Source organism: Gavia stellata, unplaced genomic scaffold (genome assembly GCF_030936135.1).
Source record: "Gavia stellata isolate bGavSte3 unplaced genomic scaffold, bGavSte3.hap2 HAP2_SCAFFOLD_156, whole genome shotgun sequence".
Lineage (NCBI taxonomy): Eukaryota > Metazoa > Chordata > Aves > Gaviiformes > Gaviidae > Gavia > Gavia stellata.
In genome coordinates, this window is record NW_026777232.1 from 82018 (window position 1) to 143975 (window position 61958).

General features: G+C 48.7%; 4 protein-coding genes across 4 annotated transcripts; all 4 read left to right on the forward strand.

The window, feature by feature from the left end:
* Positions 1–27971: 27971 nt before the first annotated feature.
* On the forward strand, positions 27972–35916 carry LOC132321847 (ubiquitin carboxyl-terminal hydrolase 42-like). The gene is made up of 11 exons (XM_059835258.1): positions 27972–27993; positions 28814–29014; positions 29956–30066; positions 30244–30346; positions 30514–30581; positions 30760–30830; positions 31294–31376; positions 31944–32055; positions 32446–32586; positions 32705–32805; positions 35781–35916. The coding sequence occupies exons 1-11, from the start codon at positions 27972–27974 to the stop codon at positions 35914–35916; spliced, it is 1149 nt and encodes a 382-aa protein (XP_059691241.1).
* Positions 35917–36975: 1059 nt separating this feature from the next.
* On the forward strand, positions 36976–45236 carry LOC132321848 (ubiquitin carboxyl-terminal hydrolase 42-like). Its single transcript, XM_059835259.1, has 11 exons — positions 36976–37054; positions 37983–38183; positions 39289–39399; positions 39577–39679; positions 39847–39914; positions 40093–40163; positions 40627–40709; positions 41277–41388; positions 41779–41919; positions 42038–42138; positions 45101–45236. The coding sequence occupies exons 1-11, from the start codon at positions 36976–36978 to the stop codon at positions 45234–45236; spliced, it is 1206 nt and encodes a 401-aa protein (XP_059691242.1).
* Positions 45237–46295: 1059 nt separating this feature from the next.
* LOC132321849 (ubiquitin carboxyl-terminal hydrolase 42-like) lies at positions 46296–54572 on the forward strand. Its single transcript, XM_059835260.1, has 11 exons — positions 46296–46374; positions 47303–47503; positions 48609–48719; positions 48897–48999; positions 49167–49234; positions 49413–49483; positions 49947–50029; positions 50597–50708; positions 51098–51238; positions 51357–51457; positions 54437–54572. Exons 1-11 carry the CDS (start codon positions 46296–46298, stop codon positions 54570–54572), a joined length of 1206 nt encoding a protein of 401 aa, XP_059691243.1.
* Positions 54573–55631: 1059 nt separating this feature from the next.
* Positions 55632–60565, forward strand: LOC132321850 (ubiquitin carboxyl-terminal hydrolase 42-like; the record flags this gene model as incomplete). Its single annotated transcript, XM_059835261.1, has 10 exons — positions 55632–55710; positions 56639–56839; positions 57716–57826; positions 58004–58106; positions 58274–58341; positions 58520–58590; positions 59054–59136; positions 59704–59815; positions 60206–60346; positions 60465–60565. Coding segments are annotated over exons 1-10 (1070 nt in total), but the record flags the coding sequence as incomplete, so codon positions are not given.
* Between the last annotated feature and the right edge of the window lie 1393 nt (positions 60566–61958).

Sequence of the window (61958 nt, forward strand, 5' to 3'; positions counted from 1 at the left end):
TGGGCCCTCCAAATCCCTAGTTGGACCCTCAAAAGGAGGCTTTGGGCCCTCCAAATGACTATTTGGACCCTCAGAAATGTCTATTTGATCCCTCAAAAGGACTTTTTGGGCCCTCAACGTTACTATTTTAACCTTCAAAAGGAGGCTTTGGACCCTCAAAATGACTATTTGAACCCTCAAAATGAGGGTTTCAACCCTCAAAACGAGGCTTCAGACCCTCAAAATGAGGCTTAGGGCCCTCAAAATGAAGGTTTGGACCCTCAAAATTATGTCTGGGGTCCTCGTAATGAGGTTTTGGACCATCACAATGAGGATTTGGGCCCTCAAAATGAAGCTTTGGACCCTCAAAATCAGATTTTGGACACTCAAAATTGCTATTTGGACCCTCAAGATGTTGTTTTGGAGTTTGAAAATGAGGCTTTGGACGCTCAAAATGAGGATTTGGACCCTCAAAATTACTATTTTGACCCTCAAATTACTACCTGAACCTTCAACATGAGGATATGGACCCTCAAAACGAGGCTTCAAACCCTCCAAATGAGGCTTTGGACCCTTAAATGTGGCTTTGGGGCCTCAAAATGACTCTTTGGACCCTCCCAATAAGGCTTTGGGCCCTCAAACTGTCTATTAGGACCCTAAACGTGAGTATTTAGACCATCAAAATGAGGGTTTGGAAGATCAAAATGAGATTTGGGGGCCTCAAAATGAGAAATTCTACCCTCAAAATAAGACTTACAGACTTCAAAATGAGGCTTTCGACCCTCAAAACGGGAATTTGGGTCCTCAAAATGAAGCTGTCGTCCCTCAAAGCAAAGATTTTATTCCTCAAAATGAAGATTTCATCCCTCAAAAAGGGGGATCGGGCCCTCAAAAGGAAGATTTCGAAGCTCAAAAGGAAGATTTCGGCCCTCAAATCAAGGGCTTCAGGCCCTCAAAATGAAGTTTTTGGCCCTCAAAAGGAGGATTTCAGCCCTCAAAATGAAGGGTTTGGCCCTCAAGACAAGGTTGCAGATTTTGACATTAGGTTTTGTGCCTCCAAGGGATCCGTCGCCACTAAAAACTGAGGCGTGGCAGCCTGAAAACGGGTTTGCAGAAGCTCAAAATGAGGATTTGGACCCTCGTAACAAGGCTTTGGACCCTCAAAATGAGGCCTTAGGCCCTCAAAATGAAGTTTTGGACGCTCAAAATGACCTCTGGGGTCCTCAAAATGACGTTTTGGACCCTCACAATGACGCTTTGGGACTTCAAAATGACAATTTGGACCATCAAAATGACTATTTGCACCCTCAAAATGAGTATTTGGGCCTTTAAAATGTGGGTTTGGATGCTCAAAATGAGGCTTTGGAGCCTCAAAATGACTATTTGGACCCTCAAAATAAGGCTACGGGCCCTCAAAATGACTATTTGGGCCCTCAAAATGACTATTTGGGCCCTCAAAATGAGGCTTTGGAAGCTCAAAGTGACAATTTGGACTTTCAAAATGAGGGTTTGCACCCTCAAAATGACTATTCCAGCCCTCAAAATGAGGATTTCAACCCTCAAAATGAGGCTTTGGGCCCTCAAAATGACTACTTGACCCTCAAAAGGAGGCTACAGGCCCTCAAAATTAGTCTTTGGGCCCTCCAAATCCCTAGTTGGACCCTCAAAAGGAGGCTTTGGACCCTCCAAATGACTATTTGGACCCTCAGAAATGTCTATTTGATCCCTCAAAAGGACTTTTTGGGCCCTCAACGTTACTATTTTAACCTTCAAAAGGAGGCTTTGGACCCTCAAAATGACTATTTGAACCCTCAAAATGAGGGTTTCAACCCTCAAAACGAGGCTTCAGACCCTCAAAATGAGGCTTAGGGCCCTCAAAATGAAGGTTTGGACCCTCAAAATTATGTCTGGGTCCTCCTAATGAGGTTTTGGACCCTCACAATGAGGATTTGGACTCTCAAAATCGGATTTTGGACACTCAAAATTGCTATTTGGACCCTCAAAATTATGTCTGGGGTCCTCGTAATGAGGTTTTGGACCATCACAATGAGGATTTGGGCCCTCAAAATGAAGCTTTGGACCCTCAAAATCAGATTTTGGACACTCAAAATTGCTATTTGGACCCTCAAGATGTTGTTTTGGAGTTTGAAAATGAGGCTTTGGACGCTCAAAATGAGGATTTGGACCCTCAAAATTACTATTTTGACCCTCAAATTACTACCTGAACCTTCAACATGAGGATATGGACCCTCAAAACGAGGCTTCAAACCCTCCAAATGAGGCTTTGGACCCTTAAATGTGGCTTTGGGGCCTCAAAATGACTCTTTGGACCCTCCCAATAAGGCTTTGGGCCCTCAAACTGTCTATTAGGACCCTAAACGTGAGTATTTAGACCATCAAAATGAGGGTTTGGAAGATCAAAATGAGATTTGGGGCCCTCAAAATGAGAAATTCTACCCTCAAAATAAGACTTACAGACTTCAAAATGAGGCTTTCGACCCTCAAAACGGGAATTTGGGTCCTCAAAATGAAGCTGTCGTCCCTCAAAGCAAAGATTTTATTCCTCAAAATGAAGATTTCATCCCTCAAAAAGGGGGATCGGGCCCTCAAAAGGAAGATTTCGAAGCTCAAAAGGAAGATTTCGGCCCTCAAATCAAGGGCTTCAGGCCCTCAAAATGAAGATTTTGGCCCTCAAAAGGAGGATTTCAGCCCTCAAAATGAAGGGTTTGGCCCTCAAGACAAGGTTGCAGATTTTGACATTAGGTTTTGTGCCTCCAAGGGATCCGTCGCCACTAAAAACTGAGGCGTGGCAGCCTGAAAACGGGTTTGCAGAAGCTCAAAATGAGGATTTGGACCCTCGTAACAAGGCTTTGGACCCTCAAAATGAGGCCTTAGGCCCTCAAAATGAAGTTTTGGACGCTCAAAATGACCTCTGGGGTCCTCAAAATGACGTTTTGGACCCTCACAATGACGCTTTGGGACTTCAAAATGACAATTTGGACCATCAAAATGACTATTTGCACCCTCAAAATGAGTATTTGGGCCTTTAAAATGTGGGTTTGGATGCTCAAAATGAGGCTTTGGAGCCTCAAAATGACTATTTGGACCCTCAAAATAAGGCTACGGGCCCTCAAAATGACTATTTGGGCCCTCAAAATGACTATTTGGGCCCTCAAAATGAGGCTTTGGAAGCTCAAAGTGACAATTTGGACTTTCAAAATGAGGGTTTGCACCCTCAAAATGACTATTCCAGCCCTCAAAATGAGGATTTCAACCCTCAAAATGAGGCTTTGGGCCCTCAAAATGACTACTTGACCCTCAAAAGGAGGCTACAGGCCCTCAAAATTAGTCTTTGGGCCCTCCAAATCCCTAGTTGGACCCTCAAAAGGAGGCTTTGGACCCTCCAAATGACTATTTGGACCCTCAGAAATGTCTATTTGATCCCTCAAAAGGACTTTTTGGGCCCTCAACGTTACTATTTTAACCTTCAAAAGGAGGCTTTGGACCCTCAAAATGACTATTTGAACCCTCAAAATGAGGGTTTCAACCCTCAAAACGAGGCTTCAGACCCTCAAAATGAGGCTTAGGGCCCTCAAAATGAAGGTTTGGACCCTCAAAATTATGTCTGGGTCCTCCTAATGAGGTTTTGGACCCTCACAATGAGGATTTGGACTCTCAAAATCGGATTTTGGACACTCAAAATTGCTATTTGGACCCTCTAAATTATGTCTGGGGTCCTCGTAATGAGGTTTTGGACCATCACAATGAGGATTTGGGCCCTCAAAATGAAGCTTTGGACCCTCAAAATCAGATTTTGGACACTCAAAATTGCTATTTGGACCCTCAAGATGTTGTTTTGGAGTTTGAAAATGAGGCTTTGGACGCTCAAAATGAGGATTTGGACCCTCAAAATTACTATTTTGACCCTCAAATTACTACCTGAACCTTCAACATGAGGATATGGACCCTCAAAACGAGGCTTCAAACCCTCCAAATGAGGCTTTGGACCCTTAAATGTGGCTTTGGGGCCTCAAAATGACTCTTTGGACCCTCCCAATAAGGCTTTGGGCCCTCAAACTGTCTATTAGGACCCTAAACGTGAGTAAGTATTTAGACCATCAAAATGAGGGTTTGGAAGATCAAAATGAGATTTGGGGCCCTCAAAATGAGAAATTCTACCCTCAAAATAAGACTTTCAGACTTCAAAATGAGGCTTTCGACCCTCAAAACGGGAATTTGGGTCCTCAAAATGAAGCTGTCGTCCCTCAAAGCAAAGATTTTATTCCTCAAAATGAAGATTTCAGCCCTCAAAAAGGGGGATCGGGCCCTCAAAAGGAAGATTTCGAAGCTCAAAAGGAAGATTTCGGCCCTCAAATCAAGGGCTTCAGGCCCTCAAAATGAAGATTTTGGCCCTCAAAAGGAGGATTTCAGCCCTCAAAATGAAGGGTTTGGCCCTCAAGACAAGGTTGCAGATTTTGACATTAGGTTTTGTGCCTCCAAGGGATCCGTCGCCACTAAAAACTGAGGCGTGGCAGCCTGAAAACGGGTTTGCAGAAGCTCAAAATGAGGATTTGGACCCTCGTAACAAGGCTTTGGACCCTCAAAATGAGGCCTTAGGCCCTCAAAATGAAGTTTTGGACGCTCAAAATGACCTCTGGGGTCCTCAAAATGACGTTTTGGACCCTCACAATGACGCTTTGGGACTTCAAAATGACAATTTGGACCATCAAAATGACTATTTGCACCCTCAAAATGAGTATTTGGGCCTTTAAAATGTGGGTTTGGACGCTCAAAATGAGGCTTTGGAGCCTCAAAATGACTATTTGGACCCTCAAAATAAGGCTACGGGCCCTCAAAATGACTATTTGGGCCCTCAAAATGACTATTTGGGCCCTCAAAATGAGGCTTTGGAAGCTCAAAGTGACAATTTGGACTTTCAAAATGAGGGTTTGCACCCTCAAAATGACTATTCCAGCCCTCAAAATGAGGATTTCAACCCTCAAAATGAGGCTTTGGGCCCTCAAAATGACTACTTGACCCTCAAAAGGAGGCTACAGGCCCTCAAAATTAGTCTTTGGGCCCTCCAAATCCCTAGTTGGACCCTCAAAAGGAGGCTTTGGACCCTCCAAATGACTATTTGGACCCTCAGAAATGTCTATTTGATCCCTCAAAAGGACTTTTTGGGCCCTCAACGTTACTATTTTAACCTTCAAAAGGAGGCTTTGGACCCTCAAAATGACTATTTGAACCCTCAAAATGAGGGTTTCAACCCTCAAAACGAGGCTTCAGACCCTCAAAATGAGGCTTAGGGCCCTCAAAATGAAGGTTTGGACCCTCAAAATTATGTCTGGGTCCTCCTAATGAGGTTTTGGACCCTCACAATGAGGATTTGGACTCTCAAAAATCGGATTTTGGACACTCAAAATTGCTATTTGGACCCTCAAAATTATGTCTGGGGTCCTCGTAATGAGGTTTTGGACCATCACAATGAGGATTTGGGCCCTCAAAATGAAGCTTTGGACCCTCAAAATCAGATTTTGGACACTCAAAATTGCTATTTGGACCCTCAAGATGTTGTTTTGGAGTTTGAAAATGAGGCTTTGGACGCTCAAAATGAGGATTTGGACCCTCAAAATTACTATTTTGACCCTCAAATTACTACCTGAACCTTCAACATGAGGATATGGACCCTCAAAACGAGGCTTCAAACCCTCCAAATGAGGCTTTGGACCCTTAAATGTGGCTTTGGGGCCTCAAAATGACTCTTTGGACCCTCCCAATAAGGCTTTGGGCCCTCAAACTGTCTATTAGGACCCTAAACGTGAGTATTTAGACCATCAAAATGAGGGTTTGGAAGATCAAAATGAGATTTGGGGCCCTCAAAATGAGAAATTCTACCCTCAAAATAAGACTTTCAGACTTCAAAATGAGGCTTTCGACCCTCAAAACGGGAATTTGGGTCCTCAAAATGAAGCTGTCGTCCCTCAAAGCAAAGATTTTATTCCTCAAAATGAAGATTTCAGCCCTCAAAAAGGGGGATCGGGCCCTCAAAAGGAAGATTTCGAAGCTCAAAAGGAAGATTTCGGCCCTCAAATCAAGGGCTTCAGGCCCTCAAAATGAAGATTTTGGCCCTCAAAAGGAGGATTTCAGCCCTCAAAATGAAGGGTTTGGCCCTCAAGACAAGGTTGCAGATTTTGACATTAGGTTTTGTGCCTCCAAGGGATCCGTCGCCACTAAAAACTGAGGCACGGCAGCCTGAAAACGGGTTTGCAGAAGCTCAAAATGAGGATTTGGACCCTCGTAACGAGGCTTTGGACCCTCAAAATGAGGCCTTAGGCCCTCAAAATGAAGTTTTGGACGCTCAAAATGACCTCTGGGGTCCTCAAAATGACGTTTGGGACCCTCACAATGAGGCTTTGGGACTTCAAAATGACAATTTGGAGCCTCAAAATGACTATTTCCACCCTCAAAATGAGGCTACAGGCCCTCAAAATTAGTCTTTGGGCCCTCCAAATCCCTAGTTGGACCCTCAAAAGGAGGCTTTGGACCCTCCAAATTACTATTTGGACCCTCAGAAATGTCTATTTGATCCCTCAAAAGGACTTTTTGGGCCCTCAACGTTACTATTTTAACCTTCAAAAGGAGGCTTTGGACCCTCAAAATGACTATTTGAACCCTCAAAATGAGGGTTTCAACCCTCAAAACGAGGCTTCAGACCCTCAAAATGAGGCTTAGGGCCCTCAAAATGAAGGTTTGGACCCTCAAAATTATGTCTGGGTCCTCCTAATGAGGTTTTGGACCCTCACAATGAGGATTTGGACTCTCAAAATCGGATTTTGGACACTCAAAATTGCTATTTGGACCCTCAAGATGTTGTTTTGGAGTTTGAAAATGAGGCTTTGGGTGCTCAAAATGAGGATTTGGACCCTCAAAATTACTATTTTGACCCTAAAATTACTACCTGAATTCTCAAAATGAGGATATGGACCCTCAAAACGAGGCTTCAAACCCTCCAAATGAGGCTTTGGACCCTTATATGTGGCTTTGGGGCCTCAAAATTAGTATTTAGACCCTCATAATGAGGCTTTGGGCCCTGAAAATGAGGATTTCAACTCTCAGAATAACTATTTGGACCCAAAAAGAAATCGGCCTGGTGCCCTGACCCACTTCCCCAGAGCTACCTTAGTCTGACGAGGCAGATCCTGTGCTCCCACAGAACCCGCCTGCTTGCTGCCGGCCGCCCACTGACTGAGGAAGGAACGGGCACGTGATGGTGCCGGTGAGGAAGAAGTCCTTTCTCCCAGTTTCAAATCGGAGTGCCTGGAGAGAAAGAGTGATCTCCGTTTAGGGCTGTTCTCGCAGCTTCCTCTGAGGTTCAGTTCCAACCTGTCATTTTCTCGGAGCAGTTTCTATGACAGAGAGAAGACATAACCAAAACTACAAGTGGGAAATTCGATTAGGGTCTTCCCACCAGGTCTGCCCCTGTCAGAGCAAGACCTCGTCTTTACACCCCCTACAACCTCCATTTCATAGGATCATCAAATGGTTTGGGTGGGAAGGAATCATCTAGTTCCATCTCCCCTGCCACGGGCAGGGACACCTTCCACTAGATCAGGTTGCTCAAAGCCCCGTCCAGCCTGGCCTGGAACATGTCCAGGGAGGGACATCCACAACTTCCCTTAGCAACCTCTTCCAGTGTCTCACCACCTTCACCATAAAGAATTTCTACCTGACGTCTAATTGAAATCTGCCCTCCTTCAGTTTCAAGCCGTTACCCCTCGTCCTATCCCTGCGCTCCCTGATCAAGAGTCCCTCCCCATCTTTCCTGTAGACCCCCGTTAAGTACTCTCCTCTACATTAGCCAGCTTCAGATAGCAGACGAGCACCAGTTTAGACCTGGGCAGCAGCCTAAAGCCCAGCAAGGAAGGATAAGGACTGACGTGGGGTAGCTCGGGTTTGACAGCACTGAATGATGCAGGTAGTAATTGTCTTCTGTGACAGAAAGAGAAACGCTCAGGAGGACGAGAAGAAAAGTAGCAAAGCCAGGAAAAGGAAACGTATTCTGAACACAGTTGAATACTGCTTATTACCTGACATAAAACAGTAAATAGGCTTGCTGCCTGAGAACTGTGTTGATGTCACAAAGAACCACAGACGAATCGTCCATCTCGTACCACAGTCCATTGCTGGCCTGCAAAGAAGGCATCAGTATCTGGAGATGAACTGCATGGTGTCTCCACTAAAAGACAGGCAGAAAAATACAGAACCAAGAGGATGCCAAAACCGACCCAACCCAGCCGGTCAGGAGACCTTCCCCCCAAAAGCTTGGCTGTCGGGAACACTGCCGTGAAAGTTGTCTTCCCCAGGGTATGTTTTTCCCTTCTTAGGCGAGAAGTTGCTCTTCACCTTCGTGTAGCAGAACTAGTGTCCTGCATGACAGCTGCCACTGCTATGCACCAGGACAGCATATAAGGAGTAGAGGAGCCGTCCTCCAGCTGTCTGAGACGTGTATGGCCGAAGAGCCAAGTACATGGGATACTCCACAACCTACGGAGAGACCAAGAGGGCTCAGAAATGATCCTGAAATTCTCCACGGAACAGCCTTCCAAGACCAGGGGCCAGAGGTGTACAAATACATCTTTTGGGGCTCACAGTTTCATTTCCAAGGCTTTTTGGATGCTTGCGTCTGTGTCCAGGAGACCTCAGTCCTCGGAGCAGTAGCAGCCCCCGCTGGCACTCTGAACAGTGCCATGCCTAGGGCTTGTCTCGTAAGGACTGCAGGCTGCTGCTCTCCAAAGTGAGCCACCCTAGACCGAAGCTACCTTCACTGAGAGCGTATGGACTTCAGGGCTCTGAAATGCAAACATGTGCATAGGCTAGTTGGGCAAAACAAGCCTTAACTCAAGCATACGTGGTTGGGGGGCAGAGTGGGGAGCAGATAGGTTGCAACAGTTGGGTCTGTGCTTGTGTTCAAGGTGTGAACAGCTGGCCACTGTGTCCAAGAGGCTTACCATACATCATTCCTCCAACATCCTGACAGTGTGCTTGAAGAGATTTGATGCTTTCTCTGGCAGAAAGATTAGCAAGGTATGCATACAAGAGTACTGCAACTTTGTCTGCGTTGAATGAGACCTTTCCCGAAGGAGAAGCCTTTTCTGGGAGTTGTTAATGTCTGCACACAACGGCTATCGAGTGCAGCCCTCTAAAAAAATCCATGCAATAGCTAGGCCTTGCTCTTTCCCTTGCGGTAAGAGGAAAGTTCCAATGTGAAGGTAAGCACCTGCTGTGCTCGTGAAGAGCTGGTTTGGCCAAGAACATTTTTCTGCCACTTAAATGACGGAATGGCAACATCTGTTTTTGATGAACCGACAAGATCTAGGTGTATACCTCTAGCCTGCGTTTGATGGCAAGGTTTTCTCGGGCTGCTTCCTAAAGACTCTCAGGATCCTTTCTGAGTCTTCTTGGGCTCTCCCTAGGTTGTGCGGTATCCGGAATATTTGGACCTTGGCGCATACATGTCTCAAGCGGCTGGAGAACCACTCCTCTATTCCTTGTATGCCGTCGTGGTACATGCAGGCTCCCGCTGTCACACAGGACACTATTACTGCCTCGTGAAGGTAAAAGCCCACTTGGCGATTTGCGTTGGCGTATTGTGTCCTTCAGTGGTGTCCTGCCTGTGGTTTTGTTTTAAAAACCCTGCAGTTCATCTGAAGATAGCATTGCCTTTCTTTGCAGGCCAGTGATGGACAGTGGTACCAGATGGATGATGACACTGTACGTCTTTGTGCCATCAAGAGGGTTCTCTGCCAGCGTGCCTATTTACTCTTCTATGCCAGGTAATGACGAGTGTGCAAGGGTCTTCAGAATACACTCCCTCTCCTCTTACCGATCTTCTTGTTGTTGTTCTCCTCCTCCGGGGGGTTTTGCTTTCTGTCCTAGGAGAGAATGTTTGTTTGTCCAGCTGAGTTCTGTCTGGTCTGTTCAGCAGCTGGCCAGGTCCTTTCTTCTCCCTCCTTGTCTGGCACTGAACTGTTGCGCTTGTGTAAACTGCTAGCTGTCTGCTCTCTGAGACTAGCTAGCTGCAAAAAGAGGCAAAATGGAGCTCCAGGAGGGTATAAAGATGAGCTACTGCTCTGAAAGGGACAGACATGGCTGGAAGAGCATGATCTGATTTCCAGCTTCTAGTGCTGGTCCAGTCTTCTGCATGTCATATCAAGTGCTGCCGGAAAATGACAGGATGAGACCGAAGCCACGAGGAGGCTGCAAGAACAACCCTAGACTAAAAGATCACTGTTGTTTCTCCAGGCACCATGATTTCACCCCTGGAGCAGGCGCTGAATGCCGAGAGACAACGAGCACTTCCGTGGCAAAGTTGGATCCAGCGCTGAAGAGTCCGTTTTCTGGCGGCACCGCAGGACTGAGAAATCAAGAAAGTGGAAAAAAAGTGCAGAGGATCCAAGGGAAGAAAACAAAACGCGACTCTGCAGGAAATCCCCCTCAGCACTGCGTCAGGAAGAGAGTGCGCTCTGACACTGAGGAGGGGCGGAAGCTGAACTGAAGCCACCCAGACAGTTCACCTCCCAGGCGGAGGTGCACTTGCCGTGCCGAAACACAGAAGCACGCTCGCCGTCAGCTGGCGCGTGGCAGTGCGAACCTGCACAGCTCTTCCCACAGGGAGAGAAACAGCCCTGGTGATGGCAGAAGCTCCGGAGGGGAAGGTGTGCACGGCTTGAGCCCCCACAGAGCAGACTGGCATCCTGGTTCACTAGGTGAGCTGCAGCCTGGGAAATACTCACTTGAACGACGTGCGCTCCCACCAGTGCCGCTTCACCCAGAGGCAGCAGGCTCTTGCCAGGCAAATAAAAAACAAACACGCAGAAAGAGGAAACAGTCCTGTGCAGAGGGCGATGAAAGTGCAACCGAAAGAAGGGGGCAAAAGACAGAAGTGAGCATTCTGGTGACCCAGAATTGAAAAAGAAATGCGAGAAAGTGAAGAAGAAAAAGAAATCCAAAGAGAACTCTGGAGAGGAGGCCTCAACAGGAAGCAACACTTGCAGCATCACCAGCAAATGTTGCCTCACTCTTTGCCAGGTGTTTCAGGTGCGTGGCTTATGGACAGAAGCGTGCTGCACTTGTGACTGAGCTTGCCATCACAACCTGCAATTGACCATCCAAGGCGGCAGACAAACATCCTCCAAAGAATGCTAACCATCAAACTTGCCATTTACAATCAAAACAATAAAATGGCCATCATAACCCAACTCAGTCCTCAGTGGTGTTCTGATTTGTGTAGAGAGTTTGACCATGCAAGAAAGAACAGAGGGGTTTGGGGTTTATTTTGAAATGTTTTACCTCGAGACTTCCTTTATGAAAGCATGCTTGTGATCCAGAAGGGTGGAAGCTTTCAACACCTGCTGAGCATATTACATTAGCATGTAGAGATCTCAGGGGGGAAAAAATGCATCAGAACAGAACAGAGCACCTCCAGTGCTGCTCGATGAGAGGCTCAGGTCGCCTGTGTGTGATTCCTGTTGCCTTCCCCCAAGTGCGACACCCGGTGCAAGAGAGACAAGGAAACCAAGGCATTACAAACATTGCCGCTGACGGTCCCCATCAACAGGGTCATCCTGTTAAGAAGATGGGTTTCCACTCTTTTTACTCCTTGTTTTGGTGAAGAAGCTGGTTTCCTGGCAAACTTGGGCAGTGGATTCGGAGGAATCAAGACAACACTTCACCTTGAAGATGCCTCCCCAGTGTCCCACAAGAGCTGCAGTTCATACACCTTATGGCCCGTTTCTGAGCCTGTCACAAGGCGTCCTAGATAGGAAATCAGTTTCTGAGGCAAAACCAAGGCAGAAGCATATAGGCATTTCTCCTCACAGAAAGTACAAAACACCCAGCTCACAAGCCTGCCGTGAGACTCACTGCAAAAAGAGCAAAGGTGCTTCTCCATCGCCATCCTCTTTCAGCTCCAAATGCCAGCGTTTGAGACTGCTGTGCCCTCTAGAAAACAAATGCAGCGAGAGAGGCGTTGGGAACGGGGACGTGAGCAGGAACGAACAGGGCCCAGGTGAGCAGCCAAGCACAGGGATCTTTCTTGGCAACAGTCATGCTCTGGTGACCTGTGTAAAAGTCAGTTCTTCACCGGCCTAGGAGAGAGGCAAGGACACTTCAGCACAGAATTATTACTAAGGGAATTTAGCCTTTTCATTTAGCTATGTGCATGGCACCTGCATCTAAGAGTTCTCTATGCCTGCCCTAGCATCTTCTCAGGCACATCTGACATCCAAAAGCACCTTCACAAATCACGGAGAAACTCCTGCCCTATCAGCTACACAGCCACCGGTAACGTCACAAGCCCCTGAGAATGCAACGGGCTAGTTCCTGCCATGAGTGACATCACAGACACCTAAGCAGGCCATGCGCCTTTGCCTATCTATCTGCCACTCAGGCACAAGTGATACCACTAGCATCTGCACAAGTCATTTAGAAACTCCTGCCCTATCAGTTACTCAGCAGCGGGTGACATCACAAGGACCTGCAGCAGAAGCCAGGTTCCTGCTTCTTCCCCATCCAGGGTCTTCACAAGGACCTGCACAGTATGAGCATCCGCAGTTTCCACACGCCACCTCTTTCACCTCCATCTCTGCCTTGTCTCCCGTCTCTCCGCGCTCTTCTCTCTCTCCAGGCACTTTTCTCCCTCATTCCATGACCTCCCAACGCCTGTTACTGTTAACTGTGTTTCTGTGGCAGATGGTACCTTGAAAGCACTGGCCCAGCCATGTGACCTGCACCTATTTCTCTTGTCCCTCTGCTTTGTGCTCTGGCTGTTTGATGCATTTTTTGACCTCAGAGGCCTTTTGTGCCCTGGCTCCCTCCTCCTCTTAAACCCTGTTCCTGCGAGAGAAGTGGCCATCAGTCGGCGTCTCCACCGTGCCATCTGACCGGCATCTCTCTGACCTGGCAGCTGGTGGGAACTGTCATCATCAGCCCCGTCTCTGCTTGAACACTTCTCCTGGCACAGACGTCCCCAGACCTTCTGGGGAGTCCTTACACCATTCCACGGTGTTCATGTGCCTGCTAGCCTACTTGGAAAGAGCACTCTTGGGCACTCAAACTTTAGGCTCTGTTTGGACCTTACATAAAGACCTGTGTAACCAGTCCCATTCTCTTCCAAGTGGACTGAAGCTATGTGTACAAAAAATTAGACTCTCTGCTATTTTTAAACCGATTTTTAAGCTCCCGACTATTTGAAGGGGAAGATGTCCACTGTACATTTAATTGAGAAGGATGTATGTAAGTACCATCATTTACATTTTGCAGCATTAAAAGGACACACCTCTTAAGCGTCAAGGCAGTTGTTTCTGCTTGCTGAAAGTCAGCTTCAGACACCAGAAGCCTTAGAAGGAATCAAGCATGTTATAATCCCTCAGCAAGACAAGGCCCTCAAGACAAGGTTTCAGATTTTGACATGAGGTTTTGTGCCTCCAAGGGATCCGTCGCCACTAAAAACTGAGGCACGGCAGCCTGAAAACGGGTTTGCAGAAGCTCAAAATGAGGATTTGGACCCTCGTAACGAGGCTTTGGACCCTCAAAATGAGGCCTTAGGCCCTCAAAATGAAGTTTTGGACGCTCAAAATGACCTCTGGGGTCCTCAAAATGACGTTTTGGACCCTCACAATGAGGCTTTGGGACTTCAAAATGACAATTTGGACCATCAAAATGACTATTTGCACCCTCAAAATGAGTATTTGGGCCTTTAAAATGTGGGTTTGGACGCTCAAAATGAGGCTTTGGAGCCTCAAAATGACTATTTGGACCCTCAAAATAAGGCTACGGGCCCTCAAAATGACTATTTGGACCCTCAAAATAAGGCTCCGGGCCCTCAAAATGACTATTTGGACCCTCAAAATGAGGCTTTGGAAGCTCAAAGTGACAATTTGGACTTTCAAAATGAGGGTTTGCACCCTCAAAATGACTATTCCAGCCCTCAAAATGAGGATTTCAACCCTCAAAATGAGGCTTTGGGCCCTCAAAATGACTACTTGACCCTCAAAATGAGGCTACAGGCCCTCAAAATTAGTCTTTGGGCCCTCCAAATCCCTAGTTGGACCCTCAAAAGGAGGCTTTGGACCCTCCAAATGACTATTTGGACCCTCAAAAATGTCTATTTGATCCCTCAAAAGGACTTTTTGGGCCCTCAACATTACTATTTTAACCTTCAAAAGGAGGCTTTGGACCCTCAAAATGACTATTTGAACCCTCAAAATGAGGGTTTCAACCCTCAAAACGAGGCTTCAGACCCTCAAAATGAGGCTTAGGGCCCTCAAAATGAAGTTTTGGACCTTCAAAATTATGTCTGGGGTCCTGCTAATGAGGTTTTGGACCCTCACAATGAGGATTTGGATCCTCAAAATCAGATTATGGACACTCAGAATTGCTATTTGGACCGTCAAGATGTTGACATTAGGTTTTGTGCCTCCAAGGGATTCGTCGCCACTAAAAACTGAGGCACGGCAGCCTGAAAACGGGTTTGCAGAAGCTCAAAATGAGGATTTGGACCCTCGTAACGAGGCTTTGGACCCTCAAAATGAGGCCTTAGGCCCTCAAAATGAAGTTTTGGACGCTCAAAATGACCTCTGGGGACCTCAAAATGACATTTTGGACCCTCACAATGAGGCTTTGGGACTTCAAAATGACAATTTGGACCATCAAAATGACTACTTGCACCCTCAAAATGAGTAATTGGGCCTTTAAAAATGTGGGTTTGGACGCTCAAAATGAGGTTTTGGAGCCTCAAAATGACTATTTGGACCCTCAAAATAAGGCTACAGGCCCTCAAAATGAGACTCTGGGCCCTCAAAATGAGGCTTTGGAAGCTCAAAGTGACAATTTGGACTTTCAAAATGAGGGTTTGCACCCTCAAAATGACTATTCCAGCCCTCAAAATGAGGATTTCAACCCTCAAAATGAGGCTTTGGGCCCTCAAAATGACTACTTGACCCTCAAAATGAGGCTGCAGGCCCTCAAAATTAGTCTTTGGGCCCTCCAAATCCCTAGTTGGACCCGCAAAAGGAGGCTTTGGACCCTCCAAATGACTATTTGGACCCTCAGAAATGTCTATTTCATCCCTCAAAAGGACTTTTTGGGCCCTCAACATTACTATTTTAACCTTCAAAAGGAGGCTTTGGGCCCTCAAAATGACTATTTGAACCCTCAAAATGAGGGTTTCAACCCTCAAAACGAGGCTTCAGACCCTCAAAATGAGGCTTAGGGCCCTCAAAATGAAGGTTTGGACCCTCAAAATTATGTCTGGGGTCCTCCTAATGAGGTTTTGGACCCTCACAATGAGGATTTGGGCCCTCAAAATCAGATTTTGGACACTCAAAATTGCTATTTGGACCCTCAAGATGTTGTTTTGGAGTTTGAAAATGAGGCTTTGGGCGCTCAAAATGAGGATTTGGACCCTCAAAATTAGTATTTTGACCCTAAAATTACTACCTGAACCCTCTACATGAGGATATGGACCCTCCAAATGAGGCTTCAAACCCTCCAAATGAGGCTTTGGACCCTTAAATGTGGCTTTGGGGCCTCAAAATGACTCTTTGGACCCTCCCAATAAGGCTTTGGGCCCTCAAACTGTCTATTAGGACCTTAAACGTGAGTATTTAGACCATCAAAATGAGGGTTTGGAAGATCAAAATGAGATTTGGGGGCCTCAAAATGACTATCTGGGCCCTCAAAATGAGGAATTATACCCTCAAAATAAGACTTTCAGACTTCAAAATGAGGCTTTCGACCCTCAAAACGGGAATTTGGGTCCTCAAAATGAAGCTGTCGTCCCTCAAAACAAAGATTTTATTCCTCAAAATGAAGATTTCAGCCCTCAAAAAGGGGGATCGGGCCCTCAAAAGGAAGATTTTGAAGCTCAAAATGAAGATTTCGGCCCTCAAATCAGGGGCTTCAGGCCCTCAAAATGAAGATTTTGGCCCTCAAAATGAGGATTTTGGCCCCCAAAAGGAGGATTTTGGCCCTCAAAAATGAAGGGTTTGGCCCTCAAGACAAGGTTTCAGATTTTGACATTAGGTTTTGTGCCTCCAAGGGATCCGTCGCCACTAAAAACTGAGGCACGGCAGCCTGAAAACGGGTTTGCAGAAGCTCAAAATGAGGATTTGGACCCTCGTAACGAGGCTTTGGACCCTCAAAATGAGGCCTTAGGCCCTCAAAATGAAGTTTTGGACGCTCAAAATGACCTCTGGGGTCCTCAAAATGACGTTTTGGACCCTCACAATGAGGCTTTGGGACTTCAAAATGACAATTTGGACCATCAAAATGACTATTTGCACCCTCAAAATGAGTATCTGGGCCTTTAAAATGTGGGTTTGGACGCTCAAAATGAGGCTTTGGAGCCTCAAAATGACTATTTGGACCCTCAAAATAAGGCTACGGGCCCTCAAAATGAGGCTCTGGGCCCTCAAAATGAGGCTTTGGAAGCTCAAAGTGACAATTTGGACTTTCAAAATGAGGGTTTGCACCCTCAAAATGACTATTCCAGCCCTCAAAATGAGGATTTCAACCCTCAAAATGAGGCTTTGGGCTCTCAAAATGACTACTTGACCCTCAAAATGAGGCTACAGGCCCTCAAAATTAGTCTTTGGGCCCTCCAAATCCCTAGTTGGACCCTCAAAAGGAGGCTTTGGACCCTCCAAATGACTATTTGGACCCTCAGAAATGTCTATTTGATCCCTCAAAAGGACTTTTTGGGCCCTCAACGTTACTATTTTAACCTTCAAAAGGAGGCTTTGGACCCTCAAAATGACTATTTGAACCCACAAAATGAGGGTTTCAACCCTCAAAACGAGGCTTCAGACCCTCAAAATGAGGCTTAGGGCCCTCAAAATGAAGGTTTGGACCCTCAAAATTATGTCTGGGTCCTCCTAATGAGGTTTTGGACCCTCACAATGAGGATTTGGACTCTCAAAATCGGATTTTGGACACTCAAAATTGCTATTTGGACCCTCAAGATGTTGTTTTGGAGTTTGAAAATGAGGCTTTGGGTGCTGTTCTCGCACAGAAGAGAGTGCGCTCTGACACTGAGGAGGGGTGGAAGCGGAACTGAAGCCACTCAGACGGTCCGCCTCCCAGGCGGAGGTGCACTTGCCGTGCCGAAACACAGAAGCGCACTGACCATCAGCTGGCGCGTGGCAGTGCGAACCTGTACAGCTCTTCCCACAGGGAGAGAAACAGCCCTGGTGATGGCAGAAGCTCCAGAGGGTGTAGGAGTATGTATTTGTCATTAGAAAGAAAAGTGGGAAATGGCGACTGCTCCACGATTTGAGACAGGTAAACGACGTGATGGAAGAAATGGGGGCGCTTCAACATGGACTCCCCTCACCGACCATGATACCGCGGAATTGGAACATAGTCATAATAGACTTGAAGGATTGGTTTTTTACCATTCCTTTGCACCCTGCAGCCGCTCCTCGTTTTGCGTTTTCGGTTCCAAAAGTCAATTGGGGCGAACCAATGGACCGATATCATTGGTCCGTTTTGCCCCAGGGGATGAAAAATTCTCCAACAATCTGCCAAGCATATGTGGCCGAGGCCATACGACCTGTGCGGCTCAGATTTTCAGAACTCTATATTTATCACTATATGGATGACATTTTAATCACAGGGCCTGCAAAGGACACGGTCCAAGAAGCATTACCTATCCTGAAGCGTGCGTTGCAAAGCCGGGGGCTCCAAATTGCACCAGAAAAGATCCAAATGGAGACACCCTGGAAATACCTTGGATGGAAGATCTTACAACAAAACATTCAACCACAAAATGTGACCATTTCGGCAGACATAAAAATGTTGAATGACGTGCAAAAACTGCTGGGAAATATAAATTGGATCAGAACACAACACCCTGGCGCCGCTGTTTGAATTCTTAAGAGGGGACACCGACATTAACGCTCCTCGCCATTGGACTGCAGAAGCGAGAGCTGCACTAAAAGTTGTAAATGAAAGGCTTTCCATGCAACAGTGTCATCGGCGAGCCAAAGGAAAACCGATGCAATTATACATTTGTAACCAGAAACAACAGCCTTTAGCTATTATCAGGCAATGGGATGCCACAGAAAAGGACCCCCTCGTAATTTTGGAATGGGTGTTTTTGCGGCATCAACCTACAAAGACTCTTGCCACTCGCATTGAGATGTTTGCCACCTTGATAAGAAGGGGCCGAGGAAGAATCTTAGAAATGGCAGGAAGAAAGCCCGGTCTCGTTGTTCTCCCTGTCGTGAAAGACTATCTTACCTGGTGTTTACAACAGAGCCTGGAACTTCAAATGGCTCTAGCGGGGTTTGATGGGCAAATTGACACTCATCACCCCCCTCATAAAATGTTCACATTTTATAATAATGTAAAAATCAATAATATACCACTATATCAGTGGCACCCTGTAATAGGGCACATGGTATTCACCGATGGATCAGGAAAAACAGGAAAAGCAGTGATCACCTGGGAAAAGGAAGGCCAATGGCACCACAAAATAGAACAAATTGAAGGTTCACCTCAAGTGGTTGAGCTGCACGCCATTACTATGGCATTTCGAGAATGGCCCCTGACCCCTCTGAATATTGTATCTGATTCACAATATGTGGTAGGAATAGTCCAACGTATTGAAAGGGCACAGTTAAAACATGTCCCGAAAGAAGTTTTATTTTTGAAATTCAAAGAATTACTTTTTCTAATAGAGCAACGAAAACATCCCTATTGTGTCATCCACATTAGGAGTCATACAGATTTACCGGGGTTTTTCGCAGAGGGTAATGCCCGAGCTGATCACCTAACAAATATAGCTTTACATGCTCCGGTATCACGCACACTTACACAGGCTCAGCTATCACATCAATTTTTCCACCAATCTGCCAAAGCTCTCGCAAAACAATTCACGATATCTATGAAAGATGCAAAACTTATTGTGCAGACGTGCCCCGACTGTCAACAACAACCATCTGGTCTGTCTTTTGCAACCAACCCTAGAGGGCTCTCCTCTCTTCAGCTCTGGCAGACAGATGTGACACACGTGCCCGAGTTCGGTCGACAAAAATATGTTCACGTCTCTGTAGATACCTATTCCCATGCAGTCTGGGCGACCGCAATGACAGGCGAAACTAGCCGGCATGTCCAAAGCCACTTTCGTGCTGCATTTGCGGCACTCGGCATCCCGAAAGAAATTAAAACAGACAATGGCCCTGCATATGTTAGCCAATCGACGCCCATATTTTTCCAAACGTAGGGAATTAGCCATAAGACAGGAATACCCCACTCCCCTAAGGGACAAGCTATTATAGAACGAACACACCGCACATTGAATTCTCTCTTACAAAAACAAAAAGAGGGGGAGATTCAGGAACCCCCACAAAACAGGCTAGGGAAAGCTCTATATGTGATGAATCACTTATCTCTGCCTTTTCAACATGAGGACGTTTCGCCTATACTTAAGCATTTTAAATCAATGGACACAGGGCTAGCGCAAATATCACAGGAAAAGGCGATGGTGATGATGAAAAATCTAAATACTGGGTGCTGGGAAGGGCCATATCAACTAATAACCTGGGGTTGAGGATATGCTTGTATCTCCACAGGTCAAGGACTGCGATGGGTACCGGCGCGGGGAATTCGGCCCTGGTTAGACAGATCATCCTCCTCAGCATCACCGTTGGGCTCGGCGAGTCCTGGATGTCTGTCCAACCTCGAAATACATGTGGGTCACTCTTGCCAACATGACGGGGCAAGAACATATGTGTTTATCAATGGCGAGCGCCGGGAATCCCTTTACCACCTGTCTGGTTGGCATCCCGCTGAGCGACGCACAGTTTGAAGAGGTAGTCAACCGGACTGATCTCCTACAATATGCTTACAAAGAATGATAAGTAAATCAATACAGGCGGTATGGCTCATAGAAACAAAGAAAGGGGGAATTGTAGGAGATCAGTACGCCAGTGACCTTGAGCTGATAAACATGTCTATAAACTAAGGTCATTGGAAGAAAGCCAGGAGGAAAAAGGGAACTTAACAGGGTAGAGAACAAACAAAGGAGTAAATAGCCTGTGTAGCCACAGCCAATCAAATATTGCGTGATGACAGCTATAACCCCATTAAAGAAGCAGAAGAGGCGCGTGCATCGCGCGTGCATCACGTATGATCAGTTGAGAAGTTATAAAAGGAAATGTTGCAAAGCAATAAACGTCTCCTTTTACCATTGACTTTGGAGTCCGTTTTTCATTCCCTCATCCTTTATTAATGATAGCCTTTATTTTAGGACACTCACTTTCATTCTTAGGGTCTAAACCACCACCTTTATGGCAATAAACCTCCTTTGAGGCTCCAAAGCCTCAATTTGTGGTCCAAAGGCTCCATTTCAGTTTACAAAGTCTCATTTTGAGAACCCAAAGCTGCATTTTTAGTTTCCAAAGCCTCATTTTCAGGCTCTCCGGGCCTTCTGGGACCGGTCCACCGGGGCTCCGTGGAAGGCAGGCCGATTTTCCAGGCACAGGCTGCTGGCATTGGGTCGAGCTCTCAGAGGTACTGGGGTGCACAAGACGACTGTCCGGGAGCGTGGGGTAGCTGCTGGTGTCAGGCCGGGCTCCCGAAGCTGACCTTGCTCTGCCTACGTCTGTCACTGGGTCTGCTCTTGTCAAGGCAGGGTCACTTTCAACTAATACTTGCAACAGTAAGAATGCCCATGAATTGAGAGGCCAGTTAAACCATCTTACAGCAGAAATCTCAGTAGTGTCTGGTCAGGAACTCCAGAATACCCTACCTCTAAATGCTTCATGACTAATAGCAACCAGCTCATACAGAAGTTTGGCAAAGAAAACCTCCCAACCTCTCACGGTTTTCTCTTCCTCCACAGAGAGATCACACAACACAATCCCATCCCAAGCAGCACGGAGCCCAAGACTGCTATGGCGCCTTCTATGCAGTACTTCTGGAAATCCTTAGGATCAACAGGATTTGAGTTTCTCTTGCCATCCACACCTGGAGGAACAATTCTGCACGTTACTGTGTCCTGCGCACTCCTGTAATTTCACAGGAGGTCTGACGTTGCCAGAAATGTTCTTTCTCACTTTGTTAGCATCTCTGATCCAGTGAACATCCTGGGGCTGCAACGTTGCCTTGGTTTCAGCAGAAACAAAGGGAACTCCCAAAGCCATTGTCAATCAATGTGTTCTGGAGCCTCCCTGCCGCCTCTCAGCTTTGCTTACACTCTGGGATGGCCGTAATCCAGTTTTCCCAGTGTCATGGGTTTGGTCGCCCTTCTTGGCCACCCTTCCCATTTGCGCGCAACTGCTTTTGCGCTCGCCCACCTTCCCTTTCCAAGGCTTGCTAGTGCTGCTGCGTGGAGGCTCTCTCTGACCCTCTGGGACAAGCTGTCCCACTGAAGAGAACTCATGAGGCCAGACGGAGAGCACGTTGGGGAGCGCAGCTGTTTGACCAATCAGCCCTTTGAGCAACAGGGACAGAAACCATCCCTGCAACAGAGAGTGTCCCCCCCAGCTCTCCCTCCCCAGCCCAGCACCCACACTCCGAGGGGATGGAGTCAGGTCCTCTCAGGAGTCACCTGAAGCTCGCTCTCCCCATTTGCCTTTTCTCCAGCATGGGCACCGCTTGCATGCCTCCAGTTTTCAGGACTTGACTCCCACTTATGGCCCCCTGAAAGACTGCTTAGTACCTGGGTTCTTTTGAAAAAAATCATCTATCCCGGCATGGTGGGCTTCCCCAGGGCTGGACAGCACTGCCAAGAATGAGAGAAAGGTAAAGCCTCAGCATGGCTCAGGCACACAGGATGCAGAAGGACGATGCAGGTTCCCTCTAAGCCCGTGCCTGATCCATCACCAAATCCTTTTGGACCGCAGTTCACAGGAGGGATCCCTTTCTGTTGTGCCTGGGGCCTCGAGGGACTCACGGCAAACTCTGGGACGCAGGTACTGAGGGAGGTACATTCGATCAAGAGTCATATTTCCCATCGTCTACTGAACGTGGTTCAGATGGCCTCGTTCCCAACATGGCAGAGTTCTGAAATGCCTGTGAACGGGGTGTGGTGGGAGGTGAGCATCTCACTGCATCCACAGAGGGTTACCAGTGTCTCTCTGACACACAGCTGGCAATAACCTGCACAGCCCAGAGATGACAGTTGTCCTCAGAGAGCCACTCCTGACTTCTTTTAGAACTCTTGCTCTGTACTAAGAGTTTGGCTGCTGACACCATGTGCGGTAGCGGGCACCAGGAGAAGGGCCTGCAGGCACCCAGGGATTTTGATTTATGACATTGGATGCCCGAGGGACAGCAAATACCTGGCACGCCTCTTGATTGAATTGTCCCTGTTTTTTTCATCAGAGACTGGCACTGCGTGACTGCCTCCTTCCTGAAGCGCCTCCTTCTCCACAGTCTCACGGTCCATCTCTTTAGAAAGAAAGTGGGTCAGTTGCATTAGAAAGAACCGTTCCTCATCAAGAATGCGCTGTCTTCAGGAGGCAAAACGCATTACTAACACATAGAAACAAAGCCTGGGCATTTGGGAGTGCATCTCATCACTAGTCCCAACTATGTGTCATTCAGAGAGAAAAATTCAAGAGCTAGACACTTCCCAGTTTACCAGTAGAGAGCAAAACTTGACCTGCTGAGATTGCAGGTCCGGAGATTGCATGCGATCTTCTTCTTTGCACTTAGTGCATTTTTGGCAAGCTGCAAGATGATGGTAAATTACTTCCTTCAGAGAGGACAGGAAGATGCTGCAGCCACTTCAGCTGGGGAAAAAGCCCTTCAGAGAAGCAATCCCATCATGCCAACTCCATTACACGGTAAGGGTAGCAGACACACACAGTGGACTGAACCCCAAGCTCCTGCAACCATATTCTGGGCACTTTCACAAGTGGCAGTGAAGAGCCCACAGTGCCCCAAAACAAGAGAAAAACCACAACCAACTTATCAAAAACACTACTAGAAATTGACAGCTACACCATCCGAGACTGAATTCACAGCCCTTCATTTTAGCTGCCTTCAACTCAGGTGTCCAGCCTCAAGCTGGGTGTCCAGCTTCCACCTGTCCCTGACCTCGAGGTGTCACTCAGAGTCCTCGAACATCACGGAGAACAACCGGGCTGGACCAGGCGGTGACGCTGGGGCTGCTCCGATCCTGGCCAGGGCATGCCTGCAGCCCCGGCAAAGTCTGCCGGTCTCAGCGACCCCAAGCTGCCCGCGCATCATCTCCACTGCCCAAGGGCACTCTCCTCTCTGGCGACCAGCAGCAAGGCATGAGCACAACCAGTCCCTGCCAGCTGGATACTCACGTCTGCCCAGAACAGCTCTGGCCAGTCATGGTACAACTGGGGCAGCTGCTTTCCCTGGCACTCAGCTTGAACCAAAAATGGCAGCAGAGACTCTGGACCATCTCTGTTTCTCGCCAGTGCCTGCAAGGTTTGAAATCGAGTGTCAGTGCAGCAAGGCTCTGATCGATCCCTTTCTGCTTGTGTTGGCTACAGCTTGTCCATACATGTCTCCAAAGCCTCAGCTTCCCAAGTCTCCTGGTTAAGAGGGAAATATACACACCACGTGCTGCTTTCTCCAATTCTTTCAGGATTTCCCTTAGGACTTCTGATGACCGCTGGGAAGATTTCCCGATTTTGCCTTTATACTTTGCTCTTTGAGGACCTTAACAGAAAGTATTAAGTCAAATTTCTCGCTAACGAGTGCTTAGTCTGTGAAGTCAGTCAAGAGCGACCACTCACCCCTTGGATGCCAGGTGAGCTCCAGCCCAGGATCCAGCTGAGGAGCTGGAGCCACATCTGCAAGCAAATGCCCATGAGAAGTTTCCATCACCCATTGTGATATACACCCTCAGAGCTGAAAAGCAGAATGTATGAGGGGATCACGTAATGGCATGGCACACACAATGCAGGTCTATATTCTCACACCCGCAAGCGTGCCTCGCTCACATTTGGGCTTTGAGCTGGCAGCTCTCAAAGGAAGTCAAAAGCCATGTCGTACTCATGCGATCTCCCTGCGCGATAGCTCTGGAACCCAGACGGGAAGCTGGATATCCACCTGCTCCAGCCACGCCTGTAAATAAAGAGAACAGAGCAGCTCCTGTGAAATATTTCAGTATACTCCTTCAGATCTGAACGACAATGAATGCAGTTCAAACGCGAGATTGCTCCATGGCACTTGTCTCTGCCTTGCACTCAGGAGCCTTGCGCAGACACTTACTGGGTGCCTGGACCATGCTGAATCAAAACAAACCATGCACGCAGCTGTCTGAGCATCAGCCAAAAAAATAGTAAGTTAAATATCATAGGAACAGAATATTAAAACCTAAATGCTCAGTCACTCAAGCAACATGCCTGTGGGATCGCCCCGAGGCTCCTGGACAAGATCCAGCTGAGACAACAGGTAACCAACAGGCGCAGATGTCATCAAGCACGTTTCCCTTACATGTTGTGATCTACCGCTTTCTCAGTGACCTGCAGTGACTGGAGCGGGGTCAGGCAATGACATGGCACCCAGATGTGGGTGGAGATTTCCAAAGCTGAGTGACCTGTTGGCTGGCACCTGGCAGCTCTCCAAATGCAGTTTCCAGGACCTCTGCAACACCCCTCAAGGGCTGGGTGGGCAAACATATGGCCCTTGGGGATTTCTTGCTGTGACATCTCTACTGTGCACAAAAGAAGCCCGCATGAAGGCACTGGAGGAAAGAAATGATCAGTCACAGGTTTTGTGGAAAAGAGCCTGCTGGCCAGTGAGAGCCTGCACCAGCACTTCCCCGTCTGTTCCCCCAGGCTGTGGGCTGGGCTGTGTGTTGGAGACCTGGGGTTGCCCAAGGAGAGCACTGCAGGGCTGGAGCAGGAATGCTCCACACCCGGCCCCACTGTTCACCTGGAAAATAGCCCCACAGTTTAGTGGCAGTTTAGTGATAAGGTCTGCAGTGTTTTTCATATTTCCTTGCTCTGCATTTGTTTAATGCATCACGGAAATTACAGAAACCATTGCGAAAATTGTTTATGGTAGGCTCTGTATGTACTGGGAAGAAAAAATGTTTACCTTCCTACGAGTTCTTAACAGTTTAAAAAAATGCAAACATTTTCCTTAAGCGAGACCTAAGTAGACTGTAGAACAGTGTATCTCTACTTGTGAGTCCTGTTGGAAACTCGTAGCAACAAAAGAATTCCTTTTTTGTCTGTGTTTCTGTCAGACTGTCCCTAGGGAACTGATGGAACTGGGCTGTGAAGATGCAAGTTTGGCCTTTCAACTGAAAACCTACACCACGAATGCCAACTGCTTTGGGATGGAATTTTTTATTCTTCATAAAATGTAAGTTTTTAAAAGCAAACCAAAAAGGCAGCATATTGCAGACTTGCGTGTTGCTTACCTAGTAATCCAAAGTACAAGACTTCCTGAAGAACTACAAAAACCTTTGGAACGTGGACGTTCTTGAAAACACGGAAGAATCAATATTACAGCTAAATGTGGTTCCTAAGGTGATTTTCTATTTGTAGCGTGGCCTACGTTTTGCCCTCTAAATACTGGAAAGCAGCTAAGACTGGGCGTCTTGAAATTTCTCACTTGAAATTGCTTAGGTGACCGCCACCATGACTTTGGGGAGTAAACGCTGTCACATTTGAGAACAGGTAACTGCAATTGCTTGCTTGCTTCAGAAAGTCTTCAACTGGTGAAGTACTCACTCTCAGTAAGAACTAGCTCCACTAAGATTTACGTGGACTTCCCCATTTATTAAAATAGCTCAAGAGTACACCCAAAGGTTTACATTAAATGAGTTATCAAACACAATACTTGAACCATTGCTTCAGTAACAAGAACGCAGATCTCCCATCCACCAAGGCGTGTAGCTTAACGAACCATATAGCTCAGGTGAGGCTATCGAATCCCCCTTAATGTGTCTTTTTTTTTGGTGTGGCAGAAAGCGTCCCTTGTTCTATACAAAACAAAAGCGCTTCAACAAGTGCCATAGACCACACCTGTCATTCTCAGTTTTTCCTAACGGATGTTTTCATTCCCCCTTTAAACATGAACTTCTCTCATCAAAGATGTGTCTTACACAATTTTATCAAGCACCTGTTTTTAACCTGTCCATGGGTATTGTCCATGGCTCCTAGGAAATGACAGGATGGGCTGGAGGCCAAGAGGAAGCTGACAGAACAAGTCTAAACTAAGATCCCTATTGTTTCTCCAGGCGCCCTGATTTGACCCCTGGACAAGTTGCTAAGCCCAAGGCAGAGACACAGTTTCGATAACGAAGCTGGAAAAAGTGTGGAAGAGCCCATTATCTGGAGGCCTGGTGGGGCCTCAAAAATCAAGAACCCAAAGAAAGCATGCCCAGGACACAACAGCCGACTCTCCAAGGACTTCCCCTGAGCACTGCAGCAGGAAGAGCGCGTGCTCTGACACTGAGGAACCAGAGAAGCTAACAGAAGGCCGTCAGCGCAAGGACGAATCGTAGAAAAATAGAAAAGACTGCCAAAATAGTGCCTTACAGTTAATTTGTCTCATTATAATCTCATTTTAATACTAAAAACCACACCTCCTAGCTAGAGAAGCCCCAACCCAATTTAGCCCCCTACTCTCTGAGCATGCGTGGTGAATGAAAAGAGAACTGTAACTTTCAGATGAAGTAAGAAAAGTATTAACCAATAGTTATTAAGGAGTAGCACCAGTAGGCATAACTAACTTTGTTAACTGTTTTAAATACCGGTCATGATTTTAACCCTGTGTGCAAGCTTTGTGGAGAAATCCCCTTGCACCCAGCGCCGCAATAGACATGCCTGCTTTATAACACTTTGTGAGTTGTGAAGTTCGTTTCCGCGTATCATGTCTCCCAAGCGGAGGTGCGCTCGAAGCAGGGAAGGGCAGAAGCACAGTGGCGCATGGCAGTAGAAGCCTGTACCCCTCTTCCGTCAGGGAGAGCAAGAGCCCTGGTGATGGCCAAAGCTCAGGAGAAGATCCGCCTTGCAAAGCGAGGATTTTCCCAGGTGAGAAGGAACTGTTAGGGCTTTCTTAAATTTGTTGAACTCAAGGCTTCCTGTATGAAAGCGCACTCGTCATCCAGAAGGGTAGGAGCTTTCTGTACCTGCTGAGCATCTTAAATGAGCGTGTACAGATGCGAGGGGGAAAAAATGCCCTGGAGCAGAACATCTCTGGTCCTGCTCAGTCACAACCTCAGGTCACCTGCGTGTTACTCATGTCACCTCCTTCCCAGTGCAACCTCTGGTGAGGGAGAGACAAGGAGAGCAGGGCATGGCAAACATTGCTGCTGACGGTCATCACCAGGGTCATCATTTTGTGAAGAAAAGGAGTTTCCACTCTGTCTTCTTCCTTGTTTCCGTGAAGAAGTTGGTTTTCCTGGCAAACTTGGGCAGTAGTGTTGGAGGAAAAAGACGATGACGATGACTCGTGAAGATGATTTGGCAGTGCCCTACAGGGGCTGCGGTTCACGAACCTTCTGGCCCGTTTCTGAGCCTGTCGCAAGGCACCCCCTATGTGAACTCACTTTCTGAGGCAAAAGCCAGGCAGAAAGGTGCAGGAATGACTCCTCGCAGGCAGTGTCAACCAGCCAGCTCCCACGCCTGCTGCGAGGCAAAGTGAGCAAAGGTGCTTCTCCTTTGTGACATGGAGAGAAGGAGTCACAAGGGCTGGGTCCCATGGGCTGGGGTTCGGGCAGGCTCTCAGCATGACTACTTTTTTCTCATTCTTGTTTAATTAACACAACCTAAGGGGGACAAGTAGAGGGCTACCAGTAAAGGGCTTCCATCTGGGACAAACGTAGTGTCCCCCGCCACCCAAAGTGGCAGAACATCTTCATCAGAGTTCCCCCGGGAGGGACAGACGGCCACTGTCTGCGCTTCCAGCCTGAATGCTGTAACTGGCTTCACTGGTAAATGCAAGTAGTACATTAGATCTCTTGGTTCCTTTTTTTTTCCCCCAGCATGACGTATAGTAGGGAAAACGGTAAAGATTGTTTCCCAAGTGCATTGCCTATGGGCTTCCTCCAACCAGACAGCTGCAATAGGGCACCTACCCCACAGAGGTTTTTCAAAAGCGATGCCTTAAATGTGAGGGTCTTCTGCTGCTGCCAGTAGCAACAGATCAACAGTTGGTCCTCTTCAGAGGCAGCCCCGTGCCTTTTTGTCTTCTAAGAAGGACTGGATAATTGCTGTGGAGTAAAATGCTGTGGACGTGAAGGCGATGTCCTGAGAGACCCCGTGGCCGCAGCTGCGGGAGGTGCCGGGCGGTGCCAGACCCGTCGCCGGGCGGTCCCACACGGCCCGTGTCACAAAGGGCGTTCCAGGGCTGGGTGGTCATAAAGGCATCCCCAGGCAGCTCCTGCCATACTCTCTCCATACTCTCACAGCTGGCAGCTGTGCTGGCGAGAGTGAGCGTGGGCTGAACTCGACGGCAGGATCACTCAGCTCCTTGCTGTCTGCATTTCATTCTACGTTCTCCTTTTCTTCCGGGAAATCTCACCCTTTTCTTCTCCCTCCCCTTCCCGCCAATCTCCGTTTGTGGAAAAGGTAATTCTCAGCTTCCTTTTGGACAGGGGATTGTGCAGATAGAGACAGGGTAGAAGTGTGGGTTGGCCTGTGCCTTCCTTGGTGTCAGCTGAGCTCTACTCTTACAGCTTGGGTAGATGCAGGCTGTCAGCATAATTCCTTTTTCCTAGTTCTCTTTTATGTAACACATCCTAAGAGGGACAAGTCCAGGGCTATCGGTCTAGGGCCTTCCTAAACCAAAACAAGAGGATCTCCTTTAAAATCTGATTTCCTTGCAGGCACGAGTGGCGGAATGGCTCTGCCAGAAAGGGACCCGTTTCCTCCGCAGAAGATTTGCATGGCCTGGCAGCAAACACGCAGTGTCGGAGGGGGCCTCTACAACCTGGGCAATACCTGCTTCCTCAACTCCATCCTGCAGTGTTTGACGTACACCCCGCCGCTGGCCAACTACTTGCTCTCTCACGAGCACAGCCAGTCCTGTGAGTCCTTGCTACACGTTCGTTTGCATCTCTTGGGCAGCTCTGAAGATGAAAAAAGAACAGTGACTCTGGGAAGACAGCTCTTAATTTTCCTCTCGAAGCTGCCTTCCAATATTGCCTTCAGAGCAGGCTCGGCATAGCGTAGGGAGGGCGTTAGTTTGATTTCTTGCGCCATGCTCCTACTCCCAGGGAAGATAAATTCTTGCTTCCTGTAGCTGATGAAGTGCCTTCGAAAGGCATGCTTTTAGTGAGCCTTTGGCATTGGCAGTTCCTGCTGCTGCTGGGAACATGGGCTTCCTGGAGGATGTGGGCATCCGAGAGTCTCAGAGTTGCTTCACAGCTCGTTTCCGTAGTGCCCTGCTGCTGTGGTAAATGATACGGTCACTGGTGAAGCGTGAGGAGGGCAAAAAAACCACCCCAGTCAACCCCAAGAAAGCCAAACGAGATGGGCTCATCTGAACACAGTCAGAAACTTGTGTGGGATTTTATTAAAAGCTGGAATTTTGTGGAGGAGAAAATCATTCCTTGTTTGCCAGACCCTTGCGTCTGTGTTCTTTGGATTTGATTCTAATTTGTGGACGCAATAAGCTTGGAAGTCTCTTGCCGTATTGATACGTGTTCATTCTGAGCCTCTGTGCTTTCTAGTCTGGTATGTCGGTCTGTTTTCATGCAGACTGTCTGTTTTAATACAGACGTAACGGATATGTGTCTCCAATACAACTGTGCAAGAAACTGCCCCAGGGCTGTTGAGCCACTGGCATCTGAGGAGAAAAGCTTGTAGAATGGAGGAGAGTGGAGATTGTACCTGTAGCTTAAACGTGGGGTGGGATGGCAGTTTTTTTCCTTGAAGGTTTTCCCTAGCTGTGTCTATTTTACCTGACTGAGAGGCTTGCTTGCTTCCTTCCTTCCTCCCTTCCTTCCTTCTTTCCCTCCCTCTTTAGGTGAGGAGCAAGGCTTCTGCATGATGTGTACAATGGAAGTGCACATTGAGGAGGTCCTGTCTTGCTCGGGCAGTGCCATCGAACCGACGGCTGTCGTCAAGGAGCTTCCACGTGAGTCATTTCAGATGGTTTCATTTGGAGGTATTTTTGATTTCGGAAGAACCCGGTGTGTAATTGTTTTTGCCGGGACCAAAGGAATTTTGCTGGGCTAAGGAGGAGAGTTTTTAGAAGGCTACGTTTTCTTTCCTTTTTCTCTGCGATCAATGGGAAAACCTCCTTCTTTCTTAGGAATAGGAGAACATTTCCAGCCTGGCACCCAGGAAGACGCGCATGAATTCTTCTGCTACGCCGTGGATGCCATGCAGAGGGCTTGTTTGAGCAGAAGCAGCGAGTAAGCATAAGCACATGACCATTGAAATGGTTTCTAGCCCTTTTGACTCCTTCCTTTACGACCAGCAGTGAAAATCTCTGTCCCGGCATTTCCGAACAAGGAAAACTCTTGGAAGAGCTAACCCTCTGCCTTCCACCTTCTGAGCTCCGATTACCATTTCTTTCCAGCTGGGACACATTTTCTCAAACGAGCACACTCATTCATCAGGTCTTTGGAGGATTTCTAAGATCCAGAGGTATTTTTTAAGACTATGACTCTCCTTAGAATGATCTGTGGCTCTTTCTGGGTTTGTGGTGAACAGCTGCTACTATGCGGCAGTATGTCCAGTGTGTATAAAGTAGTGTGAAAGGTCATTGAATTGGGCAGAGATAGTCTCCTTCCCAACCTGTGAAGCATTTCTTCTTGCCTTCCAGTAACGTGCTTGAGCTGCAAAGCCATTTCTGACACCTACGAGGCCTTCCTTAATATTCCTTTGGATATCAAGGTGAGGTGTTTTGAAATCGTGGTGCAAAACGTTTCAAGGCCCCTACAGGGGGCCTAGTTTATCTCCAGTAAACTCCGTTGACTTAAAACGGTGGGCTGTTACCATGCCAGAGCTTGGTGGTGGGTGGGAAGGGAACTGGGCTTGTGTGTTCCTTCTGTGGAAGCCCTGTAATTGGTCTCCCTGTGCTGGGTGCTGGGTGTCGGCTGGGTGAAGAGTAAGGATGGCATCTACAGCCATGATGACACTGTCATCCCACCCTGCTTTGGACTCCCTCAATACGCCTCCCATTGCTGTACAGATGGCTTTGATTGCTTTTGCTCTTTTTCACCGTGCGTACCACAGGCAACACCGGTACCGCCCAGGCGTAGCTGTTGATTGGCATAACGCTGGTACCACACGGGTAGCTATTTCTTGGGATCTTGAGTTGCCAGGAGCTTAGTGCTCTCCCTTCTTTCTCATGCAGGCAGCCTCATCTGTCACTGGAGCTCTAGAAGACTTTGTCAGACCTGAGCAGTTGGATGCTGAAAATGGCTATAAATGCAGCAAGTAAGATTATTACTAACGTCATCTTCATAGCAGATACTGGATTACGGTATTTCTTCCCTGGTCAACCCCCGCATCACCCACCTACCCTGGAGGTGGTCAACCACCCTAGCTATGAAGTTGCCCACTGAACTACCCCTATGGCCAGAAGGGAAAAGTCATGTCCCATATGCAGTGGCGAGCCCAAGCAAGGAGGAGCTCCGGACAGCGATTTGGCAACAGCAGCTTCCTCGAGAAAGCCATCGACAGTTTCATTTCCAAGGCTTTTTGGATGCTTGCATCTGTGTCCAGGAGACCTCAGTCCTCGGAGCAGTAGCAGCCCCCGCTGGCACTCTGAACAGTGCCATGCCTAGGGCTTGTCTCGTAAGGACTGCAGGCTGCTGCTCTCCAAAGTGAGCCACCCTAGACCGAAGCTACCTTCAGCGAGAGCGTATGGACTTCAGGGCTCTGAAATGCAAACATGTGCATAGGCTAGTTGGGCAAAACAAGCCTTAACTCAAGCATACGTGGTTGGGAGGCAGAGTGGGGAGCAGATAGGCTGCAACAGTTGGCTCTGTGCTTGTGTTCAAGGTGTGAACAGCTGGCCACTGCGTCCAAGAGGCTTACCATACATCATTCCTCCAACATCCTGACAGTGTGCTTGAAGAGATTTGATGCTTTCTCTGGCAGAAAGATTAGCAAGGTATGCATACAAGAGTACTGCAACTTTGTCTGCGTTGAATGAGACCTTTCCTGAAGGAGAAGCCTTTTCTGGGAGTTGTTAATGTCTGCACACGACGGCTATCGAGTGCAGCTGTCTAAAATAAATCCATGCAATAGCTAGGCCTTGCTCTTTCCCTTGCGGTAAGAGGAAAGTTCCAATGTGAAGGTAAGCACCTGCTGTGCTCGTGAAGAGCTGGTTTGGCCAAGAACATTTTTCTGCCAAATAAATGACGAAACGGCAACATCTGTTTCTGATGAACCGACAAGATCTATTTGTATACCTCTAGGCTGCGTTTGGTGGCAAGGTTTTCTCGGGCTGCTTCCTAAAGACTCTCAGGATACTTTTTGAGTCTTCTTGGCCTCTCCCTAGGTTGTGCGGTATCCGGAGTATTTGGACCTTGGCGCATACATGTCTCAAGCGGCTGGAGAACCACTCCTCTATTCCTTGTATGCCGTCGTGGTACATGCAGGTTCCCGCTGTCACAAAGGACACTATTACTGCTTCGTGAAGGTAAAAGCCCACTTGGCGATTTGCGTTGGCGTATTGTGTCCTTCAGTGGTGTCCTGCCTGTGGTTTTGTTTTAAAAACCCTGCAGTTCATCTGAAGATAGCATTGCCTTTCTTTGCAGGCCAGTGATGGACAGTGGTACGACATGGATGATGACTCTGTACGTCTTTGTGACATCAAGACGGTTCTCTACCAGCGTGCCTATTTACTCTTCTATGCCAGGTAATGACGAGTGTGCAAGGGTCTTCAGAATACACTCCCTCTCCTCTTACCGATCTTGTTGTTGCTGTTCTCCTCCTCCGGTGGCTTTTGCTTTCTGTCCTAGGAGAGAATGTTTGTTTGTCCAGTTGAGTTCTGTCTGTTCAGCAGCTGGCCAGGTCCTTTCTTCTCCCGCCTTGTCTGGCACTGAACTGTTGCGCTTGTGTAAACTGCTAGCTGTCTGCTCTCTGAGACTAGCTAGCTGCGAAAAGAGGCATAATGGAGCTCTACGAGGGTATCAAGATGAGCTGCTGCTCTGAAAGGGACAGACATGGCTGGAAGAGCATGATCTGATTTCCAGCTTCTAGTGCTGGTCCAGTCTTCTGCATGTCATATCAAGTGCTGCCGGAAAATGACAGGATGAGACCGAAGCCACGAGGAGGCTGCAAGAACAGCCCTAGACTAAAAGAGCACTGTTGTTTCTCCAGGCACCATGATTTGACCCCTGGAGCAGGCGCTGAATGCCAAGAGACAACGAGCGCTTCCGGGGCAAAGTTGGATCCAGCGCTGAAGAGTGCATTTTCTGGAGGCACCGCAGGACTGAGAAATCACGAAGGTGGAGAAAATGTGCAGAGGATCCAAGGGAAGAGAAAAATAGGAGACTCTGCAGGAACTCCCCCTCAGCACTGCGTCAGGAAGAGAGTGCGCTCTGACACTGAGGAGGGGCAGAAACTGAACCGAAGCCACTCAGACGGTCCGCCTCCCAGGCAGAGGTCCATTGGCAGTGCCAAAACACAGAAGCGCGCTCACCGTCAGCTGGCGCGTGGCAGTGCGAACCTGCACAGCTCTTCCCACAGGGAGAGAAACAGCCCTGGTGATGGCAGAAGCTCCGGACGGGAAGGTGTGCACGGCTTGAGCCGCCACAGAGCAGACTTGCATCCTGGTTCGGTAGGCGAGCTGCAGCCTGGGAAATACTCACTTGAGGGACGTGCGCTCCCACCAGTGCCGGTTCACCCAGAGGCAGCAGGCTCTTGCCAGGCAAATAAAAAACAAACACGCAGAAAGAGGAAACAGTCCTGTGCAGAGGGCGATGAAAGTGCGACCAAAAGAAGGCGGCAAAAGACAGAAGCGAGCATTCTGGTGACCCAGAATTGAAAAAGAAATGCAAGAAAGTGAAGAAGAAAAGGAAATCCAAAGAGAACTCTGGAGACGAGGCCTCAACAGGAAGCAACACTTGCAGCATCACCAGCAAATGTTGCCTCACTCTTTGCCAGGTGTTTCAGGTGCGTGGCTTATGGACAGAAGCGTGCTGCACTTGTGACTGAGCTTGCCATCACAACCTGCAATTGACCATCCAAGGCGGCAGACAAACATCCTCCAAAGAATGCTAACCATCAAACTTGCCATTTACAATCAAAACAATAAAATGGCCATCATAACCCAACTCAGTCCTCAGTGGTGTTCTGATTTGTGTAGAGAGTCCAAACCCCCATTACAAGTTCCAACCCCCCCTTTTAAGGTCCAAAGACTCATTTCAAGGGCTGACAGCATCCTTTTGAAGGCCTGAAGTCTGATTTTGAAGGTCCAAAGCCTCAGTTTGAGAGTCCAAAGCCTTACTTATAGGGTTCAAACCTATCTTTATTAACGACAGCCTTTATTTTAGGACGCTCACTTTCATTCTTAGGGTCTAAACCATCACTTGTATGGCAATAAACCTCCTTTGAGGCTCCAAAGCCTCAATTTGTGGTCCAAAGGCTCCATTTCAGTTTACAAAGTCTCATTTTGAGAGTCCAAAGCTGCATTTGTAGTTTCCAAAGCCTCAATTTCAGCCTCCAAAGGCTCAGTTTTAGGATCCAGCTAGTCGTCTTTAGGGTCCAAGCTGCATCCTGAGTGTCCAAACCCTCGCTTTTGTGGTCCAAACCCCACTTTTAGGGCTCAAAACTTCATTTTGAGGGTCCAAAGCTTTGATTCTAGAGTTCCGAATTTCCGTTTTATGGTCCAAACCCTCATTTTTATGGTCAGCGGCTCCCATGCCCAGCTCCCTGCCTGCTGACACTGCAGATACCCATGTCCCTGCGTGCCCCGACATGAAGTTCAACCCAGAATTGGTGAATTCCTGGGTTTGCTGCCATAACGACCCGGACAATTGTGCTGCTGCTCTGTATTTATTGCTATGCTCTTATTCAGCAATAAATGGTCAACCCCTGAAGCTGTCCATCAGGAGCCTCTCATCGCACCCCCAACCTATCCCCTGCTGGGACCACCTCAAGCCCTTGCAGGATCAGAACCATGAGCTTAGGGGGTGGGGGATGGTTTCAGTTCCTCCGGGGGCTGGAGGGCACTGGGCTGGTGCTGCAACAGCCGTCTGGCTGAGTTGGACAGCCATGGGGAACAGGGTGGGGGTGGGCGGGCCGAGCGGCTGTCCGGGCCTTCTGGGACCGGTCCACCGGGGCTCCGTGGAAGGCAGGCCGGTTTTCCAGGCACAGGAGATGGCTGCTGGCATTGGGTCGAGCTCTCAGAGGTGCTGGGGTGCACAAGACGACTGTCCGGGAGCATGGGGCAGATGCTGGTGTCGGGCCGGGCTCCTGAAGCTGACCTTGCTCTGCCTACGTCTGTCACTGGGTCTGCTCTTGTCGAGGCAGGGGCACTCCTTCTCCACAGTCTCACAGTCCACCTCTTTAGAAAGAAAGTGGGTCAGCTGAATTAGAAAGAATTCCCATCATGCCAACTCCATTACACGGTAAGGGTAAAAGACACACACAGGGCACTGAACCCCAAGCTCTTGCAACCATATTCTGGGCACTTCCACAGATGGCAGTGAAGAGCCCACGGTCCCCCAAAACAAGAGCAAAACCACAACCAAGTTATCGAAAACACTACTAGAAACCGACAGCTACACCATCCGAGACTGAATTTGCAGCCCTTCATTTTAGCTGCCTTCAACTCAGGTGTCCAGCCTCAAGCTGGGTGTCCAGCTTCCGCCTGTCCCTGACCTCGAGGTGTCACTCAGAGTCCTCGAACATCAAGGAGAACAACGGGGCCATTTCAACAGTGAAATACATATTAGAATTCTCACTAGATGGTGGTCATATTGTGGATACTCTGAGGTATTCAGGTGTGAAAAAGATCGACTAGAGCTGGCATGAAACTAGTTGTATGGTTAAATAATTTTTGTGGCTCAGCAAAACCTGTTTGAAGCCTAAAAAAATGCCAACGTTTCCCTTAAGCAAGACCTAAGTAGAATTCATAAACTGTAAGTTTTTAAAAGCAAAAAAAAAAAGGCAGCAAATGGTAGGCTTGCATGTTGCTTACATAGTAATCAAAAGTACAAGACCTTCTGAAGAACTACAAAAACCTTTGGAACGTGGACGTTCTTGAAAACACTGAAGAATCAGTATTACAGCTAAATGTAGATCCTCAGGTGATTTTCTATTTGTAGCCTACGTTTTGCCCCCTAAATACTGGAAAGCAGCTAAGACTGGGCATCTTGAAATTTCTCACTTGAAATTGCTTAGGTGACCTCCACCATGACTTCTGGGATTAAACGATGTCACATTTGAGAGCAGGTAACTGCAATTGCTTGCTTGCGTTAGAAAGTCTTCAACTGGTGAAGTACTCACTCTCAGTAAGAACTAGCTCCACTAAGATTTACGTGGACTTCCCCATTTATTAAAATAGCTCAAGAGTACACCCAAAGGTTTACATTAAATGAGTTATCAAACACAATACTTGAACCATTGCTTCAGTAACAAGAACGCAGACCTCCCATCCACCAAGGCGCGTGGCTTAACGAACCATATAGCTCAGGCGAGGCTATCGAATCCCCCTTAATGTGTCTCTTTTTTTTGGTGTGGCATCAAGCGTCCCTTGTTCCATACAAAACAAAGGCGCTTCAACAAGTGCCATAGACCACACCTGTCATTCTCAGTTTCCTAACGGATGTTTTCATTCCCCCTTGAAACATGAACTTCTCTCATCAAAGATGTGTATCGACGTCTCACACAATTTTATAAAGCACCTGTTTTTAAGCTGTCCATGGGTATTGTCCATGGCTCCTAGGAAATGACAGGATGGGCTGGAGGCCAAGAGGAGGCTGACCGAACAAGTCTAAACTAAGATCCCTGTTGTTTCTCCAGGTGCCCTGATTTGACCCCTGGACTAGGCGCTGAAGCCCAAGGCAGAGAGAGAGTTTCGATGACGAAGCTGGAAAAAGTGCGGAAGAGTCCATTATCTGGAGGCATGGTGGGCCTGAGAATTCAAGAACCCAACGTAAGCATGCCCAGGAGACAACAGCCGACTCCTCAAGAACTTCCCCTGAGCACTGCAGCAGGAAGAGAGCGTGCTCTGACACTGAGGAACCGGAGAAGCTAACAGAAGCCCCTCAGTCTCCCAAGCGGAGGTGCACTCGCAGCACGGAAGGGCAGAAGCACAATGGTCATCAGCCAGGGAGAGCAAGAGCCCTGGTGATGGCCAAAGCTCAGGAGAAGAGTCGCTTGCAAAGGAGTTAGAAGGCAGAGCAACAGATCAACAGCTGGTCCTCTTCAGAGGCAGCCCCGTGCCTTTTTGTCTTCTAAGAAGGACTTGTTAATTGCTGTGGACTAAAACGCTGTGGACGTGAAGGCGATGTCCTGAGAGACTCCGTGGCCGCAGCTGCGGGAGGTGCCGGGCGGTGCCAGACCCGTTGCCGCACGGTCCCGCACGGCCCGTGTCACAAAGGGCGTTCCAGGGCTGGGTGGTCATAAAGGCATCCCCAGGCAGCTCCTGCCATGCTCTCTCTCCCGGAGCTGGCAGCTGTGCTGGCGAGAGTGAGCGTGGGCTGAACTCGACGGCGGGATCACTCAGCTCCTTGCTGTCTGCATTTCATTCTACGTTCTCCTCTTCTTCCGGGAAATTTCATCCTTTTCTTCTCCCTCCCCTTCCCGCCAATTTCAGTTTGCGGAAAAGGTAATTCTCAGCTTCCTTTTGGACAGGGGATTGTGCAGACAGAGACAGGGTAGAAGTGTGGGTTGGCCTGTGCCTTCCTCGGTGTCAGCTGAGCTCTACTCTTACAGCTTGGGCAGATGCAGGCTGTCAGCATAATTCCTTTTTCCTCGTTCTCTTTTATGTAACACATCCTAAGAGGGACGAGTCCAGGGCTATCGGTCTAGGGCCTTCCTAAACCAAAACAAGAGGATCTCCTTTAAAATCTGATTTCCTTGCAGGCACGAGTGGCGGAATGGCTCTGCCAGAAAGGGACCTGTTTCCTCCGCAGAAGATCTGCATGGCCTGGCAGCAAACACGCAGTGTCGGAGGGGGCCTCTACAACCTGGGCAATACCTGCTTCCTCAACTCCATCCTGCAGTGTTTGACGTACACCCCGCCGCTGGCCAACTACTTGCTCTCTCACGAGCACAGCCAGTCCTGTGAGTCCTTGCTACACGTTCTTTTACATCTCTTGGGCAGCTCTGAAGATGAAAAAAGAACAGTGACTCTGGGAAGACAGCTCTTCATTTTCCTCTAGAAGCTGCCTTCCAATATTGCCTTCAGAGCAGGCTCGGCATAGCGTAGGGAGGGCGTTAGTTTGATTTCTTGCGCCATGCTCCTACTCCCAGGGAAGATAAATTCTTGCTTCCTGTAGCTGATGAAGTGCCTTCGAAAGGCATGCTTTTAGTGAGCCTTTGGCATCGGCAGTTCCTGCTGCTGCTGGGAACATGGGCTTCCTGGAGGATGTGGGCATCCGAGATTCTCAGAGTTGCTTCACAGCTCGTTTCCATAGTGCCCTGCTGCTGTGGTAAATGATATGGTCACTGGTGAAGCGTGAGGAGGGAAAAAAAAACCCCAATCAACCCCAAGAAAGCCAAAGGAGATGGGCTCATATGAACACAACCAGCAACTTGTGTGGGATTTTAGTAGAAGCTGGCATTTTGTGGAGGAGAAAATCATTCCTTGTTTGTCAAACCCTTGCGTCTATGTTCTTTGGATTTGATTCTAATTTGTGGACGCAATAAGCTTGGAAGTCTCTTGCCTTATTGATACGTGTTCATTCTGAGCCTCTGTGCTTTCTAGTCTGGTATGTCGGTGCGTTTTCATGCAGACCGTCTGTTTTAATACAGACGTAACGGATATGTGTCTTCAATACGACTGCGCAAGAAACTGCCCCAGGGCTGTTGAGCCACTGGCATCTGAGGAGAAGAGCTTGTAGAATGGAGAGTGGGGATTGTACCTGTAGCTTAAACGTGGGGTGCTTTGGTGTTTTTTTTCCTTGAAAGTTTTCCCTAGCTGTGTCTATTTCACCTGACTGAGAGGCTTGCTTGCTTCATGCAGACCGTCTGTTTTAATACAGACGTAACGGATATGTGTCTTCAATACGACTGCGCAAGAAACTGCCCCAGGGCTGTTGAGTCACTAGCTCAACAGTGGTTTTTTTTTCCTTGAAAGTTTTCCCTAGCTGTGTCTATTTTACCTGACTGAGAGGCTTGCTTGCTTCCTTCCTTCCTCCCTTCCTTCCTTCTTTCCCTCCCTCTTTAGGTGCGGAGCAAGGCTTCTGCATGATGTGTACAATGGAAGCGCACATTGAGGAGGTCCTGTCTTGCTCGGGCAGTGCCATCGAACCGACGGCTGTCGTCAAGGAGCTTCCACGTGAGTCATTTCAGATGGTTTCATTTGGAGGTATTTTTGATTTCGGAAGAACCCGGTGTGTAATTGTTTTTGCCGGGACCAAAGGAGTTTTGCTGGGCTAAGGAGGAGAGTTTTTAGAAGGCTACGTTTTCTTTCCTTTTTCTCTGAGATCAATGGGAAAACCTCCTTCTTTCTTAGGAATAGGAGAGCATTTCCAGCTTGGCACCCAGGAAGACGCGCATGAATTCTTCTGCTACGCCGTGGATGCCATGCAGAGGGCTTGTTTGAGCAGAAGCAGCGAGTAAGCATAAGCACATGACCATTGAAATGGTTTCTAGCCCTTTTGACTCCTTCCTTTACGACCGGCAGTGAAAATCTCTGTCCCGGCATGTCCGAACAAGGAAAACTCTTGGAAGAGCTAACCCTCTGCCTTCCACCTTCTGAGCTCCAATTCCCATTTCTTTCCAGCTGGGACACATTTTCTCAAACGAGCACACTCATTCATCACGTCTTTGGAGGATTTCTGAGATCCAGAGGTATTTTTTAAGAATATGACTCTCCTTAGAATGGTCTGTGGCTCTTTCTCGGGTTGTGGTGAACAGCTGCTAGCATGCGGCAGTATGTCCAGTGTGTCTAAAGTAGTGTGAAAGGTCGTTGAATTGGGCAGAGTTAGTCTCCTTCCCAACCTGTGAAGCATTTCTTCTTGCCTTCCAGTAACGTGCTTGAGCTGCAAAGCCATTTCTGACACCTACGAGGCCTTCCTTAATATTCCTTTGGATATCAAGGTGAGGTGTTTTGAAATCATGGTGCAAAACGTTTCAAGGCCCCTACAGGGGGCCTAGTTTATCTCCAGTAAACTTGGTTGACTTAAAACGGTGGGCTGATACCACGCCAGAGCTTGGTGGTGGGTGGGAAGGGAACTGGGCTTGTGTGTTCCTTCTGTGGAAGCCCTGTAATTGGTCTCCCTGTGCTGGGTGCTGGGTGTCGGCTGGGTGAAGAGTAAGGATGGCATCTACAGCCATGATGACACTGTCATCCCACCCTGCTTTGGACTCCCTCAGTACGCCTCCCATTGCTGTACAGATGGCTTTGATTGCTTTTGCTCTTTTTCACCGTGCGTACCACAGGCAACACCGGTACCGCCCAGGCGTAGCTGTTGATTGGCATAACGCTGGTACCACACGGGTAGCTATTTCTTGGGATCTTGAGTTGCCAGGAGCTTAGTGCTCTCCCTTCTTTCTCATGCAGGCAGCCTCATCTGTCACTGAAGCTCTAGAAGACTTTGTCAGACCTGAGCAGTTGGATGCTGAAAATGGCTATAAATGCAGCAAGTAAGATTATTACTAACGTCATCTTCATAGCAGATACTGGATTACGGTATTTCTTCCCTGGTCAACCCCCGCATCACCCACCTACCCTGGAGGTGGTCAACCACCCTAGCTATGAAGTTGCCCACTGAACTACCCCTATGGCCAGAAGGGAAAAGTCATGTCCCATATGCAGTGGCGAGCCCAAGCAAGGAGGAGCTCCGGACAGCGATTTGGCAACAGCAGCTTCCTCGAGAAAGCCATCGACAGTTTCATTTCCAAGGCTTTTTGGATGCTTGCATCTGTGTCCAGGAGACCTCAGTCCTCGGAGCAGTAGCAGCCCCCGCTGGCACTCTGAACAGTGCCATGCCTAGGGCTTGTCTCGTAAGGACTGCAGGCTGCTGCTCTCCAAAGTGAGCCACCCTAGACCGAAGCTACCTTCACTGAGAGCGTATGGACTTCAGGGCTCTGAAATGCAAACATGTGCATAGGCTAGTTGGGCAAAACAAGCCTTAACTCAAGCATACGTGGTTGGGAGGCAGAGTGGGGAGCAGATAGGCTGCAACGGTTGGCTCTGTGCTTGTGTTCAAGGTGTGAACAGCTGGCCACTGCGTCCAAGAGGCTTACCATACATCATTCCTCCAACATCCTGACAGTGTGCTTGAAGAGATTTGATGCTTTCTCTGGCAGAAAGATTAGCAAGGTATGCATACAAGAGTACTGCAACTTTGTCTGCGTTGAATGAGACCTTTCCTGAAGGAGAAGCCTTTTTTGGAAGTTGTGGATGTCTGCACACGACGGCTATCGAGTGCAGCTGTCTAAAATAAATCCATACAATAGCTAGGCCTTGCTCTTTCCCTTGCGGTAAGAGGAAAGTTCCAATGTGAAGGTAAGCACCTGCTGTGCTCGTGAAGAGCTGGTTTGGCCAAGAACATTTTTCTGCCAAATAAATGACGAAACGGCAACATCTGTTTCTGATGAACCGACAAGATCTATTTGTATACCTCTAGGCTGCGTTTGGTGGCAAGGTTTTCTCGGGCTGCTTCCTAAAGACTCTCAGGATACTTTTTGAGTCTTCTTGGCCTCTCCCTAGGTTGTGCGGTATCCGGAGTATTTGGACCTTGGCGCATACATGTCTCAAGCGGCTGGAGAACCACTCCTCTATTCCTTGTATGCCGTCGTGGTACATGCAGGTTCCCGCTGTCACAAAGGACACTATTACTGCTTCGTGAAGGTAAAAGCCCACTTGGCGATTTGCGTTGGCGTATTGTGTCCTTCAGTGGTGTCCTGCCTGTGGTTTTGTTTTAAAAACCCTGCAGTTCATCTGAAGATAGCATTGCCTTTCTTTGCAGGCCAGTGATGGACAGTGGTACGACATGGATGATGACTCTGTACGTCTTTGTGACATCAAGACGGTTCTCTGCCAGCGTGCCTATTTACTCTTCTATGCCAGGTAATGACGAGTGTGCAAGGGTCTTCAGAATACACTCCCTCTCCTCTTACCGATCTTGTTGTTGCTGTTCTCCTCCTCCGGTGGCTTTTGCTTTCTGTCCTAGGAGAGAATGTTTGTTTGTCCAGTTGAGTTCTGTCTGTTCAGCAGCTGGCCAGGTCCTTTCTTCTCCCGCCTTGTCTGGCACTGAACTGTTGCGCTTGTGTAAACTGCTAGCTGTCTGCTCTCTGAGACTAGCTAGCTGCGAAAAGAGGCGTAATGGAGCTCTACGAGGGTATAAAGATGAGCTGCTGCTCTGAAAGGGACAGACATGGCTGGAAGAGCATGATCTGATTTCCAGCTTCTAGTGCTGGTCCAGTCTTCTGCACATCCTATCAAGTGCTGCCAGAAAATGACAGGATGAGCCCGAAGCCACGAGGAGGCTGCAAGAACAGCCCTAGACTAAAAGAGCACTGTTGTTTCTCCAGGCACCATGATCTGACCCCTGGAGCAGGCGCTGAATGCCAAGAGACAACGAGCGCTTCCAGGGCAAAGTTGGATCCAGCGCTGAAGAGTGCATTTTCTGGAGGCACCGCAGGACTGAGAAATCACGAAGGTGGAGAAAATGTGCAGAGGATCCAAGGGAAGAGAAAAATAGGAGACTCTGCAGGAACTCCCCCTCAGCACTGCGTCAGGAAGAGAGTGCGCTCTGACACTGAGGAGGGGCAGAAGCTGAACCGAAGCCACCCAGACGGTCCGCCTCCCAGGCAGAGGTCCATTGGCAGTGCCAAAACACAGAAGCGCGCTCACCGTCAGCTGGCGCGTGGCAGTGCGAACCTGCACAGCTCTTCCCACAGGGAGAGAAACAGCCCTGGTGATGGCAGAAGCTCCGGAGGGGAAGGTGTGCACGGCTTGAGCCGCCACAGAGCAGACTTGCATCCTGGTTCACTAAGTGAGCTGCAGCCTGGGAAATACTCACTTGAGGGACGTGCGCTCCCACCAGTGCCGGTTCACCCAGAGGCAGCAGGCTCTTGCCAGGCTAATAGAAAACAAACACGCAGAAAGAGGAAACAGTCCTGTGCAGAGGGCGATGAAAGTGCGACCAAAAGAAGGCGGCAAAAGACAGAAGCGAGCATTCTGGTGACCCAGAATTGAAAAAGAAATGCAAGAAAGTGAAGAAGAAAAGGAAATCCAAAGAGAACTCTGGAGACGAGGCCTCAACAGGAAGCAACACTTGCAGCATCACCAGCAAATGTTGCCTCACTCTTTGCCAGGTGTTTCAGGTGCGTGGCTTATGGACAGAAGCGTGCTGCACTTGTGACTGAGCTTGCCATCACAACCTGCAATTGACCATCCAAGGCGGCAGACAAACTGCTAACCATCAAACTTGCCATTTACAATCAAAACAATAAAATGGCCATCATAACCCAACTCAGTCCTCAGTGGTGTTCTGATTTGTGTAGAGAGTACAAACCCCCATTACAAGTTCCAACCCCCCCTTTTAAGGTCCAAAGACTCATTTCAAGGGCTGACAGCATCCTTTTGAAGGCCTGAAGTCTGATTTTGAAGGTCCAAAGCCTCAGTTTGAGAGTCCAAAGCCTTACTTATAGGGTTCAAACCTATCTTTATTAACAACAGCCTTTATTTTAGGACGCTCACTTTCATTCTTAGGGTCTAAACCATCACTTGTATGGCAATAAACCTCCTTTGAGGCTCCAAAGCCTCAATTTGTGGTCCAAAGGCTCCATTTCAGTTTACAAAGTCTCATTTTGAGAGTCCAAAGCTGCATTTGTAGTTTCCAAAGCCTCAATTTCAGCCTCCAAAGGCTCAGTTTTAGGATCCAGCTAGTCGTCTTTAGGGTCCAAGCTGCATCCTGAGTGTCCAAACCCTCGCTTTTGTGGTCCAAACCCCACTTTTAGGGCTCAAAACTTCATTTTGAGGGTCCAAAGCTTTGATTCTAGAGTTCCGAATTTCCGTTTTATGGTCCAAACCCTCATTTTTATGGTCAGCGGCTCCCATGCCCAGCTCCCTGCCTGCTGACACTGCAGATACCCATGTCCCTGCGTGCCCCGACATGAAGTTCAACCCAGAATTGGTGAATTCCTGGGTTTGCTGCCATAACGACCCGGACAATTGTGCTGCTGCTCTGTATTTATTGCTATGCTCTTATTCAGCAATAAATGGTCAACCCCTGAAGCTGTCCATCAGGAGCCTCTCATCGCACCCCCAACCTATCCCCTGCTGGGACCACCTCAAGCCCTTGCAGGATCAGAACCATAAGCTTAGGGGGTGGGGGATGGTTTCAGTTCCTCCGGGGGCTGGAGGGCACTGGGCTGGTGCTGCAACAGCCGTCTGGCTGAGTTGGACAGCCATGGGGAACAGGGTGGGGGTGGGCGGGCCGAGCAGCTGTCCGGGCCTTCTGGGACCGGTCCACCGGGGCTCCGTGGAAGGCAGGCTGGTTTTCCAGGCACAGGAGATGGCTGCTGGCATTGGGTCGAGCTCTCAGAGGTGCTGGGGTGCACAAGACGACTGTCCGGGAGCATGGGGCAGATGCTGGTGTCGGGCCGGGCTCCTGAAGCTGACCTTGCTCTGCCTACGTCTGTCACTGGGTCTGCTCTTGTCGAGGCAGGGGCACTCCTTCTCCACAGTCTCACAGTCCACCTCTTTAGAAAGAAAGTGGGTCAGCTGAATTAGAAAGAATTCCCATCATGCCAACTCCATTACACGGTAAGGGTAAAAGACACACACAGGGCACTGAACCCCAAGCTCTTGCAACCATATTCTGGGCACTTCCACAGGTGGCAGTGAAGAGCCCACGGTCCCCCAAAACAAGAGCAAAACCACAACCAAGTTATCGAAAACACTACTAGAAACCGACAGCTACACCATCCGAGACTGAATTCGCAGCCCTTCCTTTTAGCTGCCTTCAACTCAGGTGTCCAGCCTCAAGCTGGGTGTCCAGCTTCCGCCTGTCCCTGACCTCGAGGTGTCACTCAGAGTCCTCGAACATCAAGGAGAACAACGGGGCCATTTCAACAGTGAAATACATATTAGAATTCTCACTAGATGGTGGTCATATTGTGGATACTCTGAGGTATTCAGGTGTGAAAAAGATCGACTAGAGCTGGCATGAAACTAGTTGTATGGTTAAATAATTTTTGTGGCTCAGCAAAACCTGTTTGAAGCCTAAAAAAATGCCAACGTTTCCCTTAAGCAAGACCTAAGTAGAATTCATAAACTGTAAGTTTTTAAAAGCAAAAAAAAAAAGGCAGCAAATGGTAGGCTTGCATGTTGCTTACATAGTAATCAAAAGTACAAGACCTTCTGAAGAACTACAAAAACCTTTGGAACGTGGACGTTCTTGAAAACACTGAAGAATCAGTATTACAGCTAAATGTAGATCCTCAGGTGATTTTCTATTTGTAGCCTACGTTTTGCCCCCTAAATACTGGAAAGCAGCTAAGACTGGGCATCTTGAAATTTCTTACTTGAAATTGCTTAGGTGACCTCCACCATGACTTCTGGGATTAAACGATGTCACATTTGAGAGCAGGTAACTGCAATTGCTTGCTTGCGTTAGAAAGTCTTCAACTGGTGAAGTACTCACTCTCAGTAAGAACTAGCTCCACTAAGATTTACGTGGACTTCCCCATTTATTAAAATAGCTCAAGAGTACACCCAAAGGTTTACATTAAATGAGTTATCAAACACAATACTTGAACCATTGCTTCAGTAACAAGAACGCAGACCTCCCATCCACCAAGGCGCGTGGCTTAACGAACCATATAGCTCAGGCGAGGCTATCGAATCCCCCTTAATGTGTCTCTTTTTTTTGGTGTGGCATCAAGCGTCCCTTGTTCCATACAAAACAAAGGCGCTTCAACAAGTGCCATAGACCACACCTGTCATTCTCAGTTTCCTAACGGATGTTTTCATTCCCCCTTGAAACATGAACTTCTCTCATCAAAGATGTGTATCGACGTCTCACACAATTTTATAAAGCACCTGTTTTTAAGCTGTCCATGGGTATTGTCCATGGCTCCTAGGAAATGACAGGATGGGCTGGAGGCCAAGAGGAGGCTGACCGAACAAGTCTAAACTAAGATCCCTGTTGTTTCTCCAGGTGCCCTGATTTGACCCCTGGACTAGGCGCTGAAGCCCAAGGCAGAGAGAGAGTTTCGATGACGAAGCTGGAAAAAGTGCGGAAGAGTCCATTATCTGGAGGCATGGTGGGCCTGAGAATTCAAGAACCCAACGTAAGCATGCCCAGGAGACAACAGCCGACTCCTCAAGAACTTCCCCTGAGCACTGCAGCAGGAAGAGAGCGTGCTCTGACACTGAGGAACCGGAGAAGCTAACAGAAGCCCCTCAGTCTCCCAAGCGGAGGTGCACTCGCAGCACGGAAAGGCAGAAGCACAATGGTCATCAGCCAGGGAGAGCAAGAGCCCTGGTGAAGGCCAAAGCTCAGGAGAAGAGTCGCTTGCAAAGGAGTTAGAAGGCAGAGCAACAGATCAACAGTTGGTCCTCTTCAGAGGCAGCCCCGTGCCTTTTTGTCTTCTAAGAAGGACTTGTTAATTGCTGTGGACTAAAACGCTGTGGACGTGAAGGCGATGTCCTGAGAGACCCCGTGGCCGCAGCTGCGGGAGGTGCCGGGCGGTGCCAGACCCGTTGCCGCACGGTCCCGCACGGCCCGTGTCACAAAGGGCGTTCCAGGGCTGGGTGGTCATAAAGGCATCCCCAGGCAGCTCCTGCCATGCTCTCTCTCCCGGAGCTGGCAGCTGTGCTGGCGAGAGTGAGCGTGGGCTGAACTCGACGGCGGGATCACTCAGCTCCTTGCTGTCTGCATTTCATTCTACGTTCTCCTCTTCTTCCGGGAAATTTCATCCTTTTCTTCTCCCTCCCCTTCCCGCCAATTTCAGTTTGCGGAAAAGGTAATTCTCAGCTTCCTTTTGGACAGGGGATTGTGCAGACAGAGACAGGGTAGAAGTGTGGGTTGGCCTGTGCCTTCCTCGGTGTCAGCTGAGCTCTACTCTTACAGCTTGGGCAGATGCAGGCTGTCAGCATAATTCCTTTTTCCTAGTTCTCTTTTATGTAACACATCCTAAGAGGGACGAGTCCAGGGCTATCGGTCTAGGGCCTTCCTAAACCAAAACAAGAGGATCTCCTTTAAAATCTGATTTCCTTGCAGGCACGAGTGGCGGAATGGCTCTGCCAGAAAGGGACCTGTTTCCTCCGCAGAAGATCTGCATGGCCTGGCAGCAAACACGCAGTGTCGGAGGGGGCCTCTACAACCTGGGCAATACCTGCTTCCTCAACTCCATCCTGCAGTGTTTGACGTACACCCCGCCGCTGGCCAACTACTTGCTCTCTCATGAGCACAGCCAGTCCTGTGAGTCCTTGCTACACGTTCTTTTGCATCTCTTGGGCAGCTCTGAAGATGAAAAAAGAACAGTGACTCTGGGAAGACAGCTCTTCATTTTCCTCTAGAAGCTGCCTTCCAATATTGCCTTCAGAGCAGGCTCGGCATAGCGTAGGGAGCGCCTGAGTTTGATTTCTTGCGCCATGCTCCTACTCCCAGGGAAGATAAATTCTTGCTTCCTGTAGCTGATGAAGTGCCTTCGAAAGGCATGCTTTTAGTGAGCCTTTGGCATCGGCAGTTCCTGCTGCTGCTGGGAACATGGGCTTCCTGGAGGATGTGGGCATCCGAGATTCTCAGAGTTGCTTCACAGCTCGTTTCCATAGTGCCCTGCTGCTGTGGTAAATGATATGGTCACCGGTGAAGCGTGAGGAGGGAAAAAAAAACCCCAATCAACCCCAAGAAAGCCAAAGGAGATGGGCTCATATGAACACAACCAGCAACTTGTGTGGGATTTTAGTAGAAGCTGGCATTTTGTGGAGGAGAAAATCATTCCTTGTTTGTCAAACCCTTGCGTCTATGTTCTTTGGATTTGATTCTAATTTGTGGACGCAATAAGCTTGGAAGTCTCTTGCCTTATTGATACGTGTTCATTCTGAGCCTCTGTGCTTTCTAGTCTGGTATGTCGGTGCGTTTTCATGCAGACCGTCTGTTTTAATACAGACGTAACGGATATGTGTCTTCAATACGACTGCGCAAGAAACTGCCCCAGGGCTGTTGAGCCACTGGCATCTGAGGAGAAGAGCTTGTAGAATGGAGAGTGGGGATTGTACCTGTAGCTTAAACGTGGGGTGCTTTGGTGTTTTTTTTCCTTGAAAGTTTTCCCTAGCTGTGTCTATTTCACCTGACTGAGAGGCTTGCTTGCTTCATGCAGACCGTCTGTTTTAATACAGACGTAACGGATATGTGTCTTCAATACGACTGCGCAAGAAACTGCCCCAGGGCTGTTGAGTCACTAGCTCAACAGTGTTTTTTTTTTCCTTGAAAGTTTTCCCTAGCTGTGTCTATTTTACCTGACTGAGAGGCTTGCTTGCTTCCTTCCTTCCTCCCTTCCTTCCTTCTTTCCCTCCCTCTTTAGGTGCGGAGCAAGGCTTCTGCATGATGTGTACAATGGAAGCGCACATTGAGGAGGTCCTGTCTTGCTCGGGCAGTGCCATCGAACCGACGGCTGTCGTCAAGGAGCTTCCACGTGAGTCATTTCAGATGGTTTCATTTGGAGGTATTTTTGATTTCGGAAGAACCCGGTGTGTAATTGTTTTTGCCGGGACCAAAGGAGTTTTGCTGGGCTAAGGAGGAGAGTTTTTAGAAGGCTACGTTTTCTTTCCTTTTTCTCTGAGATCAATGGGAAAACCTCCTTCTTTCTTAGGAATAGGAGAGCATTTCCAGCTTGGCACCCAGGAAGACGCGCATGAATTCTTCTGCTACGCCGTGGATGCCATGCAGAGGGCTTGTTTGAGCAGAAGCAGCGAGTAAGCATCAGCACATGACCATTGAAATGGTTTCTAGCCCTTTTGACTCCTTCCTTTACGACCGGCAGTGAAAATCTCTGTCCCGGCATGTCCGAACAAGGAAAACTCTTGGAAGAGCTAACCCTCTGCCTTCCACCTTCTGAGCTCCAATTCCCATTTCTTTCCAGCTGGGACACATTTTCTCAAACGAGCACACTCATTCATCACGTCTTTGGAGGATTTCTGAGATCCAGAGGTATTTTTTAAGAATATGACTCTCCTTAGAATGGTCTGTGGCTCTTTCTCGGGTTGTGGTGAACAGCTGCTAGCATGCGGCAGTATGTCCAGTGTGTCTAAAGTAGTGTGAAAGGTCGTTGAATTGGGCAGAGTTAGTCTCCTTCCCAACCTGTGAAGCATTTCTTCTTGCCTTCCAGTAACGTGCTTGAGCTGCAAAGCCATTTCTGACACCTACGAGGCCTTCCTTAATATTCCTTTGGATATCAAGGTGAGGTGTTTTGAAATCGTGGTGCAAAACGTTTCAAGGCCCCTACAGGGGTCCTAGTTTATCTCCAGTAAACTTGGTTGACTTAAAACGGTGGGCTGTTACCACGCCAGAGCTTGGTGGTGGGTGGGAAGGGAACTGGGCTTGTGTGTTCCTTCTGTGGAAGCCCTGTAATTGGTCTCCCTGTGCTGGGTGCTGGGTGTCGGCTGGGTGAAGAGTAAGGATGGCATCTACAGCCATGATGACACTGTCATCCCACCCTGCTTTGGACTCCCTCAGTACGCCTCCCATTGCTGTACAGATGGCTTTGATTGCTTTTGCTCTTTTTCACCGTGCGTACCACAGGCAACACCGGTACCGCCCAGGCGTAGCTGTTGATTGGCATAACGCTGGTACCACACGGGTAGCTATTTCTTGGGATCTTGAGTTGCCAGGAGCTTAGTGCTCTCCCTTCTTTCTCATGCAGGCAGCCTCATCTGTCACTGAAGCTCTAGAAGACTTTGTCAGACCTGAGCAGTTGGATGCTGAAAATGGCTATAAATGCAGCAAGTAAGATTATTACTAACGTCATCTTCATAGCAGATACTGGATTACGGTATTTCTTCCCTGGTCAACCCCCGCATCACCCACCTACCCTGGAGGTGGTCAACCACCCTAGCTATGAAGTTGCCCACTGAACTACCCCTATGGCCAGAAGGGAAAAGTCATGTCCCATATGCAGTGGCGAGCCCAAGCAAGGAGGAGCTCCGGACAGCGATTTGGCAACAGCAGCTTCCTCGAGAAAGCCATCGACAGTTTCATTTCCAAGGCTTTTTGGATGCTTGCATCTGTGTCCAGGAGACCTCAGTCCTCGGAGCAGTAGCAGCCCCCGCTGGCACTCTGAACAGTGCCATGCCTAGGGCTTGTCTCGTAAGGACTGCAGGCTGCTGCTCTCCAAAGTGAGCCACCCTAGACCGAAGCTACCTTCACTGAGAGCGTATGGACTTCAGGGCTCTGAAATGCAAACATGTGCATAGGCTAGTTGGGCAAAACAAGCCTTAACTCAAGCATACGTGGTTGGGAGGCAGAGTGGGGAGCAGATAGGCTGCAACGGTTGGCTCTGTGCTTGTGTTCAAGGTGTGAACAGCTGGCCACTGCGTCCAAGAGGCTTACCATACATCATTCCTCCAACATCCTGACAGTGTGCTTGAAGAGATTTGATGCTTTCTCTGGCAGAAAGATTAGCAAGGTATGCATACAAGAGTACTGCAACTTTGTCTGCGTTGAATGAGACCTTTCCCGAAGGAGAAGCCTTTTCTGGGAGTTGTTAATGTCTGCACACAACGGCTATCGAGTGCAGCCCTCTAAAAAAATCCATGCAATAGCTAGGCCTTGCTCTTTCCCTTGCGGTAAGAGGAAAGTTCCAATGTGAAGGTAAGCACCTGCTGTGCTCGTGAAGAGCTGGTTTGGCCAAGAACATTTTTCTGCCACTTAAATGATGAAAGGGCAACATCTGTTTCTGATGAACCAACAAGATCTATTTGTATACCTCTAGGCTGCGTTTGGTGGCAAGGTTTTCTCGGGCTGCTTCCTAAAGACTCTCAGGATACTTTTTGAGTCTTCTTGGCCTCTCCCTAGGTTGTGCGGTATCCGGAGTATTTGGACCTTGGCGCATACATGTCTCAAGCGGCTGGAGAACCACTCCTCTATTCCTTGTATGCCGTCGTGGTACATGCAGGTTCCCGCTGTCACAAAGGACACTATTACTGCTTAGTGAAGGTAAAAGCCCACTTGGCGATTTGCGTTGGCGTATTGTGTCCTTCAGTGGTGTCCTGCCTGTGGTTTTGTTTTAAAAACCCTGCAGTTCATCTGAAGATAGCATTGCCTTTCTTTGCAGGCCAGTGATGGACAGTGGTACGACATGGATGATGACTCTGTACGTCTTTGTGCCATCAAGAGGGTTCTCTGCCAGCGTGCCTATTTACTCTTCTATGCCAGGTAATGACGAGTGTGCAAGGGTCTTCAGAATACACTCCCTCTCCTCTTACCGATCTTGTTGTTGCTGTTCTCCTCCTCCGGTGGCTTTTGCTTTCTGTCCTAGGAGAGAATGTTTGTTTGTCCAGTTGAGTTCTGTCTGTTCAGCAGCTGGCCAGGTCCTTTCTTCTCCCGCCTTGTCTGGCACTGAACTGTTGCGCTTGTGTAAACTGCTAGCTGTCTGCTCTCTGAGACTAGCTAGCTGCGAAAAGAGGCATAATGGAGCTCTACGAGGGTATAAAGATGAGCTGCTGCTCTGAAAGGGACAGACATGGCTGGAAGAGCATGATCTGATTTCCAGCTTCTAGTGCTGGTCCAGTCTTCTGCACATCCTATCAAGTGCTGCCAGAAAATGACAGGATGAGACCGAAGCCACGAGGAGGCTGCAAGAACAGCCCTAGACTAAAAGAGCACTGTTGTTTCTCCAGGCACCATGATCTGACCCCTGGAGCAGGCGCTGAATGCCAAGAGACAACGAGCGCTTCCAGGGCAAAGTTGGATCCAGCGCTGAAGAGTGCATTTTCTGGAGGCACCGCAGGACTGAGAAATCACGAAGGTGGAGAAAATGTGCAGAGGATCCAAGGGAAGAGAAAAATAGGAGACTCTGCAGGAACTCCCCCTCAGCACTGCGTCAGGAAGAGAGTGCGCTCTGACACTGAGGAGGGGCAGAAACTGAACCGAAGCCACTCAGACGGTCCGCCTCCCAGGCAGAGGTCCATTGGCAGTGCCAAAACACAGAAGCGCGCTCACCGTCAGCTGGCGCGTGGCAGTGCGAACCTGCACAGCTCTTCCCACAGGGAGAGAAACAGCCCTGGTGATGGCAGAAGCTCCGGACGGGAAGGTGTGCACGGCTTGAGCCGCCACAGAGCAGACTTGCATCCTGGTTCGGTAGGCGAGCTGCAGCCTGGGAAATACTCACTTGAGGGACGTGCGCTCCCACCAGTGCCGGTTCACCCAGAGGCAGCAGGCTCTTGCCAGGCTAATAGAAAACAAACACGCAGAAAGAGGAAACAGTCCTGTGCAGAGGGCGATGAAAGTGCGACCAAAAGAAGGCGGCAAAAGACAGAAGCGAGCATTCTGGTGACCCAGAATTGAAAAAGAAATGCAAGAAAGTGAAGAAGAAAAGGAAATCCAAAGAGAACTCTGGAGACGAGGCCTCAACAGGAAGCAACACTTGCAGCATCACCAGCAAATGTTGCCTCACTCTTTGCCAGGTGTTTCAGGTGCGTGGCTTATGGACAGAAGCGTGCTGCACTTGTGACTGAGCTTGCCATCACAACCTGCAATTGACCATCCAAGGCGGCAGACAAACATCCTCCAAAGAATGCTAACCATCAAACTTGCCATTTACAATCAAAACAATAAAATTGCCATCATAACCCAACTCAGTCCTCAGTGGTGTTCTGATTTGTGTAGAGAGTCCAAACCCCCATTACAAGTTCCAACCCCCCCTTTTAAGGTCCAAAGACTCATTTCAAGGGCTGACAGCATCCTTTTGAAGGCCTGAAGTCTGATTTTGAAGGTCCAAAGCCTCAGTTTGAGAGTCCAAAGCCTTACTTATAGGGTTCAAACCTATCTTTATTAACGACAGCCTTTATTTTAGGACGCTCACTTTCATTCTTAGGGTCTAAACCATCACTTGTATGGCAATAAACCTCCTTTGAGGCTCCAAAGCCTCAATTTGTGGTCCAAAGGCTCCATTTCAGTTTACAAAGTCTCATTTTGAGAGTCCAAAGCTGCATTTGTAGTTTCCAAAGCCTCAATTTCAGCCTCCAAAGGCTCAGTTTTAGGATCCAGCTAGTCGTCTTTAGGGTCCAAGCTGCATCCTGAGTGTCCAAACCCTCGCTTTTGTGGTCCAAACCCCACTTTTAGGGCTCAAAACTTCATTTTGAGGGTCCAAAGCTTTGATTCTAGAGTTCCGAATTTCCGTTTTATGGTCCAAACCCTCATTTTTATGGTCAGCGGCTCCCATGCCCAGCTCCCTGCCTGCTGACACTGCAGATACCCATGTCCCTGCGTGCCCCGACATGAAGTTCAACCCAGAATTGGTGAATTCCTGGGTTTGCTGCCATAACGACCCGGACAATTGTGCTGCTGCTCTGTATTTATTGCTATGCTCTTATTCAGCAATAAATGGTCAACCCCTGAAGCTGTCCATCAGGAGCCTCTCATCGCACCCCCAACCTATCCCCTGCTGGGACCACCTCAAGCCCTTGCAGGATCAGAACCATGAGCTTAGGGGGTGGGGGATGGTTTCAGTTCCTCCGGGGGCTGGAGGGCACTGGGCTGGTGCTGCAACAGCCGTCTGGCTGAGTTGGACAGCCATGGGGAACAGGGTGGGGGTGGGCGGGCTGAGCGGCTGTCCGGGCCTTCTGGGACCGGTCCACCGGGGCTCCGTGGAAGGCAGGCCGGTTTTCCAGGCACAGGAGATGGCTGCTGGCATTGGGTCGAGCTCTCAGAGGTGCTGGGGTGCACAAGACAACTGTCCGGGAGCATGGGGCAGATGCTGGTGTCGGGCCGGGCTCCTGAAGCTGACCTTGCTCTGCCTACGTCTGTCACTGGGTCTGCTCTTGTCGAGGCAGGGGCACTCCTTCTCCACAGTCTCACAGTCCACCTCTTTAGAAAGAAAGTGGGTCAGCTGAATTAGAAAGAATTCCCATCATGCCAACTCCATTACACGGTAAGGGTAAAAGACACACACAGGGCACTGAACCCCAAGCTCTTGCAACCATATTCTGGGCACTTCCAGTGCCCAGTGGCAGTGAAGAGCCCACGGTCCCCCAAAACAAGAGCAAAACCACAACCAAGTTATCGAAAACACTACTAGAAACCGACAGCTACACCATCCGAGACTGAATTCGCAGCCCTTCCTTTTAGCTGCCTTCAACTCAGGTGTCCAGCCTCAAGCTGGGTGTCCAGCTTCCGCCTGTCCCTGACCTCGAGGTGTCACTCAGAGTCCTCGAACATCAAGGAGAACAACGGGGCCATTTCAACAGTGAAATACATATTAGAATTCTCACTAGATGGTGGTCATATTGTGGATACTCTGAGGTATTCAGGTGTGAAAAAGATCGACTAGAGCTGGCATGAAACTAGTTGTACGGTTAAATAATTTTTGTGGCTCAGCAAAACCTGTTTGAAGCCTAAAAAAATGCCAACGTTTCCCTTAAGCAAGACCTAAGTAGAATTCATAAACTGTAAGTTTTTAAAAGCAAAAAAAAAAAGGCAGCAAATGGTAGGCTTGCATGTTGCTTACATAGTAATCAAAAGTACAAGACCTTCTGAAGAACTACAAAAACCTTTGGAACGTGGACGTTCTTGAAAACACTGAAGAATCAGTATTACAGCTAAATGTAGATCCTCAGGTGATTTTCTATTTGTAGCCTACGTTTTGCCCCCTAAATACTGGAAAGCAGCTAAGACTGGGCATCTTGAAATTTCTTACTTGAAATTGCTTAGGTGACCTCCACCATGACTTCTGGGATTAAACGATGTCACATTTGAGAGCAGGTAACTGCAATTGCTTGCTTGCGTTAGAAAGTCTTCAACTGGTGAAGTACTCACTCTCAGTAAGAACTAGCTCCACTAAGATTTACGTGGACTTCCCCATTTATTAAAATAGCTCAAGAGTACACCCAAAGGTTTACATTAAATGAGTTATCAAACACAATACTTGAACCATTGCTTCAGTAACAAGAACGCAGACCTCCCATCCACCAAGGCGCGTAGCTTAACGAACCATATAGCTCAGGCGAGGCTATCGAATCCCCCTTAATGTGTCTCTTTTTTTTGGTGTGGCATCAAGCGTCCCTTGTTCCATACAAAACAAAGGCGCTTCAACAAGTGCCATAGACCACACCTGTCATTCTCAGTTTCCTAACGGATGTTTTCATTCCCCCTTGAAACATGAACTTCTCTCATCAAAGATGTGTATCGACGTCTCACACAATTTTATAAAGCACCTGTTTTTAAGCTGTCCATGGGTATTGTCCATGGCTCCTAGGAAATGACAGGATGGGCTGGAGGCCAAGAGGAGGCTGACCGAACAAGTCTAAACTAAGATCCCTGTTGTTTCTCCAGGTGCCCTGATTTGACCCCTGGACTAGGCGCTGAAGCCCAAGGCAGAGAGAGAGTTTCGATGACGAAGCTGGAAAAAGTGCGGAAGAGTCCATTATCTGGAGGCATGGTGGGCCTGAGAATTCAAGAACCCAACGTAAGCATGCCCAGGAGACAACAGCCGACTCCTCAAGAACTTCCCCTGAGCACTGCAGCAGGAAGAGAGCGTGCTCTGACACTGAGGAACCGGAGAAGCTAACAGAAGCCCCTCAGTCTCCCAAGCGGAGGTGCACTCGCAGCACGGAAAGGCAGAAGCACAATGGTCATCAGCCAGGGAGAGCAAGAGCCCTGGTGATGGCCAAAGCTCAGGAGAAGAGTCGCTTGCAAAGGAGTTAGAAGGCAGAGCAACAGATCAACAGTTGGTCCTCTTCAGAGGCAGCCCCGTGCCTTTTTGTCTTCTAAGAAGGACTTGTTAATTGCTGTGGACTAAAACGCTGTGGACGTGAAGGCGATGTCCTGAGAGACCCCGTGGCCGCAGCTGCGGGAGGTGCCGGGCGGTGCCAGACCCGTTGCCGCACGGTCCCGCACGGCCCGTGTCACAAAGGGCGTTCCAGGGCTGGGTGGTCATAAAGGCATCCCCAGGCAGCTCCTGCCATGCTCTCTCTCCCGGAGCTGGCAGCTGTGCTGGCGAGAGTGAGCGTGGGCTGAACTCGACGGCGGGATCACTCAGCTCCTTGCTGTCTGCATTTCATTCTACGTTCTCCTCTTCTTCCGGGAAATTTCATCCTTTTCTTCTCCCTCCCCTTCCCGCCAATTTCAGTTTGCGGAAAAGGTAATTCTCAGCTTCCTTTTGGACAGGGGATTGTGCAGACAGAGACAGGGTAGAAGTGTGGGTTGGCCTGTGCCTTCCTCGGTGTCAGCTGAGCTCTACTCTTACAGCTTGGGCAGATGCAGGCTGTCAGCATAATTCCTTTTTCCTAGTTCTCTTTTATGTAACACATCCTAAGAGGGACGAGTCCAGGGCTATCGGTCTAGGGCCTTCCTAAACCAAAACAAGAGGATCTCCTTTAAAATCTGATTTCCTTGCAGGCACGAGTGGCGGAATGGCTCTGCCAGAAAGGGACCTGTTTCCTCCGCAGAAGATCTGCATGGCCTGGCAGCAAACACGCAGTGTCGGAGGGGGCCTCTACAACCTGGGCAATACCTGCTTCCTCAACTCCATCCTGCAGTGTTTGACGTACACCCCGCCGCTGGCCAACTACTTGCTCTCTCATGAGCACAGCCAGTCCTGTGAGTCCTTGCTACACGTTCTTTTGCATCTCTTGGGCAGCTCTGAAGATGAAAAAAGAACAGTGACTCTGGGAAGACAGCTCTTCATTTTCCTCTAGAAGCTGCCTTCCAATATTGCCTTCAGAGCAGGCTCGGCATAGCGTAGGGAGCGCCTGAGTTTGATTTCTTGCGCCATGCTCCTACTCCCAGGGAAGATAAATTCTTGCTTCCTGTAGCTGATGAAGTGCCTTCGAAAGGCATGCTTTTAGTGAGCCTTTGGCATCGGCAGTTCCTGCTGCTGCTGGGAAGATGCTAAAATGGAGGATGTGGGCATCCGAGATTCTCAGAGTTGCTTCACAGCTCGTTTCCATAGTGCCCTACTGCTCTGGTAAATGATATGGTCACTGGTGAAGCGTGAGGAGGGAAAAAAAAAAACCCCAATCAACCCCAAGAAAGCCAAAGGAGATGGGCTCATATGAACACAACCAGCAACTTGTGTGGGATTTTAGTAGAAGCTGGCATTTTGTGGAGGAGAAAGTCATTCCTTGTTTGTCAAACCCTTGCGTCTATGTTCTTTGGATTTGATTCTAATTTGTGGATGCAATAAGCTTGGAAGTCTCTTGCCATATCGATACGTGTTCATTCTGAGCCTCTGTGCTTTATAGTCTGGTATGTCGGTGCGTTTTCATGCAGACCGTCTGTTTTAATACAGACGTAACGGATATGTGTCTTCAATACGACTGCGCAAGAAACTGCCCCAGGGCTGTTGAGTCACAAGCTCAACAGTGGTTTTTTTTTCCTTGAAAGTTTTCCCTAGCTGTGTCTATTTTACCTGACTGAGAGGCTTGCTTGCTTCCTTCCTTCCTCCCTTCCTTCCTTCTTTCCCTCCCTCTTTAGGTGCGGAGCAAGGCTTCTGCATGATGTGTACAATGGAAGCGCACATTGAGGAGGTCCTGTCTTGCTCGGGCAGTGCCATCGAACCGACGGCTGTCGTCAAGGAGCTTCCACGTGAGTCATTTCAGATGGTTTCATTTGGAGGTATTTTTGATTTCGGAAGAACCCGGTGTGTAATTGTTTTTGCCGGGACCAAAGGAGTTTTGCTGGGCTAAGGAGGAGAGTTTTTAGAAGGCTACGTTTTCTTTCCTTTTTCTCTGAGATCAATGGGAAAACCTCCTTCTTTCTTAGGAATAGGAGAGCATTTCCAGCTTGGCACCCAGGAAGACGCGCATGAATTCTTCTGCTACGCCGTGGATGCCATGCAGAGGGCTTGTTTGAGCAGAAGCAGCGAGTAAGCATAAGCACATGACCATTGAAATGGTTTCTAGCCCTTTTGACTCCTTCCTTTACGACCGGCAGTGAAAATCTCTGTCCCGGCATGTCCGAACAAGGAAAACTCTTGGAAGAGCTAACCCTCTGCCTTCCACCTTCTGAGCTCCAATTCCCATTTCTTTCCAGCTGGGACACATTTTCTCAAACGAGCACACTCATTCATCACGTCTTTGGAGGATTTCTGAGATCCAGAGGTATTTTTTAAGAATATGACTCTCCTTAGAATGGTCTGTGGCTCTTTCTCGGGTTGTGGTGAACAGCTGCTAGCATGCGGCAGTATGTCCAGTGTGTCTAAAGTAGTGTGAAAGGTCGTTGAATTGGGCAGAGTTAGTCTCCTTCCCAACCTGTGAAGCATTTCTTCTTGCCTTCCAGTAACGTGCTTGAGCTGCAAAGCCATTTCTGACACCTACGAGGCCTTCCTTAATATTCCTTTGGATATCAAGGTGAGGTGTTTTGAAATCGTGGTGCAAAACGTTTCAAGGCCCCTACAGGGGGCCTAGTTTATCTCCAGTAAACTCGGTTGACTTAAAACGGTGGGCTGTTACCACGCCAGAGCTTGGTGGTGGGTGGGAAGGGAACTGGGCTTGTGTGTTCCTTCTGTGGAAGCCCTGTAATTGGTCTCCCTGTGCTGGGTGCTGGGTGTCGGCTGGGTGAAGAGTAAGGATGGCATCTACAGCCATGATGACACTGTCATCCCACCCTGCTTTGGACTCCCTCAATACGCCTCCCATTGCTGTACAGATGGCTTTGATTGCTTTTGCTCTTTTTCACCGTGCGTACCACAGGCAACTCCGGTACCGCCCAGGCGTAGCTGTTGATTGGCATAACGCTGGTACCACACGGGTAGCTATTTCTTGGGATCTTGAGTTGCCAGGAGCTTAGTGCTCTCCCTTCTTTCTCATGCAGGCAGCCTCATCTGTCACTGAAGCTCTAGAAGACTTTGTCAGACCTGAGCAGTTGGATGCTGAAAATGGCTATAAATGCAGCAAGTAAGATTATTACTAACGTCATCTTCATAGCAGATACTGGATTACGGTATTTCTTCCCTGGTCAACCCCCGCATCACCCACCTACCCTGGAGGTGGTCAACCACCCTAGCTATGAAGTTGCCCACTGAACTACCCCTATGGCCAGAAGGGAAAAGTCATGTCCCATATGCAGTGGCGAGCCCAAGCAAGGAGGAGCTCCGGACAGCGATTTGGCAACAGCAGCTTCCTCGAGAAAGCCATCGACAGTTTCATTTCCAAGGCTTTTTGGATGCTTGCATCTGTGTCCAGGAGACCTCAGTTCTCGGAGCAGTAGCAGCCCCCGCTGGCACTCTGAACAGTGCCATGCCTAGGGCTTGTCTCGTAAAGACTGCAGGCTGCTGCTCTCCAAAGTGAGCCACCCTAGACCGAAGCTACCTTCAGCGAGAGCGTATGGACTTCAGGGCTCTGAAATGCAAACATGTGCATAGGCTAGTTGGGCAAAACAAGCCTTAACTCAAGCATACGTGGTTGGGAGGCAGAGTGGGGAGCAGATAGGCTGCAACAGTTGGCTCTGTGCTTGTGTTCAAGGTGTGAACAGCTGGCCACTGCGTCCAAGAGGCTTACCATACATCATTCCTCCAACATCCTGACAGTGTGCTTGAAGAGATTTGATGCTTTCTCTGGCAGAAAGATTAGCAAGGTATGCATACAAGAGTACTGCAACTTTGTCTGCGTTGAATGAGACCTTTCCTGAAGGAGAAGCCTTTTTTGGAAGTTGTGGATGTCTGCACACGACGGCTATCGAGTGCAGCTGTCTAAAATAAATCCATGCAATAGCTAGGCCTTGCTCTTTCCCTTGCGGTAAGAGGAAAGTTCCAATGTGAAGGTAAGCACCTGCTGTGCTCGTGAAGAGCTGGTTTGGCCAAGAACATTTTTCTGCCAAATAAATGACGAAACGGCAACATCTGTTTCTGATGAACCGACAAGATCTATTTGTATACCTCTAGGCTGCGTTTGGTGGCAAGGTTTTCTCGGGCTGCTTCCTAAAGACTCTCAGGATACTTTTTGAGTCTTCTTGGCCTCTCCCTAGGTTGTGCGGTATCCGGAGTATTTGGACCTTGGCGCATACATGTCTCAAGCGGCTGGAGAACCACTCCTCTATTCCTTGTATGCCGTCGTGGTACATGCAGGTTCCCGCTGTCACAAAGGACACTATTACTGCTTCGTGAAGGTAAAAGCCCACTTGGCGATTTGCGTTGGCGTATTGTGTCCTTCAGTGGTGTCCTGCCTGTGGTTTTGTTTTAAAAACCCTGCAGTTCATCTGAAGATAGCATTGCCTTTCTTTGCAGGCCAGTGATGGACAGTGGTACGACATGGATGATGACTCTGTACGTCTTTGTGACATCAAGACGGTTCTCTGCCAGCGTGCCTATTTACTCTTCTATGCCAGGTAATGACGAGTGTGCAAGGGTCTTCAGAATACACTCCCTCTCCTCTTACCGATCTTGTTGTTGCTGTTCTCCTCCTCCGGGGGGTTTTGCTTTCTGTCCTAGGAGAGAATGTTTGTTTGTCCAGTTGAGTTCTGTCTGTTCAGCAGCTGGCCAGGTCCTTTCTTCTCCCGCCTTGTCTGGCACTGAACTGTTGCGCTTGTGTAAACTGCTAGCTGTCTGCTCTCTGAGACTAGCTAGCTGCGAAAAGAGGCATAATGGAGCTCTACGAGGGTATAAAGATGAGCTGCTGCTCTGAAAGGGACAGACATGGCTGGAAGAGCATGATCTGATTTCCAGCTTCTAGTGCTGGTCCAGTCTTCTGCACATCCTATCAAGTGCTGCCGGAAAATGACAGGATGAGACCGAAGCCACGAGGAGGCTGCAAGAACAGCCCTAGACTAAAAGAGCACTGTTGTTTCTCCAGGCACCATGATCTGACCCCTGGAGCAGGCGCTGAATGCCAAGAGACAACGAGCGCTTCCGGGGCAACGTTGGATCCAGCGCTGAAGAGTGCATTTTCTGGAGGCACCGCAGGACTGAGAAATCACGAAGGTGGAGAAAATGTGCAGAGGATCCAAGGGAAGAGAAAAATAGGAGACTCTGCAGGAACTCCCCCTCAGCACTGCGTCAGGAAGAGAGTGCGCTCTGACACTGAGGAGGGGCAGAAACTGAACCGAAGCCACTCAGACGGTCCGCCTCCCAGGCAGAGGTCCATTGGCAGTGCCAAAACACAGAAGCGCGCTCACCGTCAGCTGGCGCGTGGCAGTGCGAACCTGCACAGCTCTTCCCACAGGGAGAGAAACAGCCCTGGTGATGGCAGAAGCTCCGGAGGGGAAGGTGTGCACGGCTTGAGCCGCCACAGAGCAGACTTGCATCCTGGTTCGGTAGGCGAGCTGCAGCCTGGGAAATACTCACTTGAGGGACGTGCGCTCCCACCAGTGCCGGTTCACCCAGAGGCAGCAGGCTCTTGCCAGGCTAATAGAAAACAAACACGCAGAAAGAGGAAACAGTCCTGTGCAGAGGGCGATGAAAGTGCGACCAAAAGAAGGCGGCAAAAGACAGAAGCGAGCATTCTGGTGACCCAGAATTGAAAAAGAAATGCAAGAAAGTGAAGAAGAAAAGGAAATCCAAAGAGAACTCTGGAGACGAGGCCTCAACAGGAAGCAACACTTGCAGCATCACCAGCAAATGTTGCCTCACTCTTTGCCAGGTGTTTCAGGTGCGTGGCTTATGGACAGAAGCGTGCTGCACTTGTGACTGAGCTTGCCATCACAACCTGCAATTGACCATCCAAGGCGGCAGACAAACATCCTCCAAAGAATGCTAACCATCAAACTTGCCATTTACAATCAA

Coding starts and splice junctions, on each gene's coding strand:
- LOC132321848 (XM_059835259.1), top strand. CDS start 36,976: ATGACGAAGCTGGAAAAAGTGCGGAAGAGTCCATTATCTGGAGGCATG. Junction 37,055..37,982: donor AATTCAAGAACCCAACGTAA/GCATGCCCAGGA, acceptor ATTTCCTTGCAG/GCACGAGTGGCGGAATGGCT. Junction 39,400..39,576: donor TGTCGTCAAGGAGCTTCCAC/GTGAGTCATTTC, acceptor CTTCTTTCTTAG/GAATAGGAGAGCATTTCCAG.
- LOC132321849 (XM_059835260.1), top strand. CDS start 46,296: ATGACGAAGCTGGAAAAAGTGCGGAAGAGTCCATTATCTGGAGGCATG. Junction 50,030..50,596: donor AATGGCTATAAATGCAGCAA/GTAAGATTATTA, acceptor CTTGTGTTCAAG/GTGTGAACAGCTGGCCACTG. Junction 51,458..54,436: donor TATTTACTCTTCTATGCCAG/GTAATGACGAGT, acceptor CCTGACCTCGAG/GTGTCACTCAGAGTCCTCGA.
- LOC132321847 (XM_059835258.1), top strand. CDS start 27,972: ATGACGTATAGTAGGGAAAACG. Junction 29,015..29,955: donor TCACGAGCACAGCCAGTCCT/GTGAGTCCTTGC, acceptor CTCCCTCTTTAG/GTGAGGAGCAAGGCTTCTGC. Junction 31,377..31,943: donor AATGGCTATAAATGCAGCAA/GTAAGATTATTA, acceptor CTTGTGTTCAAG/GTGTGAACAGCTGGCCACTG.